Source organism: Vombatus ursinus, unplaced genomic scaffold (assembly GCF_900497805.2).
Source record: "Vombatus ursinus unplaced genomic scaffold, bare-nosed wombat genome assembly UNPS02014198.1, whole genome shotgun sequence".
Classification (NCBI taxonomy): Eukaryota; Metazoa; Chordata; class Mammalia; order Diprotodontia; family Vombatidae; genus Vombatus; species Vombatus ursinus.
Genome location: NW_020953976.1, coordinates 593,649 through 664,275, shown reverse-complemented (window position 1 = coordinate 664,275; position 70,627 = coordinate 593,649). Strand labels below are relative to the sequence as shown.

General features: G+C 46.5%; 2 protein-coding genes across 7 annotated transcripts in view; one reads left to right on the top strand and one right to left on the bottom strand.

The window, feature by feature from the left end:
- Positions 1-5,322, bottom strand: part of TTYH1 (tweety family member 1) — an 8,825-nt gene extending 3,503 nt beyond the window's left edge. For all 6 annotated transcript variants that reach the window (XM_027860523.1, XM_027860524.1, XM_027860526.1 and 3 more), the window contains exons 1-8: positions 4,539-5,322; positions 3,119-3,306; positions 1,929-2,040; positions 1,401-1,621; positions 1,129-1,224; positions 418-490; positions 217-292; positions 1-52 (exon numbers count right to left, since the gene is read on the bottom strand). The exon at positions 1-52 is cut by the window's left edge and continues 4 nt beyond it. In XM_027860523.1, coding sequence (XP_027716324.1) covers positions 1-52; positions 217-292; positions 418-490; positions 1,129-1,224; positions 1,401-1,621; positions 1,929-2,040; positions 3,119-3,306; positions 4,539-4,958 — 1,238 coding nt within the window. In that variant the 5' untranslated portion in view covers positions 4,959-5,322. The remainder of the gene's footprint in view (positions 53-216; positions 293-417; positions 491-1,128; positions 1,225-1,400; positions 1,622-1,928; positions 2,041-3,118; positions 3,307-4,538) is intronic.
- A 15,279-nt stretch (positions 5,323-20,601) lies between these two features.
- LOC114041900 (leukocyte immunoglobulin-like receptor subfamily A member 6) lies at positions 20,602-36,423 on the top strand. Its single transcript, XM_027860568.1, has 16 exons — positions 20,602-20,692; positions 21,009-21,044; positions 21,224-21,496; positions 24,379-24,663; positions 26,061-26,132; positions 26,477-26,596; positions 26,675-26,717; positions 26,807-26,844; positions 26,960-27,012; positions 28,236-28,357; positions 29,342-29,444; positions 34,001-34,139; positions 34,791-34,826; positions 35,015-35,290; positions 35,566-35,850; positions 36,118-36,423. The coding sequence occupies exons 1-16, from the start codon at positions 20,659-20,661 to the stop codon at positions 36,279-36,281; spliced, it is 2,079 nt and encodes a 692-aa protein (XP_027716369.1). The 5' UTR covers positions 20,602-20,658; the 3' UTR covers positions 36,282-36,423.
- Positions 36,424-70,627: the final 34,204 nt, after the last annotated feature.

The following is a 70,627-nucleotide window of genomic DNA, read 5'->3' as shown; positions in this document are numbered from 1 at the left end:
TGGAAGGGATTGGAAACCACCTGGTTGCAGAGGAAGTAATAGTGGAGGATTTCTGTAGAGGAGGAGGAGGAAGAGAAAGGAAGACAGAAGAGGAAGACAGACAGAGACAAAAACAGAAACAGAGAGGCAGAGACAGAGACAGACAACACCCAATAAGCCTGGGGGCAGAGTGCACCCAGCAGCTGACACTCAACCCTAAAGTTGCCCTCTTCTTACCTGGATTTAGGCCAGTTTCTTCCCTAGTCAGGTTCAAGACATAGGGGTCAGGACTGGAGCAAAAATCACTGAGACCCTGAGAAAGGGTGGGGAAGGAAGAGAAGGGAGTTGCTTGGACCCAACTCAAGAGGCTGGACTCCCAGCCCCACCCCCTTTCTGTGAACCACTACCCTCACCCCGAGCCCAGTCTCAGATACTCACCACAGCAGCAGCTGCCTCTAGCCCCATGGATCCCCAGCTCAGTACGAGAACCAGCAAGCTCATGACTGTCATGCTAGTGCAAAAAGGAAATATTCGTCCATATTTTCCTACCAATTTCTTTCCTTACCGCAAAGTCCTGATGAAATCTTCTCCAAAGCAGTTCACCGCCTAGAGCTACCTATGCCTGTGGACAGCTCCATGGTGCTGAAGGTGCCAGTTGCTGGGTATCCCCTAAGTATCCTCTGAGCCGCTATCCCGGACAGCTCCATGGTGCTGACCGCTTTACCCCTAAGCCCTCCCTCCCTACAGCAGAGAACCCTTCACATCTCTGAATAGGCAGAAGAATTTCAGTGCTTAGCACAGTGTTTGGCACATGGTAGGTCCTTAATAAATGTTTATTGATTGATTGAATTTAAGAAACCTTTGCTGAGGGCCTTCCCAGTGAGATCCCTGGACTCAAACCTACCTGGGTTAGGGTTAGCTACCTGGTGCTGAAGGGGTGGTTTCAGGGGACTGGTGAGAGATTCCCTAAGGTCCCTCCAGCTCAACATCTAGGTTCCCACTTGGGGGCCCCAATCTGTGGAGAGCTCCATGGTGTTAAAGGGGTCAGTTTAAAGACATAGCCCTCAGGTAACAAGAGACCCCATGAAGGAGATTCCAAGCTCTGGCTCTGGAGATAGCTGATGAAGTGGGAGGGGTTGGCAAACTCACACAATCACAAGCCATTTGCTTTGCTTAGCAAGCCCAAGGAGAGTAAAGAGGCAGACAAGGAGATCAAGGAGCAGGAGGAGAATGTAGGCCAACCACCTAAGGAGGAGGACATGGGAGGGAAAGGTCAGGACAAGTCTGGGTTTGAATCCCAGATTTGTCCCAACTTCCTGTGTGCCCTGGGGTGGATCACTGCCCCTCTCTGGGCATTATGCTCCCCATAAATCCAATGGATGTCTCCCACCTGTGACCCAGGTGACCCCACCTTGGCCCACCTGTACTCCTCCACAAAGGAGACACTTTCAGCCACTCGAATTGGGCTCAGGGGCACACCCCTCCAGAAAGCCAGTTCCCCCAGCTGCTGGGCCACAGCCTCAGCCTGCCTCCGGGCACCCCGGGCAGCTGCCACCAGCTCTGTCCTTGGGGCCATCACCTCCTCCAGAGTCGTCAGCTCAGACCTAACTGCTGAGCCCAGGCGTTCCACTGTTTCTGAAACCTGGAGCACAGAAGACACAGCCAGCAGAGGAGATTAGTGTCTGGGTCTCAGGATGAGCAGAAAGGACAGTTATCTGTGACAACTACTGATGTCTGGGAATGAGTAGAGTCCTTGGCTAAATAAAATGGCCTCTATGGAAGGGTCTGAGGAGAAGCAGATTGGTCCGATGGCTAGCTTGGGTGGAAACAGGCTGTGGCTGGACGTTCCAGACCCTTTGGCTGAATCTGGGGAGTGAGTAGGACAGCCTCTGTGTCTGGTTCTGAGGTTACCCCCCCCAACACATATGTCAGGATTAGGATGCCCTCACCAGCCGGTCGATAGAGCTGAGCGTGTGGTTGGCATGCAGGAGGGAGAAGCTGAGCTGGGACACCCCATCGCTGGTCTCACTGTTGCCATAGAAACCGAGCCCGATACCAGCGCTGGGAGGGAGGGATTGGGTAGAGGATGGTTCAGCTCATCTCCCAAGGCCTCCCCATCCTCTCCACCCCCTCTTCTCTAGTTCCAGTGGTACAGCCCGTGGGAACCTGCCTCCCTCAGCCTGGGTTGCTGAGGCAACGGGAAGGGCTCACTCCCCCTGCCTGGGCTGTGGAGGAGAGGAAGGAGAGGTGGGAACACGATGAACTCATTGTGATGCAAATGAAGGGGTTAACCCCTGGAAGCCAAGTAAGCCTCCAGCAGCACCGTTTTGAAGCCCCGCCCCTCAGAGAATAAGGCTGTCAGGACAGCCCTGCCCCCTGCAGACCAGGCATGACCTCTGCCCCAGCCTCCTCCTTCTAGAGGACCTAGGCTGTCCCTTCCCCAGAGGCCCAGACCCCTTCGGGGACCCAAGCGGCTGGAGCCCCCAGTCAGGGAGAGACACAGAGCCCTCATTGTGGACTGGACTCATTCCCTCCTTTCCCAGGGTCCAGCCCCCTTCAATTCCCCAGAGTCCATTGTCCTCGTCCCATTCCATACAAAAGCCCCTTGTTTATTTTCATTCCCCCCCCCCCCCCCACTCCAGGCTGTGCCATTGCCTCCTGGGGTCTTTGTCCTCTTGGCCGCCGCCCCTTCCAAAGGATGGCACTCTGGTATCTGGGGCCCCTATCACCTCCTCTGCCCCCAAAGGAGCTGGTTCTGAGCTGAGGGGGCTGGAGAAGGCCTCTAAGACCCTGCTCAGGGGGCCTGAAGAGCCCTTCTGTGTTTAGTGAAGGGCATGGGAGAAGCCGTCAAAACTCTGTTATGGGCCTGGGGGAATGCTTCAAGGCTTTGTTATATAGGGGATGAGGAGGTCTTCAAGGCCTTCCTCTAAGGCTCTGTTGGGGAGTTGAGGAAGGCCCTTGAGGCTCTCTTGTGGAGGCTGGAAGAAAAAGGCTGTTATAGGGAGAGGAGGGAAGCCTTCCAGGGTCTTCCAGGGGCAGGGGGGAGGGGCCCGGGAGAGCCCTTCATGGCCCCATTCCTGGGACTGGGCAGCTCTTCTAGGAGTCCCCGCCCCCTCCCCACCCATGGGGTCCCAGGTACCAGCCAAGAAGAAGGGCAGCCACACAGCTCCAGGTGACACAGCCTCCTCCATCTGGAGAACCTGAGGCCTCAGGAGGAGCAGCCTTGGGCCTGCGGCAACGACAGCACGATCGAAGTAGATACAGTCCCAGAACAAGCAGGTTCACAGCCAGGCCCAGCCCAGCCAAAGCTGCTACCAGGAGCAAGGCCTGAGAAGAGGGAGGAGGGAGGAGAGAGGGTCCACAGAGCTCACTGATGGACCCACCAAAGACCAGTAGCCCTCATTGTCCCCCTCTGGAAAATGGGTGCAGGAGTGACTTCACGGAAGTAGTAGCCTGAACTGGATTTTGTGTCGTGTACCTGTGACCCTAGATGGGCAGCGGGCAGTGAAGCTCCAGGTGTGACCCTCCTTCCCTGTGAGAGTGAGAAGCAGCTCCCAAAGTGTGTGCGAGTCTGTGTGTGAGCCCAGAGGGAGTTTCTGCCGACCTGAGTATCCTCTTCTGGCAGATCGGTTAGACATCACCCATCTCCTGGTTTCTTGGGACCACAGGACTTGGCCAGTTATAGGGACAGGTGTGGTACCTGCTGCCCTGTGACTGAGCTTTAGAACGGGAGGACTGGGGAAGCATACGTGGGGGAGTTCGTTTCCTGTTGTTTCAAATTGTGACTCTCCTTGAGTCACTGGCTCTGTGTGTGCATCTCTATGTGTGAGTGTGAAACTGAGTGTAACCACATAAATAGCTGTGTGTGGCTGTGAGACTGTCTGTGTGTGTCCAGGTGCGAAGTGTGTGTGTCTATGTGTGTGTGTGGCTATGATCATGATCATTGCTGGCTGGGAGCCTGGCCCTGTGAAGATCCCTCTGTGTGTGACTGTGTCTATATGTGGCTGCATGCAAGTGTGTGACAGCCTGGTGGTGGGGGCCTCCCAGCTCTTCAGTTTCTTTTACTGTGACCTAAATAGTTCAGCATTCACTGCCTGGCTCCCCCTCCCCTGGAGCCCCTGGGGGCCCTTGAGCCAACCAGACTAGCCTCAGCCACCCTCCCAATTAGCCTGGACTAATTAACTAGCCTCAGAGGACCCACTCGTCCCTGCTATCATGACCCTCCCCTAGCTCCCCCCAGACACATATCCAGGTCTCCAAACACCCACCCAGAAAAATCCCAGCGCTTCTCTTTCTACCTTCCCTCCCCCAAGGGACCCAGGTTTCTTCCTCCTAGCCCTTTCCTATGCCACGAGGCACCTGGGTGCCTGATCTCCCAGTCCCCTTGTCTCAGGGACCAAGATGACCCCACCCCTAGGCTCAGCCCCATCTGGGATTAGGCATGCCCTCCCTCACTCCCTCGGGGACCCAGGTGTCTCCTCTTAGCTCCTCCCCCCCCTCAGAAAGACCCCTCAGGTCCCCCAGTCCTGCCCCCTCCAGGATCCCTGTGTCCTCCACACCTGCTGGTAGTCCTGTTCCTGGGGGGCAAAGGTGCTGGCCACTGGTCGGAGCTGAAAGTTGGTGTGGGGTACCTGGTGGAGCAAGTGGACCCAGCCTGAGGGCCGGAAGCCCGGGGGTGGCCCCCCCCATGGCCTCCTGGCCCCCAGAACTGCTCCGGGCGGGATGTGCTGTGGAGCTGAGGAGATGGCCCTGGAGGAGAAGGCAGAGAAGGCAGAGGAGGAGGAGGAGAAAACAGAGCAAGGGTTGGGGGGAGATTTGGGGAGTGGGAGGTGCCAGCTCTTGGGTGGGAGGGGCCAGGGCTCCCCCTGGTGGCCACTGGAGGTTTCACACCTAGCTGGAATGACCAACGGAGAACCAGGAACTCCTGGCTCCCCAAAGATCCTAGGGGAGAGATGGAGGCTGGGGCAAGGTGGAATCATGCTACCAGAGGAGAGATTTGAGACCTCAGCAAGGATTCTGTTCCGAGGAAGAGGGAGATTAGGCAGAGATGGGGGGTCCCTTCCAAGAATACCCCGTTCATAAGATGATAGACCCCATTCATGGACTCACTGGGGGGAAACTGCCCTTAGGGGAACAGAAACCTAACTCCAGAGGGAGCTTCCTCCCCCTGGAGAAGGGACAGGGGAAAAAGCAGATACGACCTTAGGGCAGATCCCACCCAGGCAGGAGGTAGATAAAGCCTCAGACAGCAAGTTTTCAAGCCGGGGGAGACCTTCAAGGCACTGTTATGGGCCAACTTGGAGAGACTTTCAAGGTCCTGTTATGGGGGAGAGGGAGAGTCCTTCAAGGCTCTGCTATGAGGATGGGCAAGGCCTTCAATGCTCCTGCCCTGGGGAGGAGGGAACAGCCCAGTTTCCCGCCCAGCCCCCTGCCCTTCTCCCCTTCCTCCACACAGACTCCAGATTAGTTTGGGGGGGGGGGGGAGACCGAGGAAGGAGGATGAGGGGCGGACTAGAGAATCCCTCCTCCTTGCTCCGCTTGCCTGCCCACGCCGGAGGTTGCGCGGGCCAATCCACGTGGGCATCCCGATGACGTCATCCATTACTGGGCAGGCTAGCTGGCTCTGCTGAGTGGGAAGGACGAGTTTGATGCGGGGGGGGGGGGGGGGAGGCGTTCCAGCCGGACCCCCGCCCGCGCCCTCTGCTCGCTAGCCACCACCCTCTCCAAGGGTCCGCGATTGAGAAAGAGAGGGAGAAAGAGACGGCCTGAGACAGCAAAGACCTCAGAGATAGCTAAGGAGTGAGAGGCATAGAGGGCATAGAGGGAGAGAGAGACCGAGACACAGAGGCAACGACCCAGAGATACAAGGGGTTAGACACGCGTGGCAGGGGAGGGGAAAGAGAGACAGAATATACCCAGAGGGGAGGGGCCAGAGCCCACCCCCACCACACAGGCCTGCAGTCTGCTTAGAGCCTGTCTGGGCCACGTTGGGGAGGAGAACCAGGGCTGGGGTCCTGGGGGAGGCCTTGTCCTGGCTTGCTTTGACCAGTCCTGATGCCATGAGGGTTTTAAAGACACTAAATTCCTCCCATAAACAGTGCAATGTTTCCAGCCAAAAGAAGCGGAGCTCAAACTGGGGCCTGAACTGTCCCCCAGAAGCCAGGACGCTTGTCTGGTTTGGGTCCCCTCTCTCTGGTGATTCCCCGTGCCCCTTTGAACCATCACACACACCCACCGACTCTCACGCTCTCCCTCCCCTGAGTGCTATTGAAAGGTAACTGGCCTGGACCCCGGTCAGAGGCTGGGCCTACTTAGAGACACATCCCAGACGTCCGATTTTCTGAGTAAACCATCATCTGTCCTTCCTCCTCCCAAGGTCTGGAGCCACCATGGCCCTACTCTCAATGATCTGCTATGCCTCAGTGAATCCTGGGCAGGGGGAAATTGGCAGCACCCTGTTGGGGACTTTCAACTCTGGAATGGACTTAGAGACCACCAAGTTGGGCCGGAGGTGCTGGCTCCCCCTTTACTGAGCCCAGTGAGGGGAAATGACTTGTCCCAGGACATAGCCAGGTTTTGAACCCTGGTTCCCTGGTGCCCAGCCAGCCATCTCAGATCAAACCCCAGGCCAGGCCTCTGGGCCCTCTCTGAGTTTTATGGGAAGGACACAAGGACCCGTGTCTCCATCAGGGCTATGTCAGGGGGTGAGGACAGGGGATGCTGGCCTGGCCTGAGGAGGGTGACCTCAGAGGGCCACTGAGGCTATAGCTGACAGGGACAGTGTGGAGCTGGGACTTCAGGGTCTGAGTCTCTTCCAAAACCAGTCCCCAGACTGACTCTCTGGGCTGAGCCAGGCTCTCTGGTCCTCAAGGGGAATATGAACCTTCGGGGTCCAGGATGTCCTGAGGTCAATGGGGACAGCAGCAGAAAGTAGGATGTGTCAGGGGCTTGGGGATAGGCAGTTTTCCTACTTGCTGAGGCAGAAAACATTGGGGGAATGGTCCCTATGGCTCTGCCAGTCAATGATTTCCTTGGTTAGAGGTGAGGGATGTCTCGGAGCTATTGCTGTCCACTGAGGGGCTGGGCTCCATATTCCCCAGCAGGCTGGCCCTTCTGCCCAACCCAGCCTGGGCCTCAGGTGCCACAACACACTCGGATGTGCTCCTCCTGCCCTCCTCCCCACTTCTGTCTCTCCCCTCTCTTTCCTCCTTTACCAGGGAGCCAGATCTAATCTGGAGTGGAAAAGAAGCCAATCTCAGCTCTGACCCTGGGACATAGGGGTCTCAGCCTGGGTTCTCTGAGGGGCTGGAGGTTAGGTGAGGAAGACTGCCAGTCTGACCTTCTCTGTGAAACCAGGAGAGGGAGGGGAGGATGGAACACACACACACACACACACACACACACACACACACACACATACACACACACACACACACACACACAGGAGACCATAGCCCAAGTTTGGGAGGAGACTCCTGCTGTCCTCCAGGGTTTCCTGTATAATAGGGCTTCCCTTTCAGTCCTGCTCAACCCCAGGTGGCCTCTGGACAGAGCACGTCTCTCTGTCCGTCAGAGGAAAAGTTTGATGGCTAGGTCTTGAAATGGACAGATGCCTGGACCTAGAGTCAGGAAGACCTAAGTTCAAATCTAGCCTCAGACACTTACTAGCTGTGAGACCCTGGGCAAGTCACTTAACTCCTGTCTGCCTCAGTTTCTTCTTCTATAAAATGAGGATAATAGTAGCACCTACCTGGCAAGCTGACTGTGAGGATAAAATCAGATATTTGTAAAGCACATAACACAGTGCCTGGCCCATAGTAGGTCCTATAGAAATGCTAGCTATTATTCTTATTGCAGAAGGGGTGAATCTACGGGTGTCCTGGTAATACCAAAGGGAATCTCCGGCCACTTGTCCATCGTGGCTCTGGAGGGGTTTACAGACAGAACATTTTTTACCATCTTCATTCCCTTCTCTCATGATCCACCATCCGGAGCTCAGGCTCATAGGGGAGGGTGAGAGGGCCACAGGTTTGCAACATCCCCCATCCCTCCCCACCTTATCCAGTCTGGCTACTCAGCACCCTGGCCAAGGGGATCCTGGAGCCCACTTGGCCCACAAACGCTCTGAGGCTGGGACAGGAAGTCTCTAAGCCCGAGGAAGGGCAATGAGGGCCCCAGGATGGACCCTGAAGGGCCTCCCCTGCCCTCCCACCCTGAGCTTCACCCCTGGTCCCCCTAGATGTAAACAATCTATCTTCTGGGCCCAAGTGGAGAAAGAGGTGGCCCTGGTCCCTAGTAGGATTCTGCCTCCCAGCTCCTGGGAAACCTTGAGAGCTAGCCACCAGGACGGAGGCTCTACTGTGGGGGTGGGGCATTCCCACCCAAGGGGGTTAGTGAGGGGAGGTGGTAGGGAGAGGTTGAGGAAAGTAAGTCAAAGGCTTGGGAAGCATGGGAGACCAGGGAGGTGATACTCCTTCCCCCTCCGAACCTGCCAAACGGGATCCCCCTTAACAACCCACACACTGTTCCCTGGGCCTCTGACCTAAACAGACTGCTCTTGGAATCTGTCTTCCCTCCCCTCATTGTACCCCAGGTGGAAAAAGAGAACCCTACATAAGACTCAAACTCCTTAACCCAATGAGTGAGGGTAACTACAGAACGCTAGTTGTCATGTTTCTCTGACATCCTTGCCTGCTTGGGCCTGGTCCAAATGGGGAGAGAGACGCAAGAGAGCGGACACACAGAAAGACCGGGGAGACAGGGGAAGGGGGTTGCAGCTGCCAGAGTCTTGGGGAGGTCACTAGAGAAAGGAAGAACAGAGCTGGGGGGATGGGTGTGGGGTGATGGGAGAGACAACTCCAGCCCCTCAGCTTTCTCAGGTCTTGATTTACAGGTGACCCTGTGGGACTCCACCCTGTCATCAACACAGCCAGGCTAACTGGCCTGAGTCCCAGGGTGTCTGCATGTATTCCAGTCCCTGCCTCCCCCAGGCCTGAGTTAGGGGGGTTGTCTCCCCTGTTCTCATCTCAGCTTCCATAAGGGGAAGATACTTGAGGTACCCTCCCCAAGGAATATACTTTTTTGCCCCTAACTCTGCTTCTGAGTGAGGTTAGTGACTCAGGGCTATGTCTCCAAGCAAAGAAAGAAACTCAAATCTCAGAGCAGCTCTGTGGCACAGTGGATAGCATCCCAGTCCTGGAGTCAGGAGGACCTGAGTTCAAATGTGATCCTTGGTTTGCCTCAGTTTTCTCATCTGTAAAATGAGCTGGAGAAGGAAATAGAAAACCAGTCCAATTATCTTCACCAAGAAAACCCCAAATGGGGTCGTGAAGAGTGGGACAACTCTTCATGACTCAACAACACAATATGCTGGGCACCGTGCTAAGCATTTTCATAGATGACCTCTCACAACAATCGTGGGAAGCACAGTGCTATGATGATCTCCATTTTACAGCTGAGGAAACTGAGGCAGACAGACATTAAGTGACTTGGCCATAACCCAACAGCTGGTAGATACCTGAAGGCAAATCTTAACTCAGATCTTCCTGACCCCAAACCTGTACTCTGGGCCACCCACTGAACCCACTGTCTCTGCTTCGGTTGCTCTAGCCAGGCTGGCTATGTTTCCCCAGGGTGGGTCCTTGCCAGGAGCAGCATGCCCCGGAGTGTGGGAGGTGTATGTCTGGGCCTCTGGAGACCCAGGGTCCTACCCTCTCATCCCTTCTCCTTAGCAAGGAGGGGAGGAGGCTGCACTGAGTTTTAATGAGTAACACCCAGTGATTTTTTTCATGAGGTGTGAACACTTCTACAAGTCAAGAAAGGAAAGAGGAGGTCCTCTGAGCAAACAAATTAGCCTCATCCCTGAGGGTTTAGAAAGGAATTTGGAGTGGTCTGTAGAGGAAATGCTTGCGGGAATGAGAGGAGAATTTCACTGTCTCCTCCTGCCTCCTCCCAGTCTAGCAGCTTTGAAGGGCAGCTAGGGAGTGCCATAGTGTATAGAGCGCCAGACCTGAAGTCAGGAAGACTCACCTTCCCCAGTTCAAATCTGGCCTCAGACACTTACTAGCTGTGTGACCCTGGGCAAGTCACTTCACCCTGTTTGCCTCAGTTTTCTCATCTGTAAAATGAGTTGGAGAAAGAAATGGCAAACCATTCCAGCATCTTTGCCAAGAAAAAGTCAGCCACGAAGTGTCAGACGTGACTGAACAACAAGGCACATATCCCTCAGAAAACAGGCACATACAAACACTCAGAAGATACAAATTACACACGAAGGAAGGCTATTTATAAATTTATTAAATGAACACCTAGGTGGTTTTTTTTCTGAGTTTTTTTTTTATGCTACTTTGTTCTTTTTAAAACTATTCTTTTTTTAATAAATGGTATTTTTTCCAATTACATGTAAAGATAGTTTTCAACATTCATTTTTTATAAGATTTGGAGTTCCAAATTTTCCTGCCTCCCCAAGACAGCAGGCAATCTGATATAGGTAACTCATATACAATCATGTTAAACACATCTCCACATTAGTCATGTTGTGAAAGATGAATCAGAACAAAAGGGAAAAACCATGAGAAAGAGAAAAAGAAAAAAAGCAAAAAATGAAAATAGCATGCTTCCATCTGCATTCAGCCTCCATAGCTCTCTCTGGATGTGGATAGCATTTTCCGTCATGAGTGTTTTGGAATTATCTTGGATCATTGAATTGCTGAGAAGAGCTAAGTCTATCAAAGTCAGTCATTGCACTATGTTGCTGTTACTGTGTATAATGTTCTCCTGGTTCTGCTCACTTCACTCAGCATCAGTTTATGTAAGTCTTTCCAGGTTTTTCTGAAATCTGCCTGCTCCTCATTTCTTATAGAGCAATAGTATTCCATTACATTCATACACCACAACTTGCTCAGCCATTCCCCAATTGATGGGCATCCTCTCAATTTCTAATTCTTTGCCACCACAAAAAGAGCTGCTATAAATATTTTTGTACATGTAGGTCTTTTTCCCTTTTTTATGATCTCTTTGGGATGCAGACCTAATAGTGGTATTGCTAGATATGCATAGTTTTATAGCCCTTTGGGCATAGTTCCAAATTGTTCTCCTGAATGGTTGGATCAGTTCACAACTCCACCAGCAATGCATTAATATCCCAATTTTCCCACATCGTCTCCACCATTTACCTTTTTCCTTTGCTGTCATATTAGCCAATCTGATAGGTGGGAGGTGATAGCTCAGAGTTGTTTTAATTTATTAATCAATAGTGATTTAGAGCATTTTTTCATATGACTATAGATAGCTTTAATTCCTTCATCTGCAAACTGCCCATTCATATCTTTTTACCATGAATCAGTTAGGGAATGACTTGTATTCTTATAAATTTGACTTAGTTCTCTATATTTGAGAAATAAGGCCTTTATCAGAAATACTGGCTATAAAAATTGTTTCCCAGCTTTCTGCTTTCCTTCTCATCTTGGTTGCAATGGTTTTGTTTGTACAAAAACTTTTACATTTAACGTAATAAAAATTATACATTTTGCATTTCATAACGTTCTCTATCTCTTGTTTGGTCATGAATTCTTCCCTTCTCTGTAGATCTGGCAGGTAAACCATTCCTTCTTCTTCTAATTTGCTTATGGTATCACCCTTTATGTCTAAATCATGTACCTATTTCAACCTTATATCGGTGTATGCCTAATTTTTGCCATACTATTTTCCAGTTTTCTCAGCAGTTTTTGTCAAATGGTGAGATCTTTTCCCAAAAGCTGGGGTCTTTGGGTTTATCAAATAGTAGATTACTATAATCATTGACTACTGTGTCTTGTGTACCTAACCTGTTTCACTGATCCACCACTGTATTTCTTAGCAACTATCAAATGGTTTTGCTGATTGTTGTTTTATAATACAGTTTTATATCAGGTAGGGCTAGGCCACCTTCCTTTGCATTTTTCCCCATTAATTCCCTTAATATTCTTGACCTTTTCTTCTTCCAGGTGAATTTTGTTATTATTTTTTCTAGCTCTATAAAAATAATTTTTGGTAGTTTGACTGGTGTGGCACTGAATACATAGATTAATTTAGGTGGAATTGTCATTTTTATTATATTAGCTCAGCCTACCCATGAGCAATTGATATTTTTCCAATTGTTTAGATCTGACTTTATTTGTGTAAAAAGTAAAAGCTATTCTTTTTATATAGGATGGCTCTCCAGGAAGGGACATGAGGAAATTTAGGCAGTATAAGAACTCAAGACATCAATAAAATTATTTTTGAAATCTGATTGACAGATTCCTGGCCAGAGTTCACCTAAGCAAGGTGGGTCAGCATGCTTCTGTCAGATGTCTAGCAAATCTAATCAAAAGGGCACTGGGGGGTGGGGAAGGGCGGGGAAGGGGGCACACAGAAGGAGAGCGAACACCTGAGGAGTCCACACATCCTAAGACAAAGCCCAAGAAAGTAGTCAGCCGTCAAAGCCGAGGCCTCAGGTGTCTGCACACAAATGCCTTATGTTCAGACAACAGCCAGAGCAGACCACAGGCCATAATGCAAAGCAGAAGGTTGGTCCTCCCCAACGGCGCTGAGACTTGGTGAGAGGAAGCCAGTAAGGGCCCATGGCTCAAAGGGGTCTACTTCACTCAAAAGAAACGGGGTACAAAGACAGCTGGGGGGGGGGGGGGGGGGGGTGGACAGCTTTGTACGTTAGGAAGGCACGCTCAGGTGAGGATAGCCAGGAGCCAGAGACAGGTGGAATGATGCAGCGTGTATGGGAGAAAGTCAAAGGGGAGGGGGGGAAATGGCAGTGATGTTATCATTGAATTTTACCTCAGAATACCTAGATAGAAAAAGGAAATAAATGAGGATTTGGGGAAACAAATCATAGGCCTGGAACAGGGACGTGTTAGAGTAGTAACAGCTAGATGTTTAGTAGATAGAGCCCTGGGGTCTACACCTGAGTTCTAATCCAGCCTCAGACACTCTCTAGCTGCATGACCTTGGGCATGTCATTTCACCTCTGTCTACCTCAGTATCCCCATCTATAAAGTGGGGATGATAATAGCACCTCCCTCCCAGGGTTGCTGTGAGGATCGAACAAGATAATATTTGTAAAGTGCTTTATAAACCTTAAAGTGTTAGAACAATGATAGCTGTTAGATATGGGGTGGGGTTCAATTCTACAGGCTTTGGCTGAAGCTCATTCTCTCCGTCTCTCCCTCCCTCCCTCCCTCCCTCATTTTCACCTCTTCTCTCTCTCTCTCTTTCTCCTCTCTCTCTGTCTCTGTCTCTCTGTGTCTCTCTCCTCTCTTCTCTATCCCCTTCTCTCTTCTCTTTCTCTCTCTGTGTCTCTGTGTCTCTCTCCTCTCATCTCTTCTCTATCCCCTTCTCTCTTCTGTGTGTGTGTGTCTCTGTCTCTCTCTGTATCTGTCTCCTCTTTCCTCTCTTCTCTCTTCCCTCTCTCCTCCCTCCCTCCCTCTCTCTCTCTCTCTCTCCCTCCCTCCCTCCTTCCCCCTCTCTCTTTTTCTCTCCCTCCCTCCCTTTCCCTCTTTCTCCTCTCTCTCTGTCTCTCTTTCTGTCTCTCTGTGTCTCTCTCCTCCCTTCCTCTCTCCTCTTCTCTCTCCTTTCTCTCTCTCTCTCTTTCTCTCTCTCCCCCTCTCTTTCTCACTCTTCTCTCTCTCTTTCTCCTCTTTCTCTCTCTCTGTCTCTCTCCTCTCTTCCCTTCTCTATCCCTTTCTCTCTTCTGTGTGTGTGTGTCTGCGTCTCTCTCCTCTCTCTCTCTTTCTCCTCTCTCTCTGTCTCTATCTCTCTCTGTGTCTCTCTCCTCTGTGTTCTCTTCTCTCTCTCTCCCCCCCCCCCCCCCCCCTTCCCCCCCCCCTCTTTTTCTCTCCCTCCCTCCCTCTCTCACTTTCATCTCTCTTCTCCACCCCCTCTCTCTCCCCAAAGCAGAGCAGCTAATAACTTCTTGATTTACCTCAGTGATTATTTCATCCAAAGATGGAGGATCCAACCAGGGGACAATGGCTGCCTTTTCTCTGGCTCTTTGCCATACCTGGAATGCCCTCACTCCTCATCTCCACCTCCTGGCCCCTTCTCTGCCTAACTTCAAGTCCCAAATAAAACCCCAACTTCTGTAAGAGACATTCCCAAGCGGGCAGCTAGGTGGCACAGTGGATAGAGCACCGGCCCTGAAGTCAGGAGTACCTGAGTTCAAATCTGACCTCAGAGCAAACACTTGACACTTACCAGCTGTGTGACCCTGGGCAAGTCACTTAACGCCAACTGCCTAAGCAAAAAAAAAAAAAAAAAAAAAAAGAGAGAGAGAGAGAGAGAAAGAGAGAGACATTCCCAAGTCTCTCCATGCTGGTGCCTTCCCTCTGAGACTACCCTCAGTGTAGCTTGTCTAGATCTTGTCTAGACCATAGTTGTTGGCATGGTTGTGTCCCCCTTTAGACTGTGAGCTCCTCGTGGGCAGAGACAGTCTTTCTCCTTTCTTTGTATCTTTGCTGCCTAACACTGTGTCTGGCACATAGTAGGGGCTCAACAAATGCTTGCCAACTGACTATTAAAAACATCCGCTTCGTAATAATTCACTCATTTTAAGTCAGGAGACAATGCCAGGGCCCCTAAAGTCAACTAGGTTCCTTTCTTTTTGGATTTATGGAGGATTTTTTTTAGATAAAAGGTTCTTAATTCAGTCTCAATTACTTTGGGTCCCCAGTTAGAAAAATTCCTAACACCTACCAAGTAACCTCCCCTTTACATCGTCTCACCTAGCCTCTTTGTGGTTGAGGCAAAGTTCAGTTTGCTAGAAATGTTTGGGTAAATAAACAACATGTTATATTATGGGGTCTGCTGATAGACTTCAGAAGGGAAAGTTGAGGAATGGGCTGAGCTTTTCTTGGGACTTCTCTCCTCCTGGTCCTACCTTTGAAGTGGGTCCCCATAGAGCTGATGACTCCCTGAGATCACCTTTCTTTGCCACTGCTCAGTGGCCCAGCTCCTCTTTCTCCTTGGAAGTGAGACAGAAATGCCAGGATGGCCTCAGCCTTCCAAACTTCATACCCTCAGAATATCTCCTCTAAGGAAATGGCTTCTTCCTTTGTACAAATGGCTCAGGGCATGTCCAGTCTCTCTCTCAGTGGCTTTGATCAATTCAAGGAAATGTATAGGCCTTATTCACACTGATTGAGTTCTGATTGAGTCAACCAAAAAGTATTTTTTGCCTGGTTCAAGTGTCAGAGCTGAAATGGGGTCATAATAACCTCACCTGCATGCTGTTCTGGATCTGATTCTGACTGAGAAGAACTGGTTGCTAGGGTAAAAATGATAGGAAATCTGAGGGGAAGTGACCACTCCATCTTAGAGTTTGTGACAGAAGAGAGGAAATCTAGGGGTGATCTAACTTGTACCTTTGATTTGGGGAAAATAGATCTCAAAGGGTTAAGATAAAAAAATTGTTGTTTCCTATTCAGTCTTGTCTGACTCTTCGTGATCCTATTTGGGCTTTTCTTGGCAGAGATACTGGAAGGGTTTGCCATTTCTTTCTCCAGCTCATTTCATAGATGAGGAAATTGAAGCAAACAGTGTTAAGTGATTTGCCCAGGGTCACACAACTAGTAAGTGTTTGAGGCCGGATTTGATGGGTATTTATCAAATAATGAGTCTTCCTGACTTCAGGCCAAGTGCTCTATCCACTGCACCACCAAGCTGTGCCCCCCACAACCCCCAAAAAGAAAGGTAGGATCCCACAGACTAAAATGCTTCAAGGGAAGCCAGCCTAGGAAGTATGGGAGATGATGAGGAATGAAATTCTACAGATACAAAGGAAAATAATTCCGCTGAAAAGGAGACATGGGATTTGTCTGAAGAGACCAATTGATACACAGAGAACTCACCAAGCAAATAGATTTTAAAAAGAACCATTCACAAGATGGAAACAAAGCCAGGTGATAGAGGGTGAATGGGAAGATAAGAAGGCAGAACAGTCTTGTTGAAACAATGCCAGGAATGCCAAAGCTCAGAAGGAGCCAAGACTGGCCTAGGGGGTGAACAACTGACCATAACCAAAGGATTTCATTTTCTTAGCCATATTGGGATGAAGAGAAGGATCAGAGAAGGGAAAGGACCTTTGTTTGGGGCGGGGGAGGCAGGATGATAATAACGGACAACAGAGATGCAGAGAGACCCATTTTTCATTTTATTTCCATTTTCTCGACCAAGGACAATGACTGACCTTCTGACTAGAAACAGCTGAACAACTCACGGAAAGTTGCTAGCCAGATAAATTTAGGAGACAGAGAGAGAGAGCCCCTCACTGCCCTGGATGAAGTCAAACCATCAAGAGCTGGCAGCTGACTGCAGAGCCCCTGTCAGTGGTATTGGAAAGATCATGGAAGATGGGAGAGGAACCCATGGGAGACTGGAGAGGGATAAGTGGAGCAGTTTTCAACAAAGGAAAGAGAGCAATATCTGCCAGCTGTAGGGCAGTGGAAAGGTTAACCTTGGCAAAGAAAAGAACCAGAGAGAGAGAGAGAGAGAGAGAGAGAGGAGAAGAGAGGGAGAAAGAGAAGAGAAAAAAAGAGGAGAGGAGAGGAGAGAGAGAGAGAGAGAGAGAGAGAGAGAGAGAGAAGAAGGGGGTTATAGTGATCCTGGAGACAAGTGATTGAGTGGGGGTGGGAGGATGGTCAGATATGATGTTTAGGAAGATGACTTTGAAAGCCAACTGTGCGATGGTCTAGAGTGAGGAGACTCTTGCAGCAGGCAGACCCACCAGCAAGTTAATGCAGTAATTAAGGTGTGAAGTGATGAAAGCCTGCACTAGAGAGTTGGCAGGGGGCATACACCAGAAATATTTTGAGGGTAGAATTCACAGGATTTGTCAACAGATTGGACGGGGGTGGGGAGAGAGACAGGGGAGTCAAGGATGACACTGGGGTTGTGGGTCCAAGTAACTGGGAAGATGGCGAAACCCTTGAAACGATAATAGGGAAGGAAGTTAGAAAGAGGAAGGGGTTAGGAGGAAAGAGAAAGAATTCAGCCTTTGAAATCAAATGTTTGATTTCAGATGATGATAGAAAAACCATCTTGAGATGGTCAGTAAAGAGAGGAAGATAAGAGACTGGAGGTCAACAGAGAGTTTAGGGCAGGAAAGGTTGAAAGGAGAATCGTCAGCATAGAGATGGTCATTAAATCCATGACAGCTGATAAGATCCCCAAGGGAAGTAGTTTAGAGGTGAAAAGATAGATCCTTGGCAGACATCCACCCATCAATAAGGACTTAAATCAAATCCTGCCTCTGACACACATTGATTATATCACCTTGGGCAAGTTATTTAAATCCTCAGCACGTCAAGCTACTCTCCAAGAATGTAAGCTGCGGTAGAGTGTAGAGTGTAGGTGCTGATTTGCACTGGTAGAAGGAGCTTCCTCACCTGGGAATTCCCTATACCAACAAAATCACACCTATTGATACAATTACGGAATTTTAAAAATGACTAAGACAGTTGTTTATGTTTATAGTTTTCCCAGTATTGAAACAATCCTGCATTTCTGGCACAAATCCAGCTTGGTCAAAGTGTATAATCTAAGAATGTTACTATAGCCTCTTTGTTCACATTATTTTCAATATTTGTAGTGATAAGATTTCTTTTTCTATTTTATCTCTTCATAGTTTAGGTATCAGGACCAAAGTTGTGTTCTAGGAAGATTTTAACAGAATTCCTTCTGTGGTAGGTGAAATAACTGCCACGTAAGGTAGGCCAATTTTATTTTTAAAATATATTGAAGCCATTCTCCAATAGATTATGAACAGGAAGTTTTCAAAGGAGGTTATCTGAACTACTTATAGTTAAGGGAAAATGCTCTAAATCATGACTAATTAGAGAAATAAAAATTAAAGCAACCTTAAAATTCTACCTCCAGAGACCAGCAAAGATGGTAAAAGAGGAAAATGGAAGGGCTTCAGGAAAACAGGCACACTAATACATTATTAGTGGAGCTGTACATCGGCTCAGCTGTTCGAGAAAGCAATTTGGAACTCTAATCAAAAAGCTTCTAAACTATGAATACCCTTTGACTCAGTCATACCACTACCGGGTTTATCCTCCAAAGAGAGCAAAGAAGGGCAAAATGGACCTATATGTACAAAAATGTCTTTTCGTGGTGGGTAAATATCAGAAACTAAAGAGGTGCAGCTAGGTGGCGCCATAATGTACAGAGTGCTGTACTTTGAGTCAGGAAGACCTGAATTCATATCTGTCCTCAGACACTTTATTAACTGTGAGACTGTGGGCAAGTCACTTAACTTCGGGCTGCCTCAGTTCTCTCATCTGTAAAATGGGGATAATAATAGCACCAATTTCCAGGTAGGTCAGGACCATATGAGATAACAATCAGTGCCTCCCCTTCCTTTCCTCTGTAGTTCAGCTTCTGATGTCATCATTCAACTGAAAATGCTTTCTTTGAGTTACCAAGGAGTTGACAAATCTAATGCCCTTTTCTCAGTCCTCATCCTTCTTGACCTCTCTGGAGCCTGTGACACTGTCAGTCGCTCTGCTCTCTGGGATAATTTTTCCTCTCTGTTTTTTGTTTTTGCTTTTGCTTTTCTGATGAGGCAATTGGGGTTAAGTGACTTGCCCAGGGGGTCATACAGCTAGTAAATGTCTAGTGTCTGAGGCTGGATTTGAATTCAGGTCCTCCTGATTCCTAGGCTGGAGCTCTATCCACTGGACCACCTAGCTGCCCTCCTGTCTGTTTTCTTGCCATTGCTGTCTGATGGTTTTCCTCCTACCTGTCTGACCTGTCCTTTTCAAACTCCTCTACTGGCTTTTCATTCAGGTCAGACCCACTCAATGTGGGAGTCCCTGGGTCTCGGGCTTCTTCTGTCCTGGGTCCTTTTCTCCCTCCATGTTATTTCCCTTGCTGTAGATTCAATTATCATCTCTATGCTGGTGACTTTCAGCTCTGTTTGGCCAGCCCTAACTTTTCTCTTGTCTTCTGGTCTTATATCGCCCTCCCCACCTGCCCCTCACCCAGACTGGAAACCCAGTGTTTCACCGCTCCCCTCTCCCCCACACCCAACCTGTTGCCTAGGCCTGTGGATTTTACCTTTATAACATCTCTCAGGTATGCTCCCTTCTCTCTTTTGATGCAGTCCCCACTCTGGTGCAGGCTGCATCATGCCCAGACTGGACTATAGCCATAGTCTGGGCGAGGGGGAGGGTCTGCCTGCCCGCGGCCCACTCCAGGCAGTCTCTGTTCAGCTGCCAAAGGGATCCCCCCAAATAACAGGTCCTCCTCATGTCCCTCCTACCCCCACCATAAATCACAGTAAATCCCGGTGGCTTCCTATCACCTCCAAGATCCCAGATAAAGCCTGTTCTTTGACTTACCTGGTCCCTTCCTCCTTTTCTGGTCCTGTTCCCTGTACTAATACCCCCAGCCACCAGCTCTTGTTCCAGAGACACCGGCCTCTTTGCTGGCTGCTGCACGAGACGCCCCATCTCCCGATGGGCTCCCATTGGCTTCCCCCACAGCCGGACAGTCCTCCCTATACATCTGCGTCTCCTGGATTCCTGGCTCCTTCAAGGTCAGGCTAAATTTCCACCTTTCCTTCCCAACTCCTCTTCATCCTAGCCCTTCCCTCTGTCCGTTATTCCCTGTTTGGCCTCTCCGAGGCTGGTTTGCACATACTGGTTTGCCTGTTGTCTGCCCCATTAGACTGCGAGCTCCCCGAGGACAGTGACTGTCTTTGTACCCCAGGGCTTAGCACAGTGCCCGACACACAGTAGGTGCTTCATACATGTTGTTTTTGACCTGAGCTTTGGCTAAAGTCTCCTTGGGGCCCCTCCCTCACCCCCACAAAATGCCTTGCTGGATTTTTGCTCTTTAGACCTTGTTTCTAAGAGTGTTCTTTGTTCCATCGCCGCCTCCTATAATCTTCTCTCTTCTTCCTCCTTCCCATTTTTTACAAAGAAGAGGAAAGTGAGAAAGAGAAAAAGAAGACTGGGAACACCAACTGATAATGGCAGCGATCTGCTCCTGCGACTCGGTCCCTGTTCTCGCACCCTGGTCCTCACACTTTCGTCCTTTCTCTCCTCTTCGTCAGCTTTAATGGTCGGCCCTGAACCCCAAAAGTTTGTCTTGCTTTTGACTACTCCTTCTCCAAGACCTCTAGGGGGCACCATGGTGCACAGAGTGCCCAGCCGGGCATCAGGAAGACTCATCTTCCTGAGTTCAAAACCAGGCTCAGACCCTTACTAGTTGTGTGACCCTGGGCAAGTCACTTAACCCTTTTGCCTCAGTTTCCTCATCTGAAAAATGAGCTGGAGAAGGAAATAGCAAACCTCTCCAGTGTCTTTGCCAAGAAAACTCCAAATGGGGTCACAGAGAGTCTGAAATGATCTACCAAAAGGACGAAGCAGCGATTCCTTCCCGAACTCTACACTCTCCCCTTAAACTCCCCTCGGCCGTCCCCCCTCCCCCACCTGCTCCTGGCTGAGTGGAGTGTGGTGGCCTGTGTGTCCCTGGGCCTCCTTCTTGCACCTGACTGCCCTCTCCCTCCCCACATAACCCCACCCTCCTCAACTGGAGATCACAAGGAAGAAGCCACTACTTCCCTTTCTTAACAAGGCTGAGGATTGGGAAACATTGCAGGATCCTCTGCCTGACCTTCTCTCCAGAGCGGCGGCCACCATGGGCCCCGCAGGCACCGCCCTGCTGTGCTTGGGTGAGTCCTGGGGAGGGAAATCCAAGAGGGCTCCAGGGACGGTGGCTCCTGCAGCTTTTACAGTGGTCTTATAGACCATTGTGGCCATTCCCCAGTCCATACATGCTGTTCACAAAGGGAGAAACTGAGGCTCGGGGGGGAACTGATTTTCTGGAGGTCCCAGTGAGTGGGAGGCAGGATCCAGGTCTCCTGAAACCCACCTAGCCCCTCTCAGTCCAGTCTCCAGGTCCAGGCTCTGGCTTCCTTTTTGTTTCATCTCTAGGGCTGGGTAGGAAGGAAGTGGGGAGCCAGGTGTAATGGGGGTCTTCTCCAACAGGATTGTGCATGGGCCAAGGGATCAAGGCACAGGCAGGTGAGCCCCTTCCCCCACCCTAAGCCCTTCTGCACCTGATCCCCATTTGGCACAGACCGGGTGGCTGGGGAGGGAGGACTTGGGAGCCTTGCTGAGGCTAATGGGGGTGCCTGTGGGAGGAGAGACTGGGGATGGGGAGGGAGGACCCCCTAGACCTCTGGGCTCTGATTCTCTTCCAGAGACATTCCTCAGACCCACCCTCGAGGCTGACTCAGGCCCTCTGATCCCCAAGGGGACACCTGTCATCCTCAGGTGCAAGGGACATCCTGGGGCTACTTGGTATTATCTGATGATGGGAGAAACTCAGTCCCAGGGTGCAGTTGGAGCCGGCATGGAGGCTAATTTCCTCATCCCCTCCATGACAAAGGACACTGCAGGGAGTTACCACTGCCTCTATAAGACCCAGTCTGGCATCTCAGAGACCAGTGAGCCCCTGGAGCTGGTGATGACAGGTGAGGCAGGACCCCCTAGCACCTGGCTCTACCCCTCAGTCAGGGCAGAGTCTGTGTCCCCAGCAGATTCCTCCCCCCTCCCCCAATCTTCTGCTCCTTGCCCTCTACCCCCAAGTCCAGCCTGGGCTTAGGAGTTATGATGGCAGAACCTCTCTGTGAAGGTGCCTACAGTGTATGTGTGTGTGTGTGTGTGTGTGTGTGTGTGTGTGGGTGGGTGGGTGGGTGTGTGTGTATGTGTGTGTGTGTACTGGGGGAGAAGGGAGAGAAAACTGCACAGGAGATTTGGGGGGGAGCACTCCAATCAGTAGAGGGGGTCAGTTATCCATGGTTATGGGGGAGGAGAAGACTGGGGAGAAGATCCCTGGAGCTGACTGGGCAGGAGGATGCCGAGGACCCCTGGAGCCTGCCAGGGGAGGAAGGCTCTGCCCCAACCAGTGACCTGAATTGTTATAACTGTGCTCCTGCCCTCTCCTGGTCCCCCTCCCCAACCTTGCCCCAGCCCTCTGCCCCACTCCGCTCCTCTGGCTCCTTAGCTGAGTTCCTCCTCATGGTGTCATAGTGAATCTTGGGGCCAGAGAGGAGATAGGAGCCTCACCTCTGTTGATTCCGTTGAGGGTCTCAGCCCGAGCTTCCCAGAGAAGAGTAAATGGGGTCTCCCAGTTCACAACCATGACCTTTATACCTGGAGAGGGAGGGAAGGATGGACCCACAGGTCCCCCCGCCACTCACAGATGAGACCAGGGATGGGGCAGTGGCTCCTCTGTCATTCCAGGCTCTCCTGTCAGCCAACAAGCATGTGTGCCAGGGACAGTGCTAATCTTTGGGAATACAAAGGAGGGCAAAAGACAGAGCCCCCTTCGGAGGAGCTCCCAGTCTACAGGGGAAGACAGCAAGCAGATCCCTTTGTCCGAACAGGCTATGGACGGGATGAACACAAGGGAGGTCCTGGACATCAGAGGGATTGGGAAAGGCTGCCTCTAGGTGGGATTTTAACTGGGAGCTGGCCAAGGAGGCCAAGAGATGGAGATGAGGAATGAGAAAATTCTGGGCCTCGGGACGATCAATGGACACATTGAGTCAGGGGAGAGAAAGAGAGAGAGAGAGAGATTCCTGTGCAAGGAACAAGGACATCCCTGTCACTGGATTACAGAGGGTGAGGAGGGGTGTGGCATGGAAGAAGACTAGAAAGAGAGGAGGGGGCTGGGTTAGGGAGGGCTTCGAATGCCGAGCAAAGGATTTTATACTTGATCCCAGAGGTACTCGGAAGCCGCTGGAGTTTATTGAGTCGTGGGGAGACACGATTGGACCTTTGCTTTAGGAAAATCACCTTGGGGCTGAATGGAGAATGGACTGGAGTGGGGAGGGACTTGAGGCAGGCAGGCCCCCAAGGCTATTGCCGTGGTCCAGGTATGAGGTGATGAGGGTCTGCACCAGGGTGGAGGCGGTGTGAGAGAGGGGATCCTATTCAAGGGGTGGTGTTTAGATAAAAACAACGAGAGTTAGCATCACACTGAATATGGGGAATGAGAGAGGGAGGAGCTAAGGATGAAGCCTGGGTGACTGGCTGGATGGTGGTCTCCTTGACAGCAATACGGGCATTAGGAAGAGGGCAGAGCTTGAGGGGAAAGATAACGTGCTCAGTTTGGAATGTGTGGAGTTTAAGATGTCTACAAGACATCCAGTTCAAAACGTTCACTAAGCACTTGGAGATGTAAGACTGGAGGTCAGGGGAGGTTAGGGCTAGTCAAATAAACCTGAGAACCCCCTGCCTGGAAACTCTAGTTGGAACCATGGTGATGAGAACCCCAAGTAAACTATCATAGAGGGAGAAGAGGTTCAAGAATGAAGCCTTGGGGGATATCCAAGGTTAAGGGGTGTAACTTGGATGAAGATAGGGCACAAAACTGAGGGGCAGTCAGACAGGTGGGGGATCAGAAAAGGGCAGGGGCTTAGTGTAATTTGTGAGATTAAACAGGTGAATAATGAGGGGAAGGGGCCTCAGGCTGCCTCTCAACAAGAACTGTTAGAGGAGAATGGGTGAGGTGGAGAAGGGAGAGACTGAAACAGGGAGAAACAACTGGGAAGGAGATCCCTGAAGAGCCCTGCTATGGGGCAAGCAACCAGGAGGAGATAGGGAAACATGGAAGATCAGAAAAAAAAAAGGACTAAGGTGGGGGGGGCACAATCTGCTGAAGAGGTCACTATGGCCCAGCTGAATTCACATAAGGGATGCAAGAACGGCTTGATGTTACGGAAAACCAAGCACACAGCTAATCACATGAAAAATGCAGACAGAAAGACAATTTGTTTTCAGTCGTTTCAGTCCTGTCTGACTCTTCATGACCCCATTTGGGGTTTTCTTGGCGGAGATATTGGAGTGGACTGCCATTTCCTTCTCCAGCTCATTTTACAGATGAAAAAACTGAGGCCAACAGGGTGAAGTGACTTGCCCAGGGTCACCCAGCTAGTAAGTGTCTGAGGCTAGATTTGAACTCAGGAAGATGCGTCTTCCTGACTCCAGGACCAGCACTATGGCACCACCTAGCTGTCCAGAAAGACAACAGCTATAGGAAAGAAGCGAGATGGCAGAGTACCACCATTTTGATATCACACACAGTGGCTAGAGAGAGAGGCAGCCTCGGGTCCCAGGCTCAAGCAGTGCCTCTGAGATACATAGGAATGAGCACTGGGTGGTAGGTGCTATTATTATCCCCATTTTTTTTTTTTTTACAGAAAGACAAAGGATGTGATTTGTCCAACTGCAAAATTATAAACCCTGTATTAATAATGCATGGCATTTAATTTGTTTCAGCTCCATACATACACATCGAAATTTCATGAGACAATAAGTATGCTCTTTAAGCATGAAACCTTGCGTCTAGACCTATTCAGCAAGCCCTCGCTGTCAGCGGCACCCAGCCAAGAAGTCGCCTTAGGACGGAATGTGACCCTCCGTTGTCAGGACAAGCAGAGCTTTGACAGGTTTGTTTTCTACAAGGAGGGAGGGGCCGACACCTCTCAGCTTCAGAACAAGATGTCTCAGCCTGACTTCCTCATCCCGGTTGTGACTGCTGCTCATGGGGGCCTTTACCGATGCTACGTATTTCACAGTCAACATCCCTACCTGTGGTCTAGAAGCAGTGACCCCTTGGAGCTCAACATCACAGGTGAACGAGCCCCCCCTCCGACCCCCTTCTTCTCAATGTCTCCCACCTCTTCTCACTGGCCCTGAGACCCAGCCCAGCAGCTCGGACCCAGGAAGTTTGGGGAGGATGAGGGGTGGAAAGTCTTCCTGTCTCCCTCCCTGATGCAGACCCCATAAAGGTGCTGCCAAAAAGCCCCAGCCCCTACGGTTTCCCCTCTCCCCTTTCTCAGGGAATCTTTGCCTCAGAATTCCTGTGAAGGTTTAAGTATTGACATGCAATCAAAAAACAACTGATATTTCACTTACCAGGTGCCAAGCACTGCGCTAAATCCTGGGGATACAAAGCAAGATAGAACTAGGCTTCGCTCCCAATTCTAATGGGGGAGACTCCCATCCTGACAGAGGCTTGGGGGGAGGAGAGAGAGAGAGGTGCAGAGAGCTTAATCAAGGGCCTATAAAGGACAGGGGAGAGGGGAGACCCCCCCAGCACCTGCAGAAGCGGAGTCCTCCCCCAGCACCCCAATTCTTCCTGGGTCTCTGCTCCAAACTGACTATCCTTGGAAATTCCCTCCCCACCCCTCAAATGCTCCCTTATGGAAGACTACAAGGAAGGGGAGAGAAGGCTCTCAGCACCCAGGCCCCCCCACGGCCCTGCCTGGCCCTTTTCTCTCCTTATACCGGGTGGCCTGAGGGGACAGACAGAAAAGAGGAGGATCTGGCTGCCTGGAGGTGGGGGGGAGGTCACTAGGGAAAGGAAGAACAGAGCTGAGGGGGGAGATGGGAGCCATATACCCAGCCCCTCGGTTTTCTCTACTCCTGGTTCACTAGTGACCCCATAGTCATCAACACACCCACGTCACCTGGCCTGAGAGCTTCCAGAGCCTCTTAGCCCAGGGAGAGAAGGAAACCCCCAGCACACCTAGATCTTTCCTCAGCCCTGCCTCCCCCAGTTCTGGGTTGGGAGGGGAAGGAGGGGCGTCCCGCTTGTTCTCATGTCACCTCCCATGGGGAAAGACACTGAGTCATCCTCCTCAGGGGACGTCCGTTCTTGACCCTATTGCTGCCTCTGACCTAATTCAGTGACTTGGGGCTCTGTCTACAAGAAAAGAAGGAAAATCAGGTCTGTGGGGCCAGGGGAGAAAAGTGGACCCTGAGGATTCAGAAGACTCCTTCCCTCCAAACCAGCTCCTCCACTGGCCTCCCTCACTTTCCCCTTGTTCTCTAAAAGCCCGGGCAGAGACAGAGGAAGTAAGTCATAGGGATTACAGAGCCATCAATGTCAATGGCCAAAGGACCCCGAGAGGTTAAAATCCAAGCAGGCCCCCATATCTCAGAGCCAGTGAGTAAAGGCAGAGGCAAGTCTCGAACCCAGGCCTCTGGGGTTCCATCCCATGACCTCTCTGAGCTTCTCCTGCCCAGCTCCTGATTCTGTTCCTTCCCAAGTCCCAGAGACATCTGGTCCAAGGCCGGAACCTCCAGACATGCTATTTGGTAAGTAACGAGGGGAGCCTCAGTGCAAGGGGGAGGGGGGCAGGGAGGGACATGGTAAGTGAGGATGGAGCATTCCTTCTTGCCAGCTCCAGGACCATCAGCACCCCCACATGTCCCTGCTCTGTCACGATCTCCTGTGCCTTCTCCCTGCCTCTGCCCCCCAGTCCTTCAACCCCCAGACATGCTTTCCAAGGATCCGAATCTCCCCTCAGAATGGTGGTTCCCCGAGAACCAGGCTTTGTCCTTTATCCCCACTCACACTGGGGGCCCCCAAGGACCAGGATGGTGCTAACACAGCCCCTCCAACTGCCCATCCCCCTGGTCTTCCCCTTTGGCTTTCTCAGGTCTCACCAGACTCCAAGCGGGCATCTTGATTGGCATCTCGGCACTCCTCATCTTGCTTTTCCTCTTCTTCCTCCTCTTCTTCCTCCTTCGACACCACCACCAGCATCAGGCCAGGCTCCGTGAGTCCTTGGGGCTGAGGGTGACTTGGTCTGAGGTCTTGATGGGACACAGAGACTGATCTCCAATTCTCTTTTCAGGGACTGGAGGCAAAGAGGCAGGTGTTGAAGAGACCCTCAGGAGGTAGGGCCCCAGAAAACACCCTGATTCCTTCTGTCCCCTCCACACCCAATCTCCCTTCTCTTTCCTCATTTTTCCATCTTCTTCTACAGCTGCAGCCAGGCTGAGGATGTTCCCCCAGCGTCCCTGTGTAAGTGGAGAGGGAGTATGTCAGGGATAGCATGGCCTGGGGTGTCGGAGGGGGATGTCTGGGACTGGGAAGAGCCAAGATCCTGCTATTTCATCCCTTCCTTTTTGGCTTCTAGATGAGGCTGTGAAGGGTGTCCAGATCGATGAGCGCAGAAAGCCCAGTGCTCTGGTGAGTCTATCAGTCCAACTCAACAACATGGATATGGCCGTGGCACTTACTGTACAGGCCCTGTAGATGCTCCTAAGTTAACAACTCATGTGGACATCTCCCAGTGCTCACCTCCCTTGTGTGGGTCCCGATCCCCTCTCACCTGGACTAGTGCACCAGCTTCCTTCTCACTATCCCCATCTACAGTCCCTACCCTGTCCAACACACTCTAAAATTGATCCCACAAAAAAGCATGGATTCACCTGTAGGCAAGATGTGGTGAGGTCTAGACTATGACATTTCAGGACTGTTTCCCCACCATCACTTCTATTTAACTTCTGCCTTGTTTTCTCATGTAATTTTAGAAAGAAATGTCTTCATGGTCTTTCTGTTGTTATTGTCATTCCCTTGGTTGTTGTATTTGTTTGCCATTCTTATACTTCATTTGTATGGGGTGTTTGAGAAGCAAATAATTTCTTCAGGTCTGGTTTTTTTTTTTTTCTAGTAAAGTTTTAAGCACCTCTTTTCTATAGAATATCCATCTTTTTTCATTTGTGGTTAGGCTCATATTTGTAGGGTAGGGTCTCCTTGGACTGCATCTTTACCTCCTTCCTCTTCAGAACACATTATTCCACTCCCTCCTGTGGTTTCTGGTAGGTGCAGAATAGTCTTGTGTTATTTGACTTTCTTATATAATTGAAGGTCTTCTCTTGATCACTTGCGGAATCCATTTGTTTCTCAATGAGATTGTTCAATTTAACTACTATGGGTCTTAGAGTTTGCAGTCTCAGTTTTTTTTTTGGCAAAGATCTAAGGATTTTTTTTATTGGCTCTTTATTTTCTGTTTTCAGAAATCCTAGGCAGTTTTCTTGTATATTTTCTTGCATTATCTTGTTTAGGTTTTTTAAATCATCTTGTTCTTCAGAAAGATCCATAATCCTTAGGTTGTCTTTATCCATCCTGTCTTTGAACATCCTCCCAGCTGAGGTTGGATACAAGTGAACTTATAATATTCCCAGTCTGCATATTTGTGGAACTTCCTCCTGCTGAGTTCAGAAGAGCATGATGTGGAATGGTGTGACTAATGATGGCGTCAGTAACCCAGGGCTGAGGTCTGGGAAAAGGTGACTGGTCATAGGACAAAGGAGACGGAGGATTTGAGTATAGAAGACATCTGTGCTCTCTTTATGACTATCCTCACTTGATTGGCTCATCTCCCATCTTTTCTCCCCTCCCCCCAACAGGTAGAAGACCCTCCGGAAGTGACCTATGCCCACCTGATCCACAAGACCCCCAGTCAGCACCTTGAGCACCTTCCCCTGTTCCCACCAAGGGAGTCCACCCTCTATGCCCCATTGGCCATCCAGTAAGCATCCCAGTGGGGCCCAGGAGATACTCAACCCATCTCTCCCCGGCTCTGCCTCTTCTTTACTGGCATAGGCCATAATCTCAACCACAAGACAGACTCTAAAGTCTCATTGACATTGAACATCAAGCACCCAGGAATTTGAACATTGGAGTATCCTTAGCCCTAACCTGACACTGAGCAAGAACACTTCAATACATTCCAGTTCTGTGGTCAATAAACCAATCAAAATCCTTTTGTTAAGCACCTACTATGTGCCAGCCACTGTTCTAAATACTAGGCAAGCATCACTTGCACCCTTACCCCCAGCAGCCTAGAAGTGTGCATGAACTGGTGCCTTCTCCTCCTCCAATAAATATTTTCTGCCCTTATTCTGCCAAAACAAGGAAACTGACTGAAAAAGGAAGTAAACAAATAAGTGTATGAATAAAAGAGGAATATGGCTGGGTTATTTCGGTTCTTTCTCATTATCTTTCCCTGAAACCCTGCCTCAGTCCCAACTTCCTCTTACCTGTCCCTATCCTCCCACTCACCCAGGCTTCCTTCCTTTCATGAACCCCCAGGGCTCCCCGCCTCCAGACAAATCTCCTTCCTTCCCTTTGATCCGGGGTGACATCATGCTTTCTAGCTCACAGGAGTAAAACTGGGTTCTCTCCCTGTTGGGAAGAATGGGGCAGAAGACCCTCCTCCCATTCAGGTAGCTGGCCACTCCTGGGATGCTGGGATGCTGGGTCTGGCCCAAGAGATTATCCCCCCTCCCCTCCCCTCCCCTCCCATTGGGAGGGTCTGGAGAAGAGAGACTCTGCCAAGCTGGTTTGGCCCTGGGCCTTTTGGGCAAACAGAGGGGAAAGACAGGTGGAGTGAGGGGCCTGAGTCAGTGTTTCCTCAAGCAGCAAGACAGGAGCTGGAGGTTGCCAAGCAGGCAGAACCTCAGTGCTGATGCCCCGTTCCTGGACTTTCCCTGGTACCCATTTTCTACCTCAGTATGGTACTGCCTAGCATCACCAACCCTAGAGGAAAGGGCTGCTTTCAGCTCCTCCACCCCAGCCCCACCTTCACTCTGACCACTGGCCCTATGACTCTGCCTGTTCTCTGACAGTCCACAGATCAACACAGCAATCCTTATTAAATACTTGCTATGTGCCAGGCGCTCTGCTAATTGTTCAGTCATTTTCAGTTGTGTCTGACTCTCCGTGACCCCATTTGGAGTCTTCTTGGCAGAGATACTGGAGGGGTTTGCCATTTCCTTCTCCAGCTCATTTGACAAATGAGGAAACTGAGGCAAACAGGGTTAAATGACTTGCCCGGAGTCACGCAGCTAATAAGTATCTAAGACCAGATTTGAACTCAGGAAGATGAGCCTTCCTGGCTCCAGGCCTGGTGCTCTATCCATTGCTACCTCCCTGCCATACACAGAAAGGTGAATATATAGTCTCTTCCCTCAGAGAGTTCATATTCTAATGAGGGAAACAAGAGGCAAAAAATTGTCCATGCAAGATATATACAGTGTGCATGGAAGGTGATCTCATAGTCAATCCATAAACATTTAGGGTTAGCATCTACTATGTGCCAGGCTGGATAGCTAGGTGGCACAGTAGATAGACTGCCAGGCCTGGAGTCAGGAAGACTCATCTTCCTGAGTTCAAATCTGACCTCGGGTACTAACTAGCTGTGTGACCCTGGGCAAGTCATTTAACCGTGTGTGCCTCAGTTTCCTCGTTGGTCAAATGAGCTGGAGAAGGAAATGGCAAATCACTTCAGTATCTTTGCCAAGGAAACCCCAAATGGGGTCATGAAGAGTCAGACACAACTGAAAAATGACTGAACAGCCACAAAAATGTGCCATGCACTGTGCTAAGCACTGAGGATACAAAGAAAGGTGAAAATTGTCCCTGCCCTCAAGGAGCTCCCAATCTAATGGGGGAGACACATGCAAATGAGATATATAAAGGATATATCAGAAATAATCAACAGAGGGAGGGCACTAGAATTAAGAGGGATTGGAAAAAGTTCCCCATAGACAACGGGATTTTAGCTGGGCCTTTAAGGAAGCCAGGAGGCAGAGATGAGGAGAGAGAGCATTCCAGGCATGGAGGACCATCAGAGAAATTGCCCAGTGGATAGAGCTCCAACCTTGGAGTCAGGAGGACCTGAGTTCAAATCCAACCTCAGACACTTGACATTTACTAGTTTTGTGATTCTGGGCAAGTCACTTAACCCTGATCACTCACCAAAAAGCTAAATAAATAAATAAATGCCTGGAGCCAAGAGATGGAGTATCTTGTCCAAGAAGGCCAGGCTTCTGGGATCAAACAGTACAAAGAAGAGAGCTGAGAGTAAGAAAACTGAGAAAGGAGGAAGAAACCAGATTGCCGAGGGCTGCTCAGTTGATCCAACCCAGTTAGGGCCCCATCTGAGTGCAGGATGGCCACTGTCCCGCACGGTTGCTCTGACCAAGCTGTAACTTTCAGTTTCCTTTCCACTTCCCAGCCTGGGGTCCCTGAAATCACATATCCAGATTTTGTTTTGAGGTGGTTTCTTTTTTCCACTTTTATCTTATTGTATCCAGTTACTCACGAACCGGTGCCTAATAGAGACAACATGTGGTGGTCTTGATCATTATTATGCCAAATTACTAGTAGGGGCAATTGTCCTCCTGTCAGAAATTAACAAGGGGACTGTCACATCCCTATAATAAAATGAAGATCTGACCTCGAATGTTAGCTTTAGCCTGATTGACCTGTACTTGGGATCATGGAGGTTGGAAATCGCCCTCATTTCTCAGCCTAACAATGATGTTCCTTCTAGCATTGTAATTGGTATTCTCCCCTGTCTTCACTTAACCCATCTTTCCCTTCTCACAGTACCCAGTTCATTTGGGGGCCTATTTTGCCTTTGATCATAGTTCCTCATCCCCTGAAATTATTAATGCTATTTTTTTAGGCAATTGGGGTTAAGTGACTTGCCCAGGGTCACGCAGCTAGTAAGTGTCAAGTGTTTGGTCTGAGGCTGGATTTGAACTCAAGTCGTCCTGATTTCTGGGCCGGCGCTCTATCCTCTGTGCCACCTAGCTGCCCCAATTATTAATGCTGTTATCGCTGTCTTGCCCCCTAAAGTTATTATTACTTCTCCTAGGGCAGGCCCTCTCTTCTCCGAGGGGAGAGCATATAGAGTTTCTGAGCTGATGTCCTCATTTAGTGTTAGGGATGTTATGACATGTTCTATAGTCTCTGCTCCTCCTAAATGGGAGATGAGCACAGACTGTTTGGCCTGCCCTAATTGCTATCCTCTTCAATTGCACAGTATGGTCTATTAGTCCTGGTCTTTCTATATCCTATTCAAATCCAAATATATTCAAATAATTTTAAATAAATTCAAATCCAAATAAATTCAAATCCAAATATTCTACCAGAACCATTTTTAATAGCAATTGTACTTCTTCAGAAATAGCTTTTCATTTGTATGGGGAGTGGGCTGTGGCTTCCTCCAAGCCTGAGAAATCCAATGGAAAATAATGTCTTTGTCATTCTTCTCCCTTCTGCTACCATTGCCTTAACTGGGTGGGCCAGGCTTTCCTCTTCATAAATCATCTCCTTGCTTTTAAACCCATTGTGTTCTATCATGACAAAGTCACCACCTGTTTGGTATCTATTTCCCTTTTCATCTTAGCAGCCAAGAATCATCTATTTCCTCTGGTTTGGTTGTGTGTGTGTGTGTGTGTGTGTGTGTGTGTGTGTGTGTGTGTGTTTTTAAAGGAAGTCTATAAATCTGACCTAAATCTGTTCTATTAACAGGCACTGGTTTCTAAGCTGGAAGCTATTTCTTTTCCTTCTCTAAAGATCTTGTGGTTAGATATGGGACACAAAGGGCAGCGAGGTGGTGCCATAGTGCACAAAGCACTGGCCTTAGAGTCAGGAAGACTTATCTTCCTGAGTTCAAATCCAGCCTTAGACACTTACTAGCTATATGACCCTTGGCAAGTCACTTCACCCTGTTTGCCTCAGTTTTCTCATCTGTGAAATGATCTGGAGAAGGAAATGGCAAACCCCTCCAGTATCTTTGCCAAGGAAACCCCAAATACGGCCCTCTAGGTCCTCAAGTGTGGACCGTTGACTGAATTCAAACTTCACAGAACAAATCCCCTTAATAAAAGGATTTGTTCTGTAAAACTTGTTCTGTCAGAAGGCCACACCCAAGGACCTAGAAGGCCACATGTGACCTTTGGCTGAAGGTTCTCCACCCCTGGCTTAAAGCTTCTAATTAAACCCGGGTCACCTGAGCATTCAATCAGTTCTCTATTTCTATAGTGAAAAATACACTTGTGTCTCCAGAACCAAGTCTGCTCTTTCCCCCAATTTCTTAAGTAGGAATTCCTCTATAACTCACAAGAGTATATTTTTCAATTTCTGCTGTGGTGACTCTGGCTTCAGAAAAGTGGGAAATCCTCTGATGTTGAGTTGGAATTAGGGTTAGATGAAGAACCTTAGAATGGGGGCTGCTAATAGCATAATTATAATAATAATAGACCTTTACTACAACCTTGGGAAGTACCAGCTATTATTTTCAACCTCATTTCACAAATGAGGAAACTGAGGTGGAGAGGGGTTTTGCCCAGGGTCACCCAGGCCCCATATGCCTCCAAATATTCATAGGAACACTTTCCCTTGTAGCAAAGAACTGGAAACAAAGTAGGTACCCATTGATTGGGGAATGGCTAAACAATTTGTGGTATGTAAATGTACTGGGAGATTTTTTGTTGTTATTCAGTGCCTTCTGACTTTTCATGACCCCATTTGGGGGGTGTTCTTGGCAAAGATACCAGAGCAGTTTGCCCATTTCCTTCTCCAACTCATTTTACAGATGAGGAAACTGAGGCAAAGAGGGTGAAGTGACTCACCCAGAGTCACACAGCTAGGAAGGTCTGAGGCCAGATTTGAACTCGGGAAGATGAGTCTTCCTGACTCCAGGCCTGGTGGTGCTCTATCAGCACCACTTAGCTGCCCCAGCTGGAAAATTGTGATGCTAATGAGTAAGTTGAATACCCAGTTAGAGAAAACATAGACATGAATGCAAAGAGAAGTAAATAGAGACCATATATACGTACTATGATTACAACCACATAAACGAAAAAAAAAAAAACAACAACAACAACAACCAGAACAAAGCAATTGAAACTGAAAGTAGCCGTTATAAAGACAAAACCGGCACCAATGAAGAACTATGGGAAGACCTCTCCTCTCCACCATGTGATGTAAAGCGTTGGACAGAATGCCAAAGTCGTTTAAGGGTGGATTCGTTTGGTTGAATTTTTTTTCTTTTTTTCCTCTTTTTTTTTATTCTTGACTATAAGAAATGACCCTACAGGAAAGGATAGCAAAAATCAATAAAATGTTGTTTCTTTTTAAAAGAGAATTTCAGAATCCTAGAGTTGGTAGGGTGTTGGCTTGTACAAAGAGGGAAAATGAGGCAGAGACAGACAGAGACCCAGCCAAGGCCATGTACCTGAGTCTATCCTCTCCCAGAATACCACACACACACACACACACACACACACACACACACACACGCACGCACGCACGCACGCACGCACGCACGCACTCACACTAGACTACATGGAGGAAAACGCCGTCTCAGAAAGGCTAGGGGATTGGGAAATTCTGGGTGGGGCTGACCCGGCTGTATCTTATGTCTCAATCAGCCTGCTTGACCAGTGACCTGTCTTCCTTTTCACCAGAGCCTGGAACCACCATGTCCCCCTCGCTCATCACCTTGCTGGGTGTTGGTAAGTGGGGAAGGGGATGCAAGGCTTAGAAGAGCCAGAAGAGGCATCAGAGACCCTGAGGGCCCCCCTCCCTTTTCTGTCTATGCCATTTACAGAGGGGAAGCCTGAGGTTCAGAGAGAGGAACCAATTTCCAGGAGATCACGCAGTAAATGGGGGAGGGAGGTTGGACCAGGACAGGAACCCAAGTCTTCTGCTGCTCAACCAGCCTGCCCCTGGCGCTAAGGTTTCTCCCTTTTTCCTCTCTTCCAGCATTTAGCACAGCACCTGCAACATTTGTTGTGGTAGTTTTTCAGTCATGTCTGACTCTTCATGACCCCATTTTGTGGGGTTTTCTTGGCAAGGCTATTGGAGTGGTTTGCTACCTGGAAGTGTCCTTCTCCAGGTCATTTTACAGATGAGGAAACTGAGGTAAATAGGGTGAAGCAACTTGCCCAGGGTCCCACAGCTAGGAAGTGTCTGAGGCCAGATTTGAACTCAGGAAGATGAGTGTTCCTGACTCCAGGCCTGACACTCTATCCACTGTGCCACCTAACTGCCCACCTGGCACACAGTAGGCACTTAATGTTTATTGATTGAATGCCTGCCTCCCCAAGGTTTTGGTGGGAAGGATAATGTGTTGATCTGTGTCTGACAGAGATCTTGTCTGGCAGGATTATGGCTGAGCCAGTGGATCAGAGCTCAAGAAGGTGAGTGTTTCCCCCCCATTACACCCCAACCCACATTCCCCCTTGATCCTTATCCAGGCTCAGCACTCACTGGACAGCTGGGAAGGGAGGACAGAGGAGCTGGGGTTGGGCTGATGGGTAATCCGGGAGGAGAGCCTGGAGACAAGGACAGAGGACCCCCCAGACCTCTGGATTCTGGTCTCTTCCAGGGACACTCCCCAGACCCACCCTCCAGGCAGAGCCAGGCCGCCTCATCCCTCACAAGAAATCTGTCACCCTTCGGTGTCGGGGATTTCCTGGGGCTGAGATGTACCGTCTAAGGAGAGAAGAAAGTTCTCAGCACATAGATGTGCCTACATCTGGGAGGGAGGCTGAGTTCCCCATCTCCTCGGTGACACCAGACACAACTGGGAAATACCGCTGCCTGTACAAGAACCAATCCCACTGGTCCGAGCCCAGTGAGCCTCTGGATCTGGTGATGACAGGTGGGAGGGCGCCCCCAAACCTTCCTTTCACCCCTTCTCAGGGGCTGCTCCTTCTTTAGGGAGTCAGAGCCAATCTTGGGAATGGAGAGCAGAAAGGACTCCCGGCTCTGAGCTCAGGGGGCAGGACGGAGCGAGGGGCTTAGCCTGGGCTCCCTGGGGTGGAGATGAGGGGCTCTCCTAAAGCCGGGAGATTGAGGAGGAGGGAGCCACAGCTTCTCTTGGAACAGTCCAGGAAAGGAACAACTTCCTTTCAATGCAATCCCCTTCTGCCGCAGGCTGGTACGATAAACCCTCACTCTCAGCCCTGCCCAGTCCAGAGGTGTTCTCAGGAGAGAATGTCACCCTCCGATGTCAGTCCCAGCAATGGTATGAAAAATATGTGCTGGACAAGGAGGGAGGGGCCAACCCTTCCTACATCCAAGTAACGTCGCCCTTCGCGGATTTCCACATCATTGAGGTGACTGCTGCTCATGGAGGCTCTTACAGATGCTACAGCCTTCACAGTGACACCCTCTATGAGTGGTCGGCCCCCAGTGACCCCTTGGAGCTCAGGGTCAGAGGTAAGGGGGCTCCAGACTGGGCCATTTTATTCCCATCAGCCTGAAACGCAATGCTGTGGCCAAACTGACTGCCCTGGGGATCCCAGAAACTGGGAATATTTGGGTAAGGGAGACCCCCAGGGCTCCCTGAGGAGGGTCAGAGGGAGTGATGGCAGAGATAGGGATCTAACAACTGTAGAACATGACTGGAAAGATTATGAAGTTCCCAAGGCCTGGAATAGAAAGGCTCTCTCCCTAAGTCACTGACAACCTCCATCCCCTCGCCAGATGCTTCCCGCCAGGATTATACTGGAGGAAATCTCATCCGCCTCGGCCTGGCTGGGCTGGTACTGCTCATCCTAGGAGTCCTGCTGGTGGAAGCCTGGCACAGCCAGAGGGGGCACCTAGAAGCGGCCCAGAAGCCCCTGCCCAGGCAGTCAAACCAAGCCTAAGAGCAACGCGGAGTCGGGGACCAGTGAACTTGTAGCAAGACTTATGAACTGTTTCTCTCTTTGGCCAACTTGAAAGCTGACTGGCATGGTGTTTTCACTCTTTGCTCAGATTCAATAAAAGCAGCACTCTGATACATTGTAATCAGCCCTCTTTCCTCCTCCTGCGCCAGGGCTCCTGGTGATGGTGGCTAGGAGGGGAGATGAAGGCGCACTGGTGTTCGTCCACTGGGTGTCCTGTCCCTGCGGGGACTTCCAAACGCTCCTCCCTGTGGCTGGCTGTCCCTGGTGGAGCAGGGGCAGTGGACTCAAAGGCAGGACCCCCTAGGAGGGCCTACTCCCATTCCACCCCTCCCATTCTTGGCTTTGGAACACCACCCACTTGGCTGGTCTTTCTGCCTCATTTCATAAGTGTCCTTACTTTTTAGGCACCAGAGGATTACCCAGTGTGGGCGAGCAGGAACCAGAGACACAGGACCAGGGTGGATCCCAGTCTAGTCATTGAGGCTCTGAGGAAGTAATTCTGCTACATCCAGACAGAGCAAGGGGGCCTGGTCAAGCCCTGTCTGCCCCCTGGAACCTGTCTCTGGGGTCCCTCCTTTGCCTTATTCTCCTGCCTCATATATTTATTAATTGGGCTGATGCGCTATCTGAGAGATGCGTGATATGATAGATTCTTACCAGTTTACTGCATGGTGCCAGAAAGGCTGTGGAGCCAGCGCTGAGAGTGGTACCGAAGGCCTGGTCTGATGAAGCCTTTTTCCCATCCCTGGTGGCAAACAAGTCAAGAGCTGTCATGGGTCTCTAGGCCCCTCTCACCCCACCTGGCCCCCATGTGAGTGACAGGGCATGGCACTACCTCTGTGTTTACTCTTTTCTGAATTGAGACGTGTGAGTATCAGAGTGGCAATGGACCAGGTAACGAACTCAGGAGCTTCAAAGCTCCCAGCTTTGGAAAAGCCATCAGATGCCTCCCTACAAGAGTTGGATAGCCGTCTTCCAACGGCCACCACAGCTTGGCCTGGTGAGGAGTCAACTCTGGGAAGCACCAACCTCATCATGAATCAGCCTCCCAGTTGAGACCACCGGGTTGGACAAGCAAGAGAGTGGCTCATCTGCTGGCTATGACGCACCCAGCGGTGAACTCGGTAGAATTGTTTTATTGTACTTTAAGTGTTAGCCCCTTGTCCCCATCAACAGGTGAGGCAGCTGGGTAGTGCAGTGGATGGAATGTTGGACCCATAGTCAGGAAGACCTAGTTCAAATGCTGCCTCAGATGCTTACTAGTTCTGTGACCGTGGGCAAGTCATTTAACCCCTCTTTCCTCATCTGTAAAATGAGCATGATAATAGCATCTCCCTGCCAGGGTTATTATGAGGATCAAATGAGATCATCTGTGTAAAGCACTTTGCAGGCTTTTAAAGTGCTACCTAAATGTTAGCTATGATTACCACATGGCAGATATGACACAGGAATGAGTCAAAGGCTATTCAAGATTTGTGCATTGAGGCCATTGGAGAGGTGGTAGGACCTTTGAATAGAGAATTGTGGAGGAGGGATGTGGGTGGAGTGGGGAGTAGAGTGAAGAAGTGAATTATTACCAATTAGGTTTGGTTGATTTGGCAATTTCAATGAGACATTCCTTTGGAGAAATCCTATGGGCAGTAGAAGATGAAGTATAGTTTGTCCTTTGTTTTCAAAGAGGACCAGTGATATGAAAGGGTGATGTCTTGGCCTGCGTATGAATTGGAATTAAGTGAGGCAGAGCTGCACAAAGTCAGCAGCCTCACTTTGTCTTCCAGAGTCCTCAAAATCCAGTGGCAAGACAGAAATCAAGATGACTGGAGATGGCCCAGGATGCAATGGATGACCTTGGTGTTATCAATGTCTGACCAAGCTCCAAGTTCATCACCATATCTGCTTTGGCTGCCTTCATGGCTATTGGAACAACTTGTCTTCATCCGCCCATTTCACTGGGGTGGAAGTTTTCACATGCTTGGGGTAGACATCCCCCTAAGTCATCACTGGGTTTGAGACCCGTCAGTTACTCTCAGTCTGGTTCAGCCCATCTGCTGAGATGGTTTTACTGGTGTGTGGTCACCGCGTGTGCCACAGCTCCTTGGAGCCACAGGTGAAAGTTGTGAGCAGCCTTGAAAAGGGCTCAGTAAGCCCTCACACCAGATGTGCTAGTCCTCCATAGACATAAAAATGTAATCTAAGGTAGCTGATGAAATCCCGAAGAAAGAAAACGTAGAAAAAGAGAGAGGAGGAGATCCAGGTCAGAACATTGGGCAAGGGTCACCAGTTACGGGGCAGGATGTGATGATCCAGGGAAGGACACTGAGGGGTGGCAGTCAGAGAAGGGGGAAGAGAACCAGGAGAGAGCAGTTTTTCCAAAGTTTAGGAAGGAGAGAGCATTCAGGAAGAGATAGCGGCAGACAGTGTCAAAAGTCGCACAGAGGGCAAGAATGATGAGGACTAAGAAAAGATTATGGAACATAGAAATCAAGGAATTTCTCATAACCTATTGCAGAGAAGCATTTTTGTTCAGTGGTAGCATCTGAAAGCAGATTGTGAGGGGCTGAAAAGTGAGTGGGTGAGACAACAGGGGCCCAGGTGTAGACAGCTTTTTAAAGCTTCTACTTTAACACATTTGCTAATTTGGTGCTAGTTAGGCCATCATGGCCCATCCCAGAATGGTGGGTGTGGGCTGAGAGAGCCCAGACACACAGCCTTCTCCATCTGACTCTCACAAGCCCCACTCCCATCCCAGGCTTTCTATCAGTGAGCCCGGATATGCTCAGCTCTCCCTCTTCTTGCTGATGAATGCTGAATGAGATCTTTCTCTAGATCATGCTCACTAACCATGGGAGGGACCCAAGGTTGGGTCCAGGGTGTTCTTTTTACCCTCTAGTCTAAACTTCCTCTCGTGATGACTTCACCTGCTTCCATGGGTCCAACTATCATCTCCATGTGGGCGACTCCCAGATCCCATGAGCCATAAGTCTCTCCCTTGAGTTCCAGTCTCAGATATCCAAACGCCTTTTGGATATTTCTCAAAGCGGCTGTCACAAACTTAAGATATCCAAAAGATAAATCATTCTCTTCCCCACCTCCCAAACTCCTGTCTTTTCTGAACTTTGCTGTTATTGTCAAAGGGACTACCATCCTCCCGGTCACCCAGTCTCACAATCTTGGTGTCACCTTCAACTCTTCTCTCCCGCTCACCCCACACAGAAAATCTATTGCTAAGTCTTATCTTTCCACATTCACATCTTTGTTATATGTTTCCTTGTCTTCATTTCCCATCAGTTTTTCTACTTGGTTTCAACTCTATGAACATCCTGGCTCCCCCCAAATAGACTCATCTCCTGAAATCCCATCCTTTTGATTAGAGGGCTGGAGGACAGAGCTATGAACTCCTCCCAAGGACTCCCTTTATAGAGGACTCCTCCCCTGAAATCCCACCATCTTGGAGATTGTCAGCTTTGATATTCAACACCCCAACACCCTCAGCTTCCTCTCTCCTCAGATTGGAGGGCTAGAGGATAGAGCAATGAACTCCCAAGGCCTCCCTAAATGCCATGCTTCCATGCCTGGTACCCTCTGATGGACATGTAAGCAGCTTCTTGTACCCAGCCCAGCCCAGATTAGTATCTTGCCCCCAGAGTTTTCTTGTCTTCCTTATTTCTCTGCCTTGGCATCCTGTCCCTCTAGGCTCTGCTCCTCCAGCCTGACAAGCTCTGAATCCTCTCTGACTCCTTTCTCTTCCCCCATGAAGTTCCTCGATCTCCACTTTCCTTGATAATAACTGGTATTTCCCAAATATGTCCTTAACTCCTCCCACTCTTGGTAAGGTGATGGGTATGGGTATCAACCCACCAGTGAAGGAAATGTTACCAAAGTTTTGCCAAAACCATGCTCCCAAGCTACAAATACCACGGGTTAACAGGTGGCACCTTCCAATCATTTGAATAGGTATGAAGGCCATGGGACAGCCTGACCCGTCCCACCTCAGTCCTGCCAATCCAGGAATGTTTCCTTCATAGCCATAGAGGGAATGACTCTCTTAATCCAGTGCTGTGTACCCTGAGACAGGAGCTGGATCACTAGTCACTTAACTCAAGATGGAATCCTCTCCTTCCAAACAGATTTACTCCACTTAGCCGAGCTCCCGGTTCAGAATGGCAGTGCACCCCCTCTAATGAGATGGAACTGAGAGGGTGCATAGGACTGAGCCTGGGACATACTTTGGTCAGAAGTAGTAGACAGGCCTTTCTGGACCTTGCCTCCTACCCTTTACTTGCCTAAAGGTTCTGCTCCCGCTTCTCTCACTATGGCAACCCTACAAAGGTTCTCAAATTTGACTGCTAACCTGTTGTCAGCCTCTTCCACACAGATTCCTGAAGGAAGAAGTTTCTGGAAGCTTCCTCCTCTTCAGGAAAGGGAGGTCATGAAGCAATCTTTAAGCTGTGCTCCTTTCCTTCCTGTGGCCCCCAAGGGAACTAGAAGAGGTCTGGCTTTCATTTTTCAAGTTTTAAATTTAAAATACTAATCTTTTTTCAAGGAACACAAATCTATTGGTAACCAACTGTCTTCAGATCTATTGGTGAATTAGGGAGATGTCCACCTCAAGCATGTGAAGACTTCCCTCATCACAGTGAGTGGATGAGGACAGTTTATTCCAACAGTCAGGAAGGTGCCCGAAGCAGGCACTGTGGAGCACTTAGAGCTTGGTCAGACGCTGAAGAGGCCAGAGTCATCCACTGCATCCCAGCCATGATCAGTCAGCTTGACTTTTATCCTGCTACTGGACTTCAATGACTCTGGAAGAGAGGATGAGGCTGATGACTTTGTATAACTCTGCCTCTCATCAATCCAATTCACATTCACTCACAAGTTGAGACATCACCTCAGGACGTCATTGGGGTCCTCTTCAGAAATGAAGGACAAAGAGCCACAAAAACAAGCTGGAGAAGAAAATGGCAATCCACTCCAGTATCTTTGACAAGAAAAACCTAAAATTGGGTCACAGAGAGTCAAACACAACTGAAACAACTGAACAACGACAAAGAAAGAAAGTAAAAGGGCTGCCTTGCTGCAGTGAGGGCAGAAATGAGATTATCAACATAAATCTGTAGAGGACCCAATCGTTGCAGTTTTGTGATTTTCGCCAGCTTCATTCCACAGCACAAGTAGGAGTAAAGGTGGAAGATGATGGGAGTAACACAAGTTTGGGGTTTGATAAGGCAAGGTCTTTGATAGGATAATAGTAAAATTAATAGCTAACTTTCACATAGTGCTTATTATGTTCCAGGCACTATGATAACCTCTTTACAATTCTCAACTCATATGATCCTCACAACAGCACTGGGAGGTAGTGCTATATTATTGTTGTTGTCGTTATCCCCTCCCCCCCATTTTCCGGATGAGGAAACTGAGCCATCCACTAAATGTCTGAGGCCAGATTTGAACTCAGGTGTTCCTGACTCCAGTCCCGGTGCTCTAGGTACTGAGGCACCATCTAGCTGGCTACTTTCCACCTGCAGCTCTGCTTGATTTCAACTCTATAGGAAAAAATGATGCCCATCCCAGGTTAAGAGGATCACTCCAAATCTCAATCACCGTGCCTTGGAATCTCAATTCAGCCTTGGAAACCCAATCTCCATCCCACTTCCCTCAGCCTCCTCTCCTCTCTGATTGGAGGGCTGGAGGGTGGAATACTAAATTCCTCTAAATGTCCTCCTTTCTAGATGGCAAGCTTTGGGCTTTCCAGCTAATTCCACTCCTCATCTTTAACTCTGCTTGTTTCTAACTCCAGGGAAGAAGATGCCTCCAGTTTCCTTTTGTGCATTGTCTTTTCCCATTAGATAGTAAGCTCTTTGAAGGCAGGGATTATCTTTCTTTTTTATTTGTATTCCCAGAATTTAGTACAGTTCCTGGAACATAGTAGGCACCATCGTGGGCATCAACAATAAATGTTTATTGAATTGTTAAGTCGAATAAGAAGGCAAGGGATGTGAAAGAAGAGAACAGTGGAGAATTGGAATGATCCCTCAAGGTGTCAGATGAGAAAGGGAGGGGACTGTGGCCAGTGCAAGGGTGATAGCCTGGAAAAGAATTGAGGGGTAGGGGGGTCAGAAGTCATAGTGAGGATGAGGAACAGAGCCCAAGGATATGAGAAAAGATTATGGTCACATAAGGGAAATTCATAGTTTATGAACATAGAAATGGTGCCTTTGTGGGCAATGGCAAGGTCGAGGGTGTGACCATGTCTGCATGTAGCTGGTATGGAGTGGAGGAGAAACTCATAAGGAATGAGTTAATAGTGGAAATGGGAAATTGAGGTATTTGATGGCGTATCAATATGTATGTTGAAGTCTGCTAATATGAAGGCAGGAGTTGGGGAGGAGAGAAAGACTTCGAGCTAGACATTGCCGTCATTGAGGAAGGAAGGTTGGAGGCAATAGATAACAACTCCCAGAATCTTGATTGGGTGATAAACTGGATTCAATTAACCTCAAAGGAAGAGGTTTTATTGAGTAATAGATTGAGGGGAAATCTGGAAGAATCAATGGTGGGTAAGATGCATTCTGACACCCCTACCATGATGACCAGTGATGGGGGGTGGGAGGGCATGGATGAAAGAGCAACCGGTGTTGGAAAATGTGGCCAGGGAGGCTATGCCATCAGGAAGGAGCCAGAAGATGGAGGGAGAGGGAAAGGAAAAAGTTTAAGATCAAAGCAATCGGTTACCAAGGGAGCAGGCATTCTAGAGGGCATGGTGGAGGTGGTGGCAGATCTGGAGTGGGATACTGGGTAGGAAGAGGATTGAATGGGACGGGAATAAGGGACTGGGCAGCAGGGGGATGGGGAATGGTGCCTGTGCAATGACAGTTGAGGGTTCAGACTCACTGGGATGGGAAGAATGTGATGGAGTTGAAGGAAACTAAGCATAGAATGATTTCCAGAAGACTTTTCAGTGACTGTTGAGAAATTCATTGAAGGAGGCAGGTGATAGAGTATTCAGGGTCTTCCCTCAGTGTCCAACCTTGTGGCAGGTGTGATGTGAAATCTTATGAGGCTCAGGAGCCCCAGCTCCCAATTAGGCAGGCAGCAGGTCAAGGCATAGGCTAGAGGAGTTCAAACAGGCAGCAGGAGCTGACTATTCAGAGTGAGTCTATTATGGGAAGAACCCTGCTTCTCAATGTCCCCTTCTGAGCTTCCTTCTGCTAGGATTCCTATTAAGGACTGTATTTTTATTTCAGAGATGTTATCACTGAGAAATGTGTATGCTGTTGAGCTAATAATTCCTCTTATTGTCCATATGCTTGGTATTAAAACTTATACCAGTGTCATCCTTGGCCCAAGCTGCCTTCTCCAAGGGACTCTGAGCTCTCGTGACCTAGGGTTCGATCCTGGGACCCTGATGCCAAAGAAGTCAGGTTCTTTCTCTGTCTCTGGTCCCTCCAAAGAAGAAAACTCCAGGGAAATCTCTGAAATGGAGCCTAGGTGGCTCTTGTCTAGGGTTTCTAGACATATGTTGGTAATAGGGTCCCCTCCCTCAAAAGCACTCAACATACAGTATGGATATCAGGTATTCTGTCCACCACTAACAATGCATAAAGTGAAAAAATACTGGCAGGATCCCTTGAAGAAATACAGGAAACAAATTACTCAAATATTCTATTAGACTCCTCCTAAAAGGTAAAGACACTTTACACTAAAAACAAAACGAAACAAAACAAAACAAAACAAAAACTACCTCCCATTCACTTCAGGCCGTCACTATGTAAGTGACTCACAGCAGTCATCATGGAAAACCAGCAAGGCCCAGACTTCCTGGTCCCTCATGGCATGGATGTTTCTATGGCTCTAGGCTGCTCCTTTTCGCCAAAATTGTGCCACTGAAAAAAATTTTTCCCTCTAGTTGGTCAGGACCCAATTCTCAACCACACGAACTTTCAGATTCAGTATTATCCATGATGGGGTAACTCCCAAGGCCGGAAATGTCTATTCTCAGAATTGCTCGTCTCCAACCTAGGAAACAGAAAGTCGAAAGAAGGCCTCGAGGAATTAATTACAGATTCATGAGCTCCCTTCTCTGGCCCCATGCATGGTCCTGTGCTTCCAGCTATAAATCGCTATTGATCAACAGGGGAAAAAAGAATCAACTGCCCCACCCACCCCCACCACTTTGCTGCATGCTTGTCTGAAAGAGAGATCGTGGAAAAGCCCCAAAGGGTAGGGAAGTCTGGAGCTCACTCACACTGACAAGAGAGTCCATCCTCCTGGACCTAAGTCAATCAATGAGTAGGAAGCAACCCCAGGCACCGGGGGACAGTCAGAGCATTTTCTGTGGTCTCTCAGCAAAGGGTTGGGGCACAGGCCCACCTCCATGGGAGCCTCACACCTTATAATCTTGTCAAATTGATCATGAGTACCACTGATTTTTTTGTTTGTTTGTTTTGTTTTGGTGAGGCAATCAAGGTTAAATGACTTGCCCAGGGTCACACAACTAGGAATTGTCAAGTGTCTGAGGCTGGATTTGATTTCAGGTCCTCCTGACTCCAGGGCCAGTGCTCTATCCACAGTGCCACCTAGCCACCCCCTGATTTTTTATTTTATTTGCTACTGAGCTCAGAATTCTATTGTAGTGGATATTCTGATGTCTCAACTATATTTCTGTCTCTGATGCAAAATTCTGGGGCTACTTTATATGTTCAGCCTTCTTGGAGAGTTAAGACCGAGGCCAAGAGATACCTGGCACCCCAAGAGATGTAGGGAAACAGCTCAATGGTAGAAGTTGGGGGAAAGGAGGATTGCACACCAACTCTGAGATTTACCAACAGTTTCAAAGGCCTGGACTTTCTTCCACCCTGCGGTTGTCACTGAGAATTTGTGGACCATCTGATTTTCCATCCCCATCCTCTCTAGCATTTTTTTTTAGCCTCTCTTATCTCTCTCAGCTCTTTTTCTGTAACCACCTTCCTTTCATATTTCTGTAGCACTTTTGAGACCCCCCTTCTCTCATAGGGGACCCCTGAAATAGGAGCTGCAGATTCAAGATTCTATGTAAGCCCCTCCCCAACGTGTTTCCTCTTTCTTAAGTCAGGCAGAGGACAATTGCTTCAAAGCAAAGACATTTAATGAAATAGCTGAGAGAGACGTTTTCTAACAGAACATTCCCTACCCCCAAACTGAGGGCATATACTCCCACAAATGTGCGCACCACCAACGGGGAGACTGAGCATGCATGAGGAGGAAATGGGCAGTGGTTGTGGAAGGCCAATGCATGCCTCTACTGCCGAGGAGTCTCAGGTTTTGGGGGCTCTACTCTCACTCGGCCTTCTGTCACCACTTCCAGGGTCTCTTGTGTTGCTCTGCTGGCCTCCACGCGCTCCTCGTTGTGTACAGTCTGTTGTTCCCCCGAGCAATGCTGTTTCTTGGGGTTGCAATGCTCTCCTGGTCTGTGAGTGACATTGTTTCCTGTCATTATCTTCTGGGCTCATTCCTTCAAAGCTAGCCAAGCCATCCCCCCATAAGTCCACATGAGACCACTAGAGGATAGTGCCTAGAAGGGGCAGCTAGATGGTGCAGTGGATAGAGCACCAAGCCTGGAGTCAGGAAGGGCTGAGTTCAAATCCCACCTCAGACATTTACAAGCTAGCTGTGTGACCCTGGGCAAGTCACTTAACCTTGTTTGCCTCAGTTTCCTCATCTGTAAAGTGAGTTGGAGAAGGAAATAGCAAAGATACCCCAGTATCTTTGCCAAGCAAACCCCAAATGGGATCACAAAGAGTCAGACATGATTGAACAACAATGACATAGTGCCTAGAACCTCTCCCTGAGGTCAGGCTCACAGATCTCTAGACATGGCCTCCAAACCCAGCAAGCAAAATTGAGGCAGAGAAGCTTAGACAGGCTCAAAGGAGGACATTAGGGATAGCAAACAGCCTTGAATCTGTGTCACTGAAGGATCTCAGGCAAAAGCAGGTGAGATGCCGAGCTTAGAGGAAAGGAGACTCGGGAAGCGCATGAGTGCCATCCTCAAGCAAAAGAGATTGGACTTCTTCTGCTTGGTCCCAGAGGAAGGGATGACGGGGATGGGTAGAAGCGCCACACAGGAAAACTCCAGCCAGATGTAGTGAAGAACGCTGTCCAGAAGTGAAATGGGCAGCCCTGGGAAAGAGAGCTCAGCAGCCTCTCACTGGAGCACAAAGCAAGGAAAAGAAACGATCACTTGTTGGGTGTGCTGGAGGCATATTGTTCCTTAAGCCTCCGTGGAGGCAGGGTTCCATTGGACTGTTTAATGAGAGAGGTAGAGTAATATCTGAGTTGTCCACAAAGTGGTCCCATAAGAGTTGTTTTGTTGCCTAAAGGAATATAGCAATCAAAAAAATTAATTGAAATAATTAAGTTCAGAAAAATAGCAAGATAGAAAACAAGTTCACCTAAATCATCAGCATTTTTGTATATTACCAACAAAACCCAGCAGAAAGAGCCTGAAAGAGAAATTCCATTCAAAATAACTGTAGAAGCTCTAAAATATTTAGAAATCTATCTACCAAGATACATCTGGTAATTATAGGAATTCAACTATAAAACTTTCTTTGCGAGGAGAGCTTTTAAGTTGGATTGAAGCATAACATTAAAAAAATCATGGTAAATCGTTCTGTAACTTCCTGACAAACAGAGGGAAAATAAATGGAAGTAGTGTGAGATTTTGAATTCTTGGGCTCAAAGATAACTTCAGTGGCTGCAGTCATGAAATTAAAAGACACTTGCTTCTTGGAAGGAAAGCTATGGAATATCTGGACAACATGGTAAAAAGCAGAGACACCACCTTATGAAGGAAGGTCCATGTAAGCAAAGTTTTTCTTTCTCCAGTAGCAATGTATGTCTATAAGACTTGGACTATAAGGAAAGCTGAACTCTTGAATTGTGGTGCTGGAAATGACTTTTGAGAGTCCCCTGGAAAGGAAGAAGATCATATTAGTCAACACTTAAAGAAATTGCTTCAAATTACTCATTGGAAGGACAAATGTTGAAACTGAAACTTAAATACTTTGGACATATGGTAATAAGATGTGACTCATTGGGCAAGACTTGATGTTGGGAAAGATTGAAGGCAAAGAGGACCCTCACCAGAAAAGGTGCTGTCCTCTGCGAGCAAAGTAGAATTGAATGAAGGATAAAAACCAACTGACCGACAAATGGTCAAAGGCTAGGAACAGGAAGGACAGGAAAAAGAAGAAATACAAGCTATTAACAATCATATGAATATTTTACAAAACACCAATGATTATATAAGTGCAAATTAAAGCAGTTCTCAGTTTCTGCTTCATATCCATCAGTTCGGCAAAAAATAGCAAAAAAGGAAAATAGCAACTGTTGGAAAAACAGACATACTGATACACTATTAGTGGAGCTGTGAGCTGGTCCACTCTTTTTTTTTCCCTAGGCAGCAGGGTTAAGTGACTTGCCCAGGGTCACACAGCTAGCAAGTGTCGAGTGTCTGAGGCCGCATTTGAACTCAGATCCTCCTGACTCTAAGGCCAGTGCTCTATCTACTGCTCCACCTAGCTGCCCCTGGTCATTCTTGCAGAAAGGAAATTGAGCCTGTGCATATTCTTTGACCCAATGATGCCATTACCAGACCTATACCCCAAAGAGATCAAAGAGGAAAAGGAATCACGTGTACACAAATATTTAAAGAAGCTTCTTTCATAGTGGGTAAAAGTTGGAATCTAAGAAGTGTCTACCTAGGGGAACGTCGGAACAAATTGTGACATTAATGAAATGGAACATTGGCGTGCCATAGGAAACGGCAAAATCATTTCAGAGGAAGCTCTGAGAAGACATTTATGATGGAGAGTGAATCGAACGGAATTTGGAGAACAATTTACGCAATGACACCCTTATAGAGAAAAACAATTTGGAAAGACTTTGGAACTGATTAAAGCAATGCTAATCCAAGAATCCACAAGACTGAAGATGAAACACACCGCCCACCTTCTGCTGGACCATATATGTTTACTGTGAAGAACAATTTTTTAATTGTTCTTTTGAGAGGGAGTGTGGGAAGGAGAAATAACAGGCTTGTAAAAATAAGCAAAAAGGATGACAGTATCCCCACTGGCCACCAGATGGTATTAGGCTCTCAATTGTTCAGATGACTCCCAGTCCCACTGCCCATGCTTTTTCTGTAAGCAAAGGAAACTAAACTAAACTAAAAAAAACAACAGCAGCAACAACAACAAACAGGACCCTGGCCGGGTTCTGATTTTAAGCTTGGTGATCATGTAGAAAAGGGCACCAAAATATCCAAGAAATTATTTTTATCTGTGGCTTCTTCCCCCTTTCTCACAGCTGGGTTATCCTCTCAGTTAAACAACCCCTAATATTCATGAGACTCTGTCAATCAGCCCTCTGAAGCCACAAGAATATAGAAAGAATCTGGACTGACTCTTCCAGAGGGAAACCAACTACATCTCCCCCTCAAGGTTCTAGGGATACCCCTGGGGGGTTGGAGGTATCTTTCTCTAATGCTATCAGCTCAAGCCTCCATTCTTGTGTTCTCCCTATTGTTAACCACCAAGGATTAAACCCCAATTCCATTTAACCCATTAAATTATATTAACTTTTGCAAAAGCACACCTGAGAAAATATAGCAGGGACAGATTCTTTTAGACATTTCTCATCCATACCAAGGGGCACACTCTTGTTATTCCCCATTCAACCATATAATGAATTGTTCTTCCCCTGAGATCCATTCCTCCTTTTAAATGGACAATCATTCATCTCAGAATCTCCATGTTAAGGATCACCCCACCCCTAACCCGGGCCGTGATCACGCCTTCATTTTTCTCTGGGTCCTGTTCCTGATTCCCTGGACTTTCTCCATCATGTGCCAACATAAGTACCTTCCCCCTCCCTCTCCTTCCCCCATTCTGCTTTTCAGCCCTGTTTTATGGCTTATTAGAATGTAAGCTCCTTGATGACAGGGGCTGTCTTTCTTTTTGCTTCTATTTGGACTCCTGGAGCTTGACCCAGTGCCCAGTACACAGTAAGCACTAAATAAATGCTTGTTGACTTCACTTGATTACTTTGGTGACTGAGGAGAGCAGCTTCAAATTTAAAACAGTTTCTATAGCATTCACACCACCATGTTCCTTTCCAAATGGGACATAGCTGCTGGATGGTAGATGGGTACATGGCTCAGTCAACTCTGGACTGGGTCAAACAGGCTGCTATGGATTTTGCTCTCCACCTTCAGCAAATTTCAGCAAATTTGGCTTCAGGCAAATTTCAGCATGTAACCCAGAGTGCCTTGCCATTTTGACCTTTTAAAGTACATAAAGTCATATTATCTCCAATATTCATTCACCTCAAATAGGAAATACATGGATATTTGGACATGACCAAAGTGGAAATTACAAAGACAAAAGCAATAGTACCTTCATGCACTCATGGATCACAGTAGGATGTCTGTGGTGGTTAAACAAAGGCCTGAGACTTTCTCTGTCTATTGAGGGTCTTCATATGTTTTCGTTCTGGGCCATCTGCAGTCATCCTGATAGATATCTGGCCATTGAATCCAGATGGCTCTGGAAAAGAAAGTGAGGCTGGTGACTTTGCACAGCCCACCCTCTCTTAAATTCAATTCACTTGCGAATCATGGTGTCATCTTCCTGATTTCATAGTACTCTTTGAAAACGAAAGACAAACTATAATCTTCTGTGCTCACCTTTTCACTAGAACACACCCAGATACAGAGATCCCAATTATACCAGCACAGGATTTGACATCAACAACAATAAAGCAAAGAAGAGATTGGAATATGATATGACAGGAAGAGGAAAGGAGTGTACATCCAAGAATTAGTTATCCTGAAGATTTGAGCATAACCCATCAGGATGGAAATAGCCTTTTAACAGACCCAATTAGTTTCAGGCATTCCTCTTGAGAAAACCAATCAATCCATAAGCATCCTTTTTTAAAATTCCTACAATGTGCCAGGCACTGTGCTAAGCACTAGAGATACAAAACAAAGATGAAACGACCCTTGCTTTTAAAAAGCTCACATTCTCTCAAAGAAGACAATATGCACACATATAAATATGTACAAGATGTATACAACATAAATAGATAGTTATCTGGGAAAGGCGTGAGCAGCTGGGAGAAACAGTAAAGACCTCAAGTTGAATGTGGCACTTGAGCTGAATATGGGATAAAACTTGAGTTTCTGAAAGGCAGAGATGAGAAAGAATTGCATTCTAAGCAGGGGTAGAAAGGCACAGAGGCAAAAGAGGGAAAGTTGTGTGTGAGGGACATCAAGAAAGCCAGATTGGCTGGATGGTGGATGATGTGAAGGGAAGTAATGCAAGTTGAAGACTAGTTGTAAATGGCTTTTATTGGTAAACTGAGGAGGTTTTAGGGAGCTACTGAATCAGGTAGTGATACTGTCAAATCTCACCTTCTGTGGGTCTTTCTTTCTCCATTTCCTGCTCCCATCACTGTTAGTGTCTTCCATTTGGGATTACTTTCACACACTCCATGTATCTTTAACGAACAGTTACTTGCACGCTGTCTCCCACATCAGAACATGAGTTCCTTGAGGGCAAGGGTCATGTTTTAGCCTTTCCTTGTATCCCCAACACTTAGACCAGTGCCTGGCATGTATTAAGTAAGAGCTTAATGAACTCTTGCTGACTGACTGAGTAGCAGCCAGGGAAGTTTGGGTCTGCAGAGTTTCATGGGTTGTGAGTGGTAGCATAGGGCAGCTGATTGATGTGCCTTTTCTAATTTGTTTGATTACTGCTCCCAGAGGAACAGGTGGAAAATGATTGGTGAATGGGGCTGAGGGAAGAGGAGAAAACATGAGTACACATACTGCAATAGGAGAGATTGCAAGATACCCAGGTACAATCTAGTTTCCCAGAAGATTGTTCATGCATGAGTCAACACGTCACCCCATGATGTCTTTAGTTCTCTTTGAAAATGAAGAACAACCGGGGCAAGTCACTTAACCCCAATTGCCTAAAGAAAAAAAAGAAAATGAAGAACAAGCAAGATTGTTTCTGGGTGAAGTGTAACTGCATAAGCTAAGGATGGGCTAGAAATAGTGAGTTAAGTGAGTTTTCACTCACATACCAATCAGAACAGCTCAGCCTCATGACAGAAAGTTCTAAAGCTGAGTGGATTAACTCCCTGGTTCATCTGGGGTGCATGGTCTCTGGAGGTCAGGTCTAGAAATTGGCTATTCCAGGTAGGGAGCAGGGAAGGCAGCATGATTGTCCCCAGTTTCCTGGTGGATTGTTGCTGGATGGGATGGGAAGCTTGGCCTAGCACTGACTAGATATGGTGGTATGACTTAGTTGCCATTTACTGACTCACTAGTCTATGGCTGTTAGAGTTCCTACTGCTGAGGAGCTTTGTGAAATTTCCCCTTCCTTACTCTTCTTTGTCCTATGAACCCAACAGCAAGGGGAAGAAAAGTTTTTCCCTATCACCCTCCTCCCCTTTTGGGATCATGGTTATATATGAGTTGGGAACTTTTTGATCCACAAGATTTGGGGAGCTTCTCAATCCACAAAGATGTGGCATCTGAAGGATGGGGAGGCGCAGAAGGCACAATGAGGAGACTTAATACATTTATGTTGTATATTTCTTTGCACTGGATTCCACGGCAGATTCAGGAGCTGGGGGCTCGGAGCAGAGGAAGTTGATTAGGAGACCTTTGATCAATTGATTTCCCCAAGCAGAGTCAATGATATTATAGAATATAAGGGTCAGGTAACAGAAAAAATGAGGTGCTAAAATCTCAAAATGCAATTGTGCACACTTTGTTACCCATTTACAAGACATGAATAAGTTCTTTAGTCATGGGGGGTGGAATTAACGAACAGCAGATAATCAAAAGATGGACCACACCCCCTGGTGGCCCTTTCAGAAGCAAGATACACTTCCTGTGGGTTACTCAAGGCAGGAAGCAGTGTGAACTCTGTCATTGGAGAAGACCCATCCACCAAAGAAGATTCTTTATTGTTGTTCAGTTATGTCCGACTCTCTGTGACCCCATTTGGGTTTTCTTGGCAGAGGTACTGGAGTGGTTTGCCATTTCATTTTACAGAGGAGGAAACTGAAGCAAACAGGGTTAAGTGATTTGCCCAGGGTCACACAGCTAGTAAGTGTCTGAGATCAGATTTGAACTCAGGAAGATGATTCTTCCTGATTCCAAGCTCTGTCCACTGTGCCACCTAACTGCCTCAACAAAGGTTCTAGCTCTTAATAAGAAATCACTCTTCATCTCTTGGTGGGAAGAAGATTTCTCTCTCTACCCTATGGGCCATGGTGTCTTGTAGAAGTTATTTGTCCAGTAGGAGACATCTTATGCATCAGGGAGCTGAGAACTACATGACCAGAAGAGATTCTCTGTCTAGTGGAAATTACCTGAGAACACCATGAGAAGAGAAAGAATTCCAGACCCCTGCAGCACCAGATGGATGAGATGCCTTGGTCATGCATGCTCTCTGAATGTGTGCTTCTCTGCCAGCATGCTAGTATGCCCTTTCTTTCCAATGATGCTTTTTAAATTTGTGAGAGAATGAGCCCCAGATTTATGAGACGATTGCTACTGCTCATGATATGTCACTGTGGTAAATACCTTTGCTTTTAACTCATTGTATCTTCTGGCTAATTATTGGAGATAAATGCGCTAGTGGATACATGTAACTCTTAAGCTATAGTTCAAGGGGGACAGATCCTCAGAGCATGTTGAACCCGAGGTAATCTTCCCCCCAGGAGAGCCAACCTACAAGGTCAATGGTCCCAAAGGGTAGCTACACAGATATTATCATCAGTTAAACTTTCTGAGATTGCTAACAGATTTAGGTTCGGTATGAAGGCCAAGGGAGAGACAGGGCTTTGTTTGGGCACTGGGTCAAGAATTTCAGACTCCTGGAGCCAGAAAGGTACTTAAATCTCACTACTTGGCCAACTCCTTGTTCCTTGTTACAGAGGGGGAAATTGAGTCCCAGAGAGAGACAGGGACTAGTTCAAGTCACAGAGTGAATCAGAGGCAGTCTGCACTCAAAGTGGGACTTCTGGATGATTCATCTGAAACTCTTTCCCTAGCCCAGGTCTGATGCAACCTAAGTTATCAGCAAGAATCTGTCTCCTCCGGCCTGGTCTGGGTCTTTTCTCCTGCTTCTGCCACTTGACTCTGCTCCTCTACATCACTCTCACCCTCTCCTATTGTTGAATTGGAAACCACATGGAGGAAGGAGCTGTTCCCCCATCCCCAACATTCCTAGGGGCTGGTGAATCTCAGTGGGGGGTTCCCTAGGCTTCTGACCAGTGACCTGTCCTTGATCTCTCTAGGGCTTGGAGTCACCATGTCCCCCACCTTCATCTCCCTTCTGTACTTTGGTGAGCCCTGGGAAGGGAAAGCCAAGAAAGCCTTGAAGAGGATTAGGGTTAGAGTTTAAGTGGGGAATCTTTCAAAGCTAGAAATGACCTAAGAAACCCTTGAATCCAGCATATATAATAAAGAAATAGATATAGTTAATCATGTTCAAGTAAATGATAAAAAGCACATGGTTATACTGTTAGATACTGAATTTAATGGAATATCATTGTGCCATAAGAAATGATGAAATAGACAGTTTCAAAAGAAACTGGGAAGATTTCTATGATGTGATGGGGAGTGAAGTGAGCAGAATTAAAAGAATTTTATACAATGATTGAAAAAACATTATAAAGAAAAACCAAATTTTAAAATACTTTAAAACTCTGAAAAATGGAATGATAATCCAGGAGTCCAGAAGACTAAAGATGAATCAAACCACCTACCTTCTGAGAGAGAAGTGTTAGACTTAAAATCCAGAATGAGATATACATATTTGGACATGCCCAATTTGGGAATTTGGTTTACCAGACTGTGAATTTATTGTGAATGGGTTTTTTTTTTTATGTTTTTGTTAAATTGTTCTATGGGAGGGCACAGTGAGAGGGAGGAATCATGAAAGATTACAATACACAAACAAACAAATAAATAAATAAACTTTAGAAATGCAATTGGGAGAAGAAAATTGAAAGAAGCAAATCACCGGGGAAGAAGAAGTAGACCTAACACAGAGGTGTTTTGCCAGAGCACTGTCTTTTGCTGAGCAGTAAGACCTGTGAAAAAGATGGACAGAATTACAAATCCTTTGATTCAAATTCCCAAAGTACAAATATGGTTAAACCAGGAAACCCATTAGGGCAATGAGTCAGCAATGAGTCAATGTGTCATGAGTGAATGGGGCAAGAGTTATTGAATAAACCCGATCAGCAGACCCTCCCCCTGAATTTTTCACCCTTGCAGTAATAAATTGTAAACAAAACATAATTTTATCATAAGGTGGATATTAATTTTGAAAGTGAGGGAAGCCTAAGAACTTTTACTAAGGCTGGGTCTACATAAGCAAAATGAGTGAAAAAAATAACAATAATCCAGACAAAAACTCTACAGAAAAATTGTTAACATGAGGACAGAAATTTTTAATTCCAAATATAATACTGTTGAGGTTAGATTTGGGAGAGAGGTTCAGGTGTGAAAGAATTCACTTAGACCTCTGTAGCCATTGGTGATGAGTTCAGGATGGGACCCTAAGAATGTTGGGGTGCTACCTGAAATGATGAGCAATAGATGTGTGGGTCCTAGTGTCCTGAAAGAATTCACTCAGACAGTCTTGAGTTCAAACAAAGGCATTTATTGGGGTGACACACCCAAGTGGGCCTGCTCTCCATGAGGCAGAGCATAGGCCACAGGCCCTGCTCCCCTAAGGGAGCAGAGTGACCCCTGCTTCCCGTGGGAGGCAAAGGCAGCTAGCCAGGTCAAAGGTATGGTTTAAATACCATTTTATGGAATAGAGGGAAGGGGACGAGAGAAAGGGAGGAACAAGCATGGCTCCAAAATGTCTGGGATATCAGGTACTCTGGAGGTGATGAGCAAAGTGAACAGGAAAGGGGAGGGGAAGAGTTGTTGTGGAATTGAGGATGCTTTGTGAAAGTACACAGGCAAGTCCCCAGTGGGGGCTTCAATGCGTAGTACTCTGACCACTTTTCTGGCTGGTCACATCCTGCATCTTATCTCTCATCTCGTGTCCTGCTTGCTCCATCTGCCTCATCATTCCCCCCTCAAGAAATATCCACCTAAATGCTTTTGGGAGAGGGAGGAAGGTCTCTTTTTCTGGAGCTACTTCCTGCTGGGAGGGGGCATAGAGCTGTCCCTGCCTGAGTCGGGGTGGAGAGGGGAGTCAAATGAGGCTGAAACAGCATCCAGGGAATGAGGAGAGTGTGATTGCACTGAAATTCTTTCCCCAGAGCAAACAAGTTTCTGATTTAGTTTCAGTTGTTTGAGGGTATTGAATGACTTCTCAAAACAGCAAGATCTCACACACTTGCATTGTGCTTACATCTTTTACTGTCTATTTGCTTTGATCACAGAAATTTGCCATGAAAAGGAAAAGCAAGAACATCACAGTTTTCCAACCATGCAGTATCAAATCCACCTCATAGACAGACTCAGGAATAGCCAGGTGGGAAACATTCCTTTTCAAAGGAACATAATGGAGAAACTGAGCCAGGAGGATCCCATCCTAGACTGAGGCTAAGACTGTCCTCTCAGCTTTTCCAGATGCAGACCTCCACATTCTCTCTGAGTAGCTTGTGGCATTTCTCTCAGATGATGGATCATTGACTGTTGATTATTGATGGATTTTTAAGATCCATCAGACAACTCAAAATAAAATCCATTATAGTCCCAAGAGCTTTTACCTCAGATGGCAAGCTTCAATAATCAAAAATTTACCAGGACTTACATCTCAAATTTAAATTTGTCCTTGTGCAGAAGCCAATCACTAGAGATCATTTCTATACACTCACAAATTCTCAGCAAGCCAAGTTCATTGTTGAGGAACGCCATAACCCAAACAAGCTTTTTGGCAAGTTTATACATTAAAACAACAACCAACAATCTTACAATTTTCACAAGTGATAGTCAAATTGTTTTAGCTGCAACACAAACAATAAACTTCAGATGACATCAACTGCATTTCCAAATTCCTTTACACAGAGAATCAGTATCTCATGACTAACATGATTAAAAGATAGGGCTTACCCAAATTTGGAGGCTAACTGGTTTCTTTACCTTGGCCCATCCCCTTTCCCTCTCTCATCCCACAGCTGCTGGGGATTGAGGCGGGGTGGGGTGTAAGCAGGATGTGCAACCTGGGTGATATTTCCAGGTTTTCTGGGTTGCCCCAAGGCCCAAGGCCATTGCCAGTGGGGCCCACACTGTAGCTGCTGACCCTCCCCCTCCTTCCTTTTGCCAGGTGGGGGAAAGGGTGAAATTCTCTTTTCCTAATCTGATTTGGGAAGAGAGGGGTTAACAGGTGTGGACCTGAGAGGTCCTCTTTTGGTTAAAGAGGCAACAAGCTAGGTGATAAAACAAAAAATTCATATTGTTTATTCCCTTAAGTTAGCTACATGTACATGGAGCCAGAGCTTTAACTCTGGCTGAATCAAGCAATTTTAGGAGGACGTTTAAACCCTGACTCAGGATGTCTGTGTTACTCAGATTTAGGGTCTCCATTTATGTTTAACCATAGCATGAGAAAGGAAGTTTCTTAATTGAATAGGTTGTAAATACAATCAGATAGGAGAATGTCAAAGTATCAATTGAAATTATAGATTCAGGATATCTGTGTTTAACATAGCATATGTCCAGAAAATACCAAGATAAGAGAAGTCCCATTATTCAAGGTAGTGTCTGTGTCCAAGGTATCTTAGTGGTCCAAAACAGCTGTTGACACAGGAAAGGGCATTCTTAGTTCACTCAGAAAAAGCATGTCTATTATGTTGGGGTGCTTCTTGTGGTTGATTAGTTCAGGCTTTGGCCCTTATTGGGGTTCAAGTGATCTTAAATGATTATCATAGGAAAATGTGGGGCTGTTTGCAAGCCCCATATTTAGGTACCTTCTTGACTCAAGGGAAGGGAGTGACCATGGTTGTAAGAAGGTGTTTCAAAACTCCTCAATGATCAATCACAAAACCTTCAGAATCTGCTAAGATGTTTTTAGCTATCCTAGCTTTTCACCACCTGGCCAGAGCTGGAATGACAGGAAGAAGAAGCACAAAGCTCTCCTTTCCAAGGTCTTAGAAACCGAGCTTTTTCCAGTTCCAACCTAGGGGCGACTCTTAGGGAAGTCCTGCTGAGTCCAGCTGTGAGAATCTGGTGGCCACGAGGACAGGAGAGGAGAAGGATCCTGCAGGCATGGATGTGGGGAAAGGGAGTCTTGGGGTATAGAGGGAAGAGAGCAGCCACAGTTTTCCCAATTCCCTAGTGGTGAGAGAATTGAATTGAGCATATGCTTCCAGATAGGGCGTCTGTCCTCTATGCTATGGAAGGTGTTCCCGGGTCCATGGCCTTGAACTGCTGGACTGAGGAGCCTGAGAGGTCAGGCTGAATGTGAGACAGCCTCATAGCTGTCTGACCTAATGAAACCTGAGAGATCAGGCCTGAAAAGCACCTCCATGACTTCCTAGGTGCTTGGAGACTGACCCCAACTGCAGGGAAAGAAAGAAAGAAAGGGATTGGGAAAGAGGGGAGGCTTACATACCTTCCAGTCTTAGCTGGAGAAGAGCTATAGTTATAACAACACAGGGCACAGAGACCCTGAAACTGGAGTGCAGGGACCCCCAAAGAAAACTAGGCACAGAGGCCCATCTATTCACTTCCCCCAAAGTCCCATTGGGAGGGGAAGGAACAACACAGGGTCTTTAAGTTTTGGAGACCAAATTTCTTCACAAATCACTTTCTTAGATTATATTGAGGACAGGCTATGTTACAATGGAACACTAGGTGCTTTTTCTTAAGATCTCCATCCCTGAATCTCTTCCAATGTCATAATAGGCATCCTAGTGGAGAATCACAGGGTATTAACTGGTTCCATCCCATCCTAACAGCCTCTCGCTGCTCATACAGAGAGGAGAGAAAAAAAAAGATGTGGCTGACCCAGTTCAAGGGCATCCCCTTACATGTGGGTCAACAGTCCAACTGACTGCCTAGAGGTCAGTGAAGCTTCAGACACCACTGGCAGTGTCTGGGTACTCCAGAAGTCTCACAGCTAGAAAGACAATGGGAGCAGCAAAGGTCTAGGGAAGAGAACAAAGAAAAGGGGCTTACCCCTTCATCCCAGTGGCTTAGGAGAAGGTCAGGGGAGTCTAATTAGTATTTGGACCTCCCGGGTTTAGGCACCATTTTATATGGAGGTTAGATTTGGGAGAGCGGTTCAGATGTGAAAAAATTCACTTAAACCTTCTGTGTAGCCATTGGTGATGAGTTCAGGGTAGACCCCAAGAATGTTGGGGTGCTACCTGAAATGATGAGGAATACATGTGCAGGTCCTAGTATCCTGAAAGAATTCACTTGGACAGTCTCCAAGTTAAAGAAAGTCATTTATTGGGGTGATGCACCCAAATGGGCCTGCTCCCCATGCGGTAGAGCCCCAATGGGCTCTACTCCACATGGGAGGCAAAGCATAGGCCACAGGCCCTGCTCCCCTAAGGGAGCAGAGTGACCCCTGCTTCCCGTGGGAGGCAAAGGTGGTTAACTAGGTCAAAGGTATGGTTTAAATACCATTTTATGGAATATGGGAAGGGGAGAAGAGAATGGAAGGAGTCAGCATGGCTCCAAAATGTCTGGGATATCAGGTCCTCCGGAGGTGATGAGCAAAGTGAACAGGAAAGGGGAGGGGAAGAGCTATTGTGGAATTGAGGATGCTTTGTGAAAGTACACAGGCAAGTCCCCAGTGGGGGCTTCAATGCATAGTCTTTTTTTATCACTTTTCTGGCTGGTCACATCCTGAGTCTTATCTCCTATTTCATGTTCCGCTTGCTCTATCTGCCTCGCTCTTTTCTCCCTCATCAATATTACTTGCCACTCCCTTAAATGATCCTTGTAATGTCCAAATTTCTGTAACGTCCTTACATTCCTGCTCTTAAGATATTTACTCTTGATTTGGTTGAGCTTAACCACACCCTAGGTCTCCCCACCCAGGGAGTTTGCCTTGTGTAGAGCCCAGCCAAAGCTGAATCACAGTTTCTAGTGTCCTTTCCCCTCTTCCATTGGGATTCGTGGCATGAAGGACAAAATAACCAGAATGAATTAATTTTCCTTGCTTGGATTGCTGAGGTTGGTTGTGATTTCATGACCAGGCCTTGCTATCTCATGTTACCTCCTCCTAAAACTATAAAAACTTCATGGGTCTCTTTGGTAGAGAAATCCACTGGACATCCCCCAGGGTGGCAGATTTGCTACCCTGTTTATCTCAATCAAATCACTTTGATTTATTTCAGGGCTTGACATTAAACATGTTGATCAAATCCACTGAACAATTTGAATGTGTTCCTTATTTTTACTTGGGAAAAATGTTCCAAAAGGAACTAGTTGCTTCTAAGAAGAGGAGGGAATCTTAGTGTTCATCTAATAATGGCATTTATAGAGCAGATGACAAGGGGTGCTTTGCATACATTATATATATTTTTTTCTTTACAGAAATCCATTGACTGTAGCACTATAATTTTTATCCCAATTTTACATGTAATGGAAAACTGGCCAATATGTCCAGTCTCTTTCCAGGGGCCTCCTCTGCTATGCCCCAACTCTTCATCCTGAAGCCTAAGCTTTGGGATTTACCCATTTAAAATATCCTCCACCCTTGTGGCCTCCAATTCAATGACTCCAAAATGTCCATTTAAGAGGGCACCCAAGCCAGCTGTGTCTCACTCCTCTCCAGGCTACTATCTCAGACTTCCTCTACCCTGCCCCCTCCACTTTCCCATGCACCTCCAGCCTTTCAGCTTCCTTTCATGTGTTGTCCTGGCACACTATAATAGAAGCTCCTTGAGGGCAGCCATTGTCTTTCTTTCTCATTGTATTTGTGTTCCTAATGTTTAGCACCTAGTACTTAGTAAGTGTTTCACAAATGGGTGTTGACTGACTAACTAACTCTGAGCATGTACAAAGTGCTGCTGATGAAGAGGGGGGGGTTTTGGGGTGCTCTTAGATGCACAGAGGCACCTCAAGATAGTGGGAAAAAGCCCAAATCATGGCGCAGATCTGCCTGAATGAATTCAACTCAGATCTTCTTCCAGCCAGAGAAAAAGTTTATTAAAGATAAGCATATAGGCCAGACTTCAAAGGAAACCAAACATCAGTGATCTAAATAGGGTTCAAGGTGGTCAGGTGACGCTCACAACGACGAGCAGAGTGAGGCAGTCTAGAAAGCTCAGCGTCTGAGTGGGGGCTGGGGCTAGGTTGGTCAGGCCAGGTGACGCCCTTAGGATGGGCTGGCATGAGGGGTCTCAGCTTCTAAGCTTGAGAACAGCTCAGCATCAGAATGGGGGAAAGGTGAGCCTTTAGTACAGACTGATTGGGGAGGGGCCAAGCAGCTTGGAGTGACGGGAGGAGGGGTCCAAGGAGTGGCCAAGCAGTTTGGGGTGAGGGGAGGAGGGGTCTAGGGAGATCTGGATGGGGGTGGCCAGCAAGCTGGGGCAAAAGGAACACTTGCGCCTAGCTGGGATTAAGGGTGGGAATGGCCAGGGAAGGCAAAACAATGGGAAAGCCAGTTGATGGAGGAGGTGGACCCTTTGGAAAAGGGTCCAGGTGAGAATTTCCACTTGGAATGTCTGAGTGATTTGAACAGACAATGAGAGTTGATAATGAAGGGAGCTGGGAGGGGAAGTTTGCTTTCAAAGGGAAATAAGGCAGTTTCTAAAATTTTAAGGGTTTCCTGGGACTGGTAAACAAAACTGAAGCCGGGTTCTTTTTGTCAAAGAGAGATAAGTGAGTCTACGAGGAATAAGGATTTTCTGGGAATTGTAGGTAAACCTCTTCACTGATAGAGAGTGAAAAAGATGAGGAGCCTGTTTCAGAAGAGTCATGGTGGCATGTAATGGAACTGACGTTGAGCGACTTTGGAGAGTATGCATGCATAGACATTCTATAATTGCTTCTTGTTTACTAACTGCAGTGAATAGGAGGCTCTGGCTGCAGAGGCAATTCAAGAGGCATCAGATGGCCTCTACTCCCTCTCAGTTAAACCTCTTCTTTTGGTTTCACTCAGTCTCTTTGGCTGACTTCTTCCTGCTTTGTGACAACCAGCGAGAGTCAATGCTATATAAACCACTCCCTGTCTGAAGTCAATGTACGTAGAATGAGTCCCTAATGAATTTGAGAATAATAAAGCCATTTTATAATTGGATGAAAGAAGATAACACCATACAGAAAATAGGTTGTGATTGAATGAAAAGAATCAGATCCACCCTGTGGGGTTACAGCTGAAACACTGGGCCAGTCTGGGAGTTCAACCGTTTTAGCTGCTGGCCAATGATTCAGTGGTTGAATCTAGTGGGAAAGGATTTATGAGAGGGACTTTCCCAGAGAGAATCAAGTTTCTCCCCACCACCACCTTGACCAGATGGTGACTTTGGACATTTTAAAAGTAAAACAATCTAGAGTTCCCATCAACATCTGGAGCAGAATCCACCTGAAGCAGCAACAATGTACCAGTTTTCACAGCATTATCTGCATTAAGAGCAGGGAGATACACTGAGGAAAGGCAGCTTTAGGACTTTACAAAATTTCCATGAGGACTCCATAAGGAGGGAAAAAACTCCCATTAATTGGGAACCACAAGTATACTCTCTGGTCACTCACATGCTTTCAGTGTGAGCCCACTTTAGTCGGGGACCTTGTGTATATAAGGTGAGATTGTGTCCCCAGTTAAAAGCTACTTAACTCTGAATAATAATTGTGAAGCACACTGGATGGGGGCTTCTGAGTAACGGTTGCCAAGTCCTGAAATAAATCAAAACAATGAGTTGAAGAATAAAACATCTTTCATTGAAATAACAGGGGAGGAGACCTGCCACACTTCATTCCATTGACACTGTCCTTTTTGCTGTTTCTCAAACAAGACACTCCATCTCTTGACTCTGGACATTTTCTCTGGCTATACCCCCTACCTAGAATTTTCTCCCTCTTCATCACCTACCGTCTTCCTTGGTGTCTTTTAAGTTCCAACTAAAACCCATCTTCTACAGAAAGCCCTTCTCAACTCCTCTTAATTCAGTTGACCTCCCTCTGTTGACTATTTCCTATTTATCTTGTGTATAGCTAGTTTGTATATATTTGTTTGCTTGTCTACTCCATTAGATTGTGAGCTTTCTGTGGGCAGGGACTGTCTTTTGCTTTTTTTTTTTTTAAATCTCCCAATGCTTAGCACAGTTCTTGGCCTAGGGTAGATGCTTTAAAAATGTTGATTGATCAATTGATTAGGGCTCCAGAAATGAAGATAGTAAACTCAAGGCATAACAAAATGGAGCTTTTGGCTACAAAGGAGCTGTCCAGCACATGATTGAGTCTTTCCCAGAACTACCAGCACCCGCGTGAGGAATCTTGTATGTTTAACTAACTCTTTCTATTTCTTGTGTTAAGTCTACCTGAACAATGGTGTGAGTGTGTTTTGCTTGTGGGTCAGATGAAATTGAGATGGAAATTAGGACTTTAATGGGCAATGACACACAAGTTCGTCACCTCGTGCCTGAACTACTACAGCAACCTGGCTGGGGGATCTGCCTGCCTTAAGTCTATCTCCACTGCAGTCCATTCACCATTCACCTACCAAAGTGGTCTTCCTATAGCACAGCCGCTCTGTCCTTCTGCCTCTAACTCTACGAAGGGGAAAGTTCATTTACAGTGGAATACACAAGTTCAGCACTAAAGATCCTGGATTTCAGCTGCCATTTTCATGGTTGGCAGTCATCTGCTTATAAGTCCGTCCAATTTCCTTTGCAAGTGCTTTGGAGTCAACTTCAGCAGCAGGGTAAAGGCTCCATTCATCTTCTAACAAGGACATACACATCATGCTAGCATTTAGTCATGTGTATATCTGGGGTAGATTTTCACTTTTGATAATACCTGGTCTTTAGCTAGATCATGGCCTCCCAGAGGCCCACTTTTATTATGACACTATAAACTCTAGCCTTGAGTCAGATGCTAACCAACTACTTGACATTCTCCCTATCTGACTGGCTAGAATTCAGAACATCTATTTTCTTTTTTTTTTCTTTAGGCAATTGGGGTTAAGTAACTTGCCCAGGGTCACACAGCTAATAAATGTCAAGAGTTTGGTCTGAGGTCAGATTTGAACTCAGGTCCTCCTGACTTCAGGGCTGGTGCTCTATCCACTGTGCCACCTAGCTGCCCCCAGAACATCTATTTTCAAAAGGTTATAGTAATGTCCATAAAAGTGGCAGTATGGTTCTCAAGTTCATAGTCAGGGTCAAGTCAGAAAAGGGGGGAAGGGAAAGGAAGGAATCATCTCATCATCCTCCACTTCATGTCTCCAGGCCAATGATCTATAAACTCAAATTGTAGACACTCTGTCCTGTCTACATCACAGCAGAACTGGCCCTAGACTACCGATTCTGGTTTTCCTTTTGTGGTATTCTAGCAAATTTTAATCTTACATCCCAAGAGCCTGAGGACTGAGATCTCTGAATGCCCAGTCACCACATGTCATGCCATGACAGCAGTTCCCTTTTCATGGTTGGGCATGTCTGACTCTCTTGCCAAGAAAATGGCTCCACTGGCTCCAAGCCCGAGGCTCCCTCTCCAACTCAGAAGGCCCAGTCCTGCACTCACATGGGCTGGATTTGGTCTTGGTCAAGCCTGAGCTCTAAAGAGAGAGCTCAGGCTATTCCTTGTTGTCTCTGGCCCATTATACTTGCACCCCATGTATCTGAGGTGGGATTGGCATTCAAGTATTTCTGACTCTTCCCCTTGGCTCTGCACTCTCTGAACAGGACCCTCAAGGTCCATAGATCCTTGAAACCAAGGGAATGGCTTGGTAGTCATCTTCTCAGAGAAGCATTCTAGCACCTACAGAAGACTCATTCTGGCTGCCTGGTCAGAACCAAATGAGGAAACCGCAACTCTTGAACTCTCATATTTGCTGCTAAGATATTGATCTTAGTGGGGGGAGGAGAGTCAGAGATTTGCTGCCCTACCCCCCATCTCAACTGATGTAGTCATAGTATACAGTCATGATGATGAGTTGCTGTTAATGATGTGTTAATAAGATATTAACTGGTTATTCTAATACATAAGGCAAACATCTTTCTGATGGAGTTGAAAGGGGAAATTCCAAAGGTTGACTTGAAAATTGACCATACACCTGAAGTCTTTAAATAGCTAAGCCCTGGAGACAGTTAGGGAATCAGAGAGTCAGAGAGTCCAAGGCAATATAGAGGTAACCTCTATACCTCAGCCACAGGACAATAAGTCAGGGAGGCAGTTGTTCTCCTCTCCCCGCCCACCATCATTGACTATGGCATCCAGCAGCAGAGTTAGTCATCCAAAAAGAAACACTCCATCCTGCAGTCTCAGAATCAGTTTGAGAGACTTTGAAGCTCACACGAGGGAATAGATATACATATGCCAGAGAGACACAGTTACAGAGATCATCACTCGAGGGAGAAAGTAGCTTCTAGGGGCAGTATCTTTGGCAGCAGAAAAGAGATCTGGTCTTGTACACCAGTGAGAGTTAGCCCTGGGCCACTGCTCTAGGCATTATTCCACTTGGCTGCCTCAGATTCACCTAAACAAGCACATGTGTTGCTACAATATACATGTAGTTGCCACTGCTGCTAAAGGTGGGCTAGAGTCCCTCCACCCTCACATAAAGACCCAAAGAGACTTCACAAAATTTCAACAGGATTGACACATGGTGGGAGGAAAGGGAGCAGAACGTGAAACTGCCAAGTCATTTCTCCTGAAGTCAACTGAGTGGCTCATCATTTCTGGCTCAGTGACCAATCCTCTGTGCCACAACCATCCTCCCAAAACTCCATGGTGCCTCCATCTGGCCCAATAAGGGGGGTCATTCTAATATTGAACACACCTATCCCCCAAAATTGTCAGGAGAGGACAGATCAGCTCTACCCATTCTCCTCTGGTCATAGTCTAGCCAGAGCAGATTAGGGGAGAAGTATGTCCCCTGATTATGCCTTTATCTGTATATTTTAAAGGATCATACCAGCCCAACAAATCTCACTTTTCAGTTCTGGGCTATTCCTCCCACCTCTTGGATTCTCAGTCCTTGAACTGTGTAGTTCCCAGTAGAAATCAGAACAATGGGAAGGACCCATATTGTCTTGGGAGGTGGCTGGTTCCCCCACCTTGGAGGTCTTCAGAGGCTGGATGACCACTGGCCAGGCTTCTAAGAGTAGGGAGTTCTTTCAGAGACATGGGTTGTCCTAAAGAACCACTGAGGTGATTCTGTGATTCCATCCAGAGAGTCGGGGACAATAGAGGAGCAAGAACCATACTGATGGTTCCCACCAAGCAGCAGCAGCAACTGCAAGAATAGAAGATGAAAGCATGCAGGTGAGTAGAAGCTGGCCTGCTAACACTGGGCATTCTATTGAGATCCCACAAATGGTGGCATCCTGTTGGAGCAGTGATGGCACTGGAGCTGGGTGGAGGTTGGAAGGGTCCTTCAGTAATTGACCAGAATAGTGGTGTCTCACTAAAGCCGATCAGACTTCAGAGACCGCAAACCAGGGAAAGTCTACCACAAGAACACCTGGACCTCAAGCAAGATTTGCTGGAAGCAAATAAAAAGGAAGAATGAATGGACCTCAAGAGAAGGAATTAAGTGAGGTGTTGATTCTTTTTTTTCCCATTTCACACTATTTACTTTTTCTTAAACTGGTATTAAATACTACACATTGTTTTCAAAGCTACCCTGCTTTTCTGTGCTTCCTTCTAAATTTTCTTTTGCTCCCTACTGTGCCCCTTTTTCCTCCCTCCCTCCCTCCCCCACTCTATGCAAGGCTATTATTAGACACAAATGTGTGTGTGTGTGTGTGTGTGTGTGTGTGTGTGTGTCTCCATACAATACATAGTTCTTTCTCTGGAAGCAGATAGCATCTTCTTTCATAGGTCCTTTGTAGTATTTATAATATTCCAAATGACTTATTCATTCAAAGGAGTTCTTAGAACAATATCCTGTTACTGTATACAATGTTCTCTTGGTTCTCCTTGTTTCACTTGTCATTATTTCATGTTAGTCTTTCCATGTTTTTCTAAAATCACGGAGCTCATCATTTCTTATAAGCACAGTAACATTCCGTCACAATCATATACCACAATTTGTTTAGTCATTTCCTAATTGATGCGTATCCCCTCAATTTCTAGTTATTCACTACCACAAAAAGTGGCTATAAATATTTTGGAACATATAAGTTCTTTTCCTTTTTCCCTAATCACCTTGGGAAACAGACCTAATAGCGGTATTGCTGGGTCAAAGAGAATGCACAGTTTTATAACTCTTTGGGCATAATTCCAACATTGTTCTCCAAAATGTTTGGATCAATTCACAGTTCCACCAACATTAGCAAACCCAAATGAATTAGCAACCCAATTTTTCCACATTCCCTCCAATATTTGTTGCTTTCCCTTTCTCTCATTTTAGCCAATCTGTTAGGTATAAGATGATACCTCAAAGTTGTTTTAATTTGTATTTCTCTAATCAATAGTGATTTAGCACATTTTTTCATATGACTATATACAGTTTTATTTTTCATTAAAAAAAACTGCCTGTTCATATCCTTTGACCATTTATCAATCGGAGAATGGCTCATATTTTTTTATAGATATGACAAAGTTCTCTATGTATTTGATACAGAAGACCTTTATCTGAGAAACTGTCCATAAAAATTTTCTCCCAGATTTCTTTTCCTTTCAATCTTTGCTACATTGTGGTTTTTTTGTACAAACCCTTTTAAATTTAATGTAATCATTCTTACATCATTTACCAACATAAGGTCAAAATGGATACATGACCTGATATAAAAAGATTTTACAAGAAAATTACAAGAACATGGAACATATTACTCATCAGAGTTATAGATAGGTGAACAATTTATGAATAAATAAGAGATAAAGGCAAAGTTATGTGTAAAATGGATAATTTCAGTTACATTAAGTTAAAAAGTGTTTGTTCAAATAAAACAAATGTAGCCAAGATCAGAAGGAAAGCCAAAAATTGCGGGGGGGAGAATTTATAGACAATTTATCAGATAGATGTCTCATATCTAAAACACATAAAGAACTTTGTCAAATCTATAAGAATACAAGTCATTCCCCAAATGATAAATGGTCAAAGGATATGAACAGGCAGTTTTCCAAAGAAGAAATCAAAGCAATTTATAGTTATGTGAAAAGATGCTCTTTCATTATTGATTAGAGAAATACAGATTAAAACAACCTTGAGGTATCATTTTACACCTACCAGATTGGCTAAAATGATAGAAGGGGAAAGTGACAAATGTTGGAAAGGATGTGGGAAAGTTGGGACACTAGTTCACTACTGGTGGAATTTGTGAAATGATCCAGCCATTTTGGAGAGCAATCTGGATTTATGCCTAAAGAGTCATTAAACTACTTATACCCTTTGACCCAGCAATACCACCACTTGGTCTATTTCCAAAGATGATCAGGGAAAAAGGAAAAGAACACATGTTTTCCAAAATGTTTATAACAGCTCTCTTTGTGGTGGCAAAGAACTGAAAACTCTAGAGATGCCCATCAATTGGGGAATGGCTGACCAACTTCTGATATGTGATTGTGATGGAATACTACTGTGCCATAAGAAATGATGAGCTCAATGATTTTAGAAAAACATGGAAAGACTTGCATGAAATAATGAAGAGAGAAATGAGCAAAGCAATAATCTTTTAAGAATGACTTTGAGTGAGTAAATTATTTTGTCTATTATAAATATCCAAATTAACTGAAAAGGACATATGAAGAAAGATGCTATCTGCATCCAGAGAAAGAACTGATAAATAGAAGTATGTATAGAATAATTTTACATATATATGCATATGTACACACACACATATACATACACACACCTATTTGTGTCTAATGGTAGCCATCTCTAGGGGAAGGGGGAGAAAAAAATAAATTTGTGTGATAATTTTGTTGTGTATTCATAAGGAATAGCAAATTGTGCTTAGTGGATTTGCCATTTCATACATAATCATCTTTTTTATCATGCTATGATATGAAAATGTTTATTTTATCCCACAAGTTAAAAATATAAGTAAAAGAAATAAAGGAAATAGAATTGTAAACAAAATTAGTGTAATTGAAATTATCCATTTTACACCTCACAATGCTGTCTATCTTCTTCTAAAGTCTCCCTTTATGTCTAGGTCATTATCCATTTTGACCTTATCTTGGTAAATGACGTCTATGTTCAATTTCTGTCAGACTGCTTTCTAGACTTCCCGATAATTTTTACCAAATAATGAATTCTTATACCTAAAACTTAAATCTTTACGTTTGTCAAACACAAGGTTACTATAATCATTTACTAATGTGTATTGTAGATCTACTCTGTTCCACTAATCTTCTTTTCTATTTCTTAGTCAGTACCAGATACTCATGATAATTACGGCCTTCTAGTATAGTTTTTTTAATTTTATTTTTAATTTATGGAATAAAGAAAGCATTTCCATAACATAGTGCAATAAAAAGATGATTCCTTATGAAACTGCAAATCTACTACGCACAACTTGCAACTTAAAATATGCAACAAAATTATCACATAAATTTCTTTTTGTTTCTTCTATCCCCCACCCCACTCTAGAGATGGCTACCATTAGACACAAATAGGTAAATATATGTAAAATTATTCTATACATACTTCCATGTATCAGTTCTTTCTCTAGATACAGATAATGCCTTTCTACATATGTCCTCTTTAGTTTATTTGGGTATTTATAATAGACAAAATAACTTACTCATTTTGCTCTTCATTATTTCGTGCAAGTCTTTCCATCTTTTTTCTAAAACCATTGAATTCATCATTTCTTATAGCACAGTAGTATTCCATCACAACCATACACCAAAACTTGTTTAGCTGCTCCCCAATTGATGGGTATCCCTGCAATTTCCAGTTCTTTGCCTCCACAAAGAGAGCTGCTACAAACATTTTGGAAGACATGTTCTTTTCCTTTTTCCCTAATCATCTTCAGAAATAGATCGAGTGGTAGTATTGCTGGGTCAAAGGGTATAGGTAGTTAGTCAAAGGGTATAGGTATAGTCTTTGGGCATAATTCCAGATTGCTCTCCAAATGGTTGGATCTGTTCATAATTCCACCAACAATGAATTAGTGTCCCAGTTTTTTAATATGCCCTTCAACGTTTGTCACTTTTCTATCATTTTAGCTAATCTGGTAGGTGTAAAATCATACCTCAAGGTTGTTTTAAGTTGCATTTCTCTAAACAAAAATGATTTAGAGCATCTTTTCACATAACTATAAATGGCTTTGATTTCTTCATTAGAAAACTACCTGTTCATATCCTTTGACCATTTATCAACTGGGGAGTGACTCATATTCTTATAGATTTGACAAAGTTCTTTACGTATTTTAGATATGAGCACTTATCTGATAAATTATATATAATTTTCCCCCAATTTTTGGCTTTCCTACAAAAACTTTTTAACTTAATGTAATCAATATTATTTATTTTATGTCTAACTTTGCTCTCTATGTATTGTTTATTCATAAAATGTTCACCTATTCATAAGCCTGATAAATAATATGTTCCCTTTTCTTGTAAAATTTCTCTTTATATCTAGATCATGTATTCATTTTGACCTTTTCATAAATCATGTAAGATATTGGTCTATGCCCTATTTCTGCTACATGGCTTTTCAGTTTTCCCAACAATATTTATCAAATCATGAATTCTTATCCCAAAATCTTAAGCCTTTACACCTCTCAAATACAAAATTATTATGTTTGTTGCTATAAATTGTGTGTCTACACAATTTCATTGATCTACCATTTTATTTCTTAGCCAGTACCAGATAGTTCTGATAATTACTGTCTTATAATATAGTTAAAGATCTGGTACTGCTGAACCTCCTTCCTTTACATATTTTTCATTATTTTCTTTAATGTTCTTGATTTTTCTTTTTCCAAATGAATTTTGTTATTTTTTTCTAATTCAGTAAAAAAAAAATTGGTAATTTAATTGGGATGGCGTTGAATATAGAAATCAGATTGGGTAAAATTGTCATTTTTATTATATTGGCCCTGTCTACCCATGAACAATTAATATTTCTCCAATTATTTAAATCTGATTTTATTTGTATAAAAAGGTTTTTATAATTTTGTTTATATAGTTCCCATGTTTGTTGTAGCAGGTGCACTCA

Bases quoted from the DNA above. Each gene is read 5' to 3' on its own strand.
- LOC114041900 (XM_027860568.1), top strand. From the start codon at position 20,659: ATGGGCCCCGCAGGCACCGCCCTGCTGTGCTTGG. The intron at 27,013-28,235 runs GTGAGTCTATCA...TCCCCCCAACAG, and splicing joins GCAGAAAGCCCAGTGCTCTG to GTAGAAGACCCTCCGGAAGT. The intron at 34,827-35,014 runs GTGAGTGTTTCC...GGTCTCTTCCAG, and splicing joins GTGGATCAGAGCTCAAGAAG to GGACACTCCCCAGACCCACC.